The sequence below is a fragment of the Hippocampus bargibanti genome, linkage group LG10 (genome assembly GCF_051943395.1).
Source record: "Hippocampus bargibanti isolate YZ-2025 linkage group LG10, ASM5194339v1, whole genome shotgun sequence".
NCBI classification, from domain to species: Eukaryota; Metazoa; Chordata; class Actinopteri; order Syngnathiformes; family Syngnathidae; genus Hippocampus; species Hippocampus bargibanti.
Window position 1 is genome coordinate 8,860,168 of NC_142743.1, and position 62,168 is coordinate 8,922,335.

The 62,168-nt window shown below is 41.6% G+C and overlaps 3 protein-coding genes across 8 annotated transcripts; 1 reads left to right on the top strand and 2 right to left on the bottom strand.

The window, feature by feature from the left end:
* Window positions 1–20,545: 20,545 nt before the first annotated feature.
* On the bottom strand, window positions 20,546–22,858 carry helt (helt bHLH transcription factor). Its single transcript, XM_089006545.1, has 4 exons — window positions 22,781–22,858; window positions 22,239–22,343; window positions 22,055–22,151; window positions 20,546–21,148 (listed from the first exon to the last, which is right to left on the bottom strand). The coding sequence occupies exons 1-4, from the start codon at window positions 22,805–22,807 to the stop codon at window positions 20,628–20,630; spliced, it is 750 nt and encodes a 249-aa protein (XP_088862671.1). The 5' UTR covers window positions 22,808–22,858; the 3' UTR covers window positions 20,546–20,627.
* A 4,063-nt stretch (window positions 22,859–26,921) lies between these two features.
* Window positions 26,922–53,194, top strand: acsl1a (acyl-CoA synthetase long chain family member 1a). Of its 5 annotated transcripts, none has more exons than XM_089006668.1 (21): window positions 26,922–26,942; window positions 39,545–39,753; window positions 40,757–40,871; window positions 40,943–41,007; window positions 41,984–42,085; window positions 43,332–43,431; window positions 43,495–43,670; window positions 44,863–44,895; window positions 45,392–45,443; window positions 45,530–45,603; window positions 45,917–45,994; window positions 46,404–46,538; window positions 46,636–46,770; window positions 47,223–47,318; window positions 48,257–48,329; window positions 48,403–48,491; window positions 49,715–49,831; window positions 49,914–50,057; window positions 50,121–50,222; window positions 51,385–51,456; window positions 52,592–53,194. In XM_089006668.1, the coding sequence occupies exons 2-21, from the start codon at window positions 39,559–39,561 to the stop codon at window positions 52,730–52,732; spliced, it is 2,094 nt and encodes a 697-aa protein (XP_088862794.1). In that variant the 5' UTR covers window positions 26,922–26,942; window positions 39,545–39,558; the 3' UTR covers window positions 52,733–53,194. The 5 variants fall into 5 exon arrangements, with proteins under 5 accessions (XP_088862794.1, XP_088862793.1, XP_088862797.1 ...); XM_089006667.1 differs by lacking the exon at window positions 45,917–45,994 and adding an exon at window positions 46,074–46,151 and having other exon boundaries at window positions 26,923–26,942; XM_089006671.1 differs by lacking the exons at window positions 26,922–26,942; window positions 45,917–45,994 and adding exons at window positions 27,623–27,640; window positions 46,074–46,151.
* Window positions 53,195–60,601, bottom strand: primpol (primase and polymerase (DNA-directed)). Of its 2 annotated transcripts, none has more exons than XM_089006676.1 (13): window positions 60,295–60,601; window positions 60,112–60,206; window positions 59,481–59,619; window positions 58,802–58,949; window positions 58,674–58,728; window positions 58,495–58,577; window positions 57,112–57,274; window positions 56,446–56,543; window positions 56,220–56,306; window positions 53,927–54,035; window positions 53,778–53,854; window positions 53,609–53,655; window positions 53,195–53,420 (listed from the first exon to the last, which is right to left on the bottom strand). In XM_089006676.1, the coding sequence occupies exons 1-13, from the start codon at window positions 60,466–60,468 to the stop codon at window positions 53,205–53,207; spliced, it is 1,491 nt and encodes a 496-aa protein (XP_088862802.1). In that variant the 5' UTR covers window positions 60,469–60,601; the 3' UTR covers window positions 53,195–53,204. The 2 variants fall into 2 exon arrangements, with proteins under 2 accessions (XP_088862802.1, XP_088862801.1); XM_089006675.1 differs by having other exon boundaries at window positions 58,495–58,580; window positions 60,295–60,600.
* Between the last annotated feature and the right edge of the window lie 1,567 nt (window positions 60,602–62,168).

Here is a 62,168-nt window from a genome sequence, read left to right on the forward strand (position 1 = left end):
CTCCATGTAGGCTTTCCCTGCCAGCATCTTACACCCTGCAGTTACGTGTTGAATTGTCTCAAGTGCCTCTTTGCACAACCTACACCTTGGGTCTTGTCTGGTGTGGTATATCCCTGCCTCTATGGCTCTGGTGTTCAGGGCCTGCTCTTGGGCAGCCAGGATGAGTGCCTCTGTGCTGTCCTTTAGGCCAGCCCTCTCTAGCCACTGATAGGACTTCTTGAGATCAGCCACTTCTGCTATGGTTCGGTGGTACATCCCGTGTAGGGGCTTTTCCTCCCATGATTGTCCCTCTTCCAGCACCTCATCCTCTGTTCCCCATTGACTGAGACATTCTCTGAGTACATCATCCGTTGGAGCCTTCTCTTTGATGTATTCATGGAGCTTGGATGTTTCATCCTGGACAGTGGCTCTCACACTCACTAGTCCCCGGCCTCCTTCCTTACGGCTTGTGTACAGTCTCAGGGTGCTGGACTTGGGATGGAACCCTCCGTGCATGGTGAGGAGTTTTCGGGTCTTAACATCCGTGGTCTGAATCTCTTCCTTTGGCCACCTTATTATTCCTGCAGGGTATCTGATCACTGGCAGGGCATAGCTGTTTATTGCCCGGGTCTTGTTCTTGCCATTGAGCTGGCTTCTGAGGACTTGCCTCACCCGCTGGAGGTATTTGGTCGTAGCCGCTTTCCTTGTTGCTAATTCGAGGTTGCCATTGGCCTGTGGTATACCGAGGTAATTGTAGCTGTTTTCAATGTCTGCTATTGTTCCTTCAGGGAGTGAGACCCCTTCAGTGTGAACTACCTTGCCCCTCTTAGTCACCATCCGACTACATTTCTCCAGCCCGAATGACATTCCGATATCACTGCTGTAGATCCTGGTTGTGTGGATCAGGGAGTCTATGTCCCTTTCGCTCTTAGCATACAGCTTGATGTCATCCATGTAGAGGAGGTGACTGATCGTAGCTCCATTTCTGAGGCGGTATCCATAGCCTGTCTTGGCGATTATCTGGCTGAGGGGGTTCAGTCCTATGCAGAACAGCAGTGGGGAGAGTGCATCACATTGATATATGCCACATTTGATGGACACTTGCGTTAGTGGCTTGCCATTGGCTTCAAGTGTGGTTTTCCACATCCTCATCGAGTTTGCAACGAAGGCTCTCAGGGTCCTGTTGACCTTATACAACTCCAAGCATTCATTGATCCATGTGTGTGGCATCGAGTCATATGCTTTCTTGTAATCAATCCAGGCTGTGCACAGGTTGGTATGTCGGGACCTGCAGTCTTGAGCGACTGTTCTGTCAACCAGCAGCTGATGTTTGGCACCTCTAGTATCTCTACTAATGCCTTTCTGTGCTTTGCTCATGTATTGATCCATGTGTCCACTTATCTTAGCCGCAATGATGCCTGACATGAGCTTCCATGTTGTGGAGAGACAGGTTATTGGCCGATAGTTGGAAGGAACTGCACCCTTTGAGGAATCCTTCATGATCAGGATTGTTCGCCCTTCGGTTAGCCATCCTGGGTGAGTCCCATCCATCAGCAGCTGGTTCATTTGTGCTGCTAGGCGCTCGTGGAGAGCTGTGAGTTTCTTTAGCCAGTAGGTGTGGACCATATCCGGGCCTGGTGCCGTCCAGTTTTTCATACCTGAGACTCTTCCTTGTATATCTGCCGCTGTGATGGTAACTGGGTTCTGTTCAGGGAGGTTGCTGTGCTCCTGTTTCAGAGTCACCAGCCATTGTGCACTGCTGTTATGTGCGACCTCCTTCTCCCATATGCCTTTCCAGTATCTTTCAGTTTCCAGCCTTGGAGGGTCTGCTCTGCTGTTAGAACCCTGCCACTGAGCGTACACTTTCGCAGGTTGTGTTGCGAACAGCCTGTTTATTCTTCTGGCCTCATTCTCTTTCGTGTACCTCTTTAGGCGACTGGCCAAGGCCTGGAGCCTTTGTTTGGCAGTTTCGAGTGCTTCAGGTATGGTTATCTGCAAGTACCTCTTGGGTATTGGCCTTTTATTCACACCTCTCTGGGTCTCCGTCAATTGACTCACATCTTTCCGAGCCGCCTTGATCCTGGCCTCCAACCGTCTTTTCCATGGTGGGTAATGAATCTCGTGGCTCTCATGGTTGCTCTTGTAGCCAAGCATGTCTAGGATCACTGATGCTGAGGTGTATATCAGCTCATTGGTTTCCGTGATCGTTCCGGTCGGGATCGTTCTCAGTGCTGCATTCACAGTTTCTATGAGACTTTCAGGTGGTACTTCACATAGCCGTTGTAATCGGTGCCTTCGTTGCCCAGTTTTCATTCTTGCCATGATCTTATCTCTCAGGTCATTTGCTGCCTCGCTCAGCATTTCATTTATTGGGGCTGGCTTCCCAATCTCATTATTCATTGGGGCTTGCCTCCCAATCTCTGGTTGAACCTCTTCCTGTGATGTGGCAGCCTGGGGCCCTTCACCTCGGAATTTGTGTTGTACCTCATCAATCTCAAGTTGTGATAGCAATTGCCGTTTGTGGATATTGGAACACTGAGCTACTAGTTGTTTCGTGGTCAACCGTGACTGTGGGTTTCGAAGTAACCATTCAGCCCCCATTCTCCGCATGTAACCCCTCTGACTAGGGTTGCTTGAGTAGTAGCATTCCAACAGAGCCATGTTATCGCATCTCGTCCATCTCCGCTTTGTTCCAGTAGCCCATTTTTCATCAGGGTGCTCTGGTTCCCCAGCACCTGACGCAGACCTTGTTTGGCCGGGCGACGTCTGAGCCGGCATGTCATTCCATTTATTGTCTCTCATCATTGTATGAGGTAGGCATTAGCGTGAAGGGTCTTGCCCAAGGACCCACACTGGATGATGTCATTGTGCTCATTTTTCTCTGCCACAAGTGGGATTCGAACCCTCGTCTCCCATATGCCAAACCGATGCATTATCAACTGAGCTATCCAGCCGCTTATGTATATATATATATATATACACGGGCGGCCCGGTAGTCGAGTGGTTAGCACACCGGCTTCACAGTGCAGAGGTCGCCGGTTTGCGTCCCGGTGGAGTTTGCATGTTCTCCCCGGACCCGCGTGGGTTTTCTCCGGGTCCTTCAGTTTCCTCCCACACTCCAAAAACATGCATGGCAGGCAGATTGACAACTCCAAATTGTCCCTAGGTGTGAGTGTGAGAGTGACAACCAATTCAGGGTGCCCCCCGCCTTGTGCCCGAAGACAGCTGACATAGGCTCCAGCAACCCCCGCGACCCTAATGAGGAATAAGCGGTACGGAAAATGGATGGATGTATATATATATATATATATATATATATATATATATATATATATATATGACGATGACAAAAACCCTGGCACTGGCTGGAGTGGACACATTTTTGCACATGTCTGGCAGTGAATAAGTAAATAGCATTATGGCCTCCATGCATTCAGACAGCAGCTCCACACACAAGTAAGGTCATCACACCGAAGATAACACCCCATTCTCAGCTTTCCCTGCCTCCTGTCGTTCTGTACCGGGGTGGACGTTGGATAACGTGAAAAGGGGTAATGAATTTTAAACTGCAAGAGTAACAGCTCTCAGACATGCGGTTTCAGTGTGCGGGCAAGGGGGCAAGTGGGTGGGCGTGTGTGCGTTTGGGATTTGTGTCTATGTATCACTGAATGTGTGTGTGTGTGGAGGATAAAGACCTTGCAAACGGGCCTGGCTTAGCTGACAGGTGACAAGGGTGCTGGTGAAAGGGGATTTTGTAATACCAACAGTGTGCAAGTGAGGAAAGGGATGTGTGAAAAGGGAGGAAAAAGACGACTTTTCTTGAGCTGCTGAAGGAGCAGAGAAAGGAGGCCTAGGAGGCTCTTTTGCATGGCCCTAATCAAACCGCTCCACCGTCTAGCGCGCTCATTTTTTATTCAAAAGCTCCAAATACTCCAATGACGCCAACGGGATTGATCCCCGTGTCAGCGCCTGTGTGGTATTTCCTTTCACCGCTTTTTCCGTCCCGTCCTCAACTTTGACATATCAGTCAAGCTGCACTACAATATGCAAAACAAGCCACACACGTTCTAATGGTTCGAAAGTGACGATTAAATATGGTTCGGGAGCACGTTCGCCATCAATGTGAATGGTCGAAACAACGCAACCTCATCATCAACCGCTCAAAGCTTGGGTTGATCACTATATTTGCTAACATTTTTCTCACTACGAGGATATCCAACTGCAAAACGATCACGATATTACAGACTCTTAAACCTGCTGAGTCTGAGTAACCCAAATTGGGTCAAAACCCAGAGGCGAGCCGTGGATTTTATCGCTAGGCCTTCAGTAGTGCTACGTATGAATTAATCCACAGCTGCAATTGAAAAAAAGTGTGGTTTTATTTACTACAAGTGCACTCGAGGGTATTGTTAGCCAGGAAATAACTGTCTGACCTTTCTTCACTCATTCACTGACAGACAATGTGCATAAAGTGCCCACTCCAGTGCCATGGTTATTTTCATTGTCACTAATATTCCAGGACCCACAGAATATTGAGTTTTACACATACACATAGCATAAACATTCAATGCAGAATAAGAAACCTTAGACTGTCTTCTGTCATCAGAAAAAAATGAGTTAATTCCTAAATTATATGGGCCTGGAGTTATATACTTTCTGCACCCTCTTTGTTGCATGAAGCAGTTCTAAATGAAAGAGGAGCTGATCAAAGCCTTTTTTTTTCACCAGTGGATCAGGGACGTCATGGTGAAATATGCACGTCTGCTCCAAGGTAAATGTTGAAAGCAAACACAAACCTGTAGCATGCATTGACGAAATGCATATCCCGCCCCAAGTAAATCCGCTTCAATTCCAAGCCACGACATACAAAAACACACATCTGGAAGCAGCACAGAAGCAATGAAAGGAAGCTGAAATACAATTTGGAATGATTTAATAAGAATTCATGGACAAAATATAATTAACATCAGTTTGTGATTCAGATATTTTTTGGCCAAGCAGAGAAGGCTTTGCAGGCCTTGATGGTCCACCACTGTGAAAACCTAACCCAGCACTTGGTCCAAAACAGTCATTTTTTTCTTTTCTTCAACCACATCAATACTGAATTCATAGCAATTAATTTAGCTTCAACTCAAGATCGTGATTCATCTTTAACCCATTTTTCAAATTCAATTCTTGACCCAACGTGCCCAATCCAATCCCTGAGGTGGGTATAAATAATCCAGTATTGGCTCATTCACTGACTGTTCCACCCCAATGTGTTTTCCTTTTGAACCAGAGTATGTTGTTCTTTTATCTTGACTGAGTTAACTAAGTTAACTTGGGTTAAATTGCCCCGCTGTGCCTTCGTTGGTCCAACAGAGAACATTTACTCAGTCAAACAGCGACACCCCCCACCCCCGCCCCACCACTTGCCCGACCACCCGTTCATGCCGCCTTGTCACTCGGCGCCGGTGAAAAGGTGAGCAGCGAGCGCAGATTAATGGCGCAATGGCCGAGTGTTTGTGTGGTCCTACTCTGGAAGGACGGGGCGACACCATCTCAGCGTGTCAGTGTGTGGGAACCACATCGGTAGAAATCCCCGGCTGATCCCGAGCAAGACATCCCACCCCTTTCCTCTCTATGAATCCATTTTTGGGCAGGGGGTTGGAGGTGCTTTCATTTTTATTCATAGGGTGGAGGCAAGGGGGCGAGCGTATGTGTGCGGATGTAGTAGGTGCGTTCCGGGGTAACAATAGCGGCAGTGTTGTTTGGCGAGTTGCAATCCAAGACTTTTCGGACATTCTTCCCATGTCAGTATAATCACTACTGGGAGGTAGCTCCATTAGGGATTACCATATCATTAATAGCAGCCGTGACTTTTGTTCAAAGGCCACTTGTGTAATGTTGCCTTGCGGACGACGCCTAATCCGCTGAGCCGCAGCTGTAGGAAAGCAGCGAAAAAAGGCCCCGTCGCCGAGGTCTTCCCGGAGTCACACGGGAGACGCGGCGTCATCTCCATGTCCATGCCAGGCGCTTAAAGACGCTCACAAACAAGCGTCAAATACAAAGTTGCTCCCCAGAGAGGAAAGAGAAACACCCATTCGATACTTCCCAACGGATCCTTTTTTCTCCGAAACCAAATGTGCCCCCCAATACCCCCCACAGGCCCCACAGGCCTATGAATCCTCAGTCCTCTCAGATGGTGGGCCAGATTAAGAAGGCGAACAATAACGGTTTTCAATGTAAAAATGTGCATCTTGTTAGTGTTTTTTTGTCAAACTTGTCTCCCCGATAAGAAGAGGGCGAGAGAAAAGGAGTAGTAGGCATTCGCAAAGTTATCTATGGGTGTCGTCTTGTTGTGCAGTGATAATCCTACCCCAGGTGCCTTTAGAGTTTGATGGTTCTCTTTATTTGTAAGTAGGTTCGTTGTCAGATCTCCCAGGCAGGTGACGCGCAGAGCTTGATCGCGGCGTGGAGTTGAGCAAGTCGCTTTGAGTCTGTGAGTCCGAGATGAGTCTGAGATGATTCTGCCCCATGGTTCGCCCCATCTCTCTGTCCCACGACAGCTGCTTTTATACCATTTTCAAGCGTGTGATATGCGTCAAGGAATTGAAAGACATTAAAGCTGCGGTGCGCACCGGTGACGCTACACCTTCAGCCGCTGCCGCCGGATTGTTCGATGCGGAATCTCTCATATACAACGTCCCTGCAAAATCTTGGAATTGAGAATAATGTCATTGTCACCGAATAGAAGTTGTCATATTTAAATCGCATGCTGTTATATGCTTAGTTGGTTGAACATGTGTGACTAGAATACACAATGAAAGCACAAAAAAGCTGGAGTCAATCTGAGGTGAACAGGCACAGCCTGTTAAACTGTCATCTTCATGGCCTTGGACGTAGTTTAGGACTTGGTAACTCCTTCACAGGAAGAGCTCATTAGCCGGGTTACAAACCCATCAGTTCATGGAAAGGCAACACATTCAAATGTCTACCTTCTGTGAGTTTATGGATGTTAGTGCTTGTACCAGGGGACGACCAGGGGCGTGGTATTCAAATCAAGAAGACTTTATGTTTTACTAATGTATGACTTAAATTTGCACAAAACCCTCAATAAATAGCTTGGCTGAGGGTTGCAGAAGTTGGGCGTCAGTCATAAATCGCATCCCCTGCCGGCAGTAAAAGACAATCTTCCTGAGTTTGAGCCTTTGGCCACAGTGTCCGAACAAACATCTCTGACACTAAGGTTGTCCCGATCACATTTTTTTTATTTGATAGCACTTACGTGAAGGGGGTAGCTGGAAGAGATGGTGGGAAGGGTGTTGAGGGTCCAGTAAGATTTTCTGCCCCCTTGTCTTGATTCTCGTCCTTCAGAGTTGGTAGGGCGGTAGCAATGATTTTTAAAAATTTCTCTAAAATCCTAGCTGTCTATTGCCCGAACCCGAACCAGTTTCATATACTCATTCACCAAACCCTTCTTTCAATGACTGTGCCCCCTAACTGCAGACTAGACTGAGGGGTGGACCTCTGCGGAAGAGGATCCACCGAACCCCTGAGACCATTCACCGAACCCCTAGGGTTCGATTGAACCCAGTTTAAGAACCATTGGTCTCATCAGTCCCTGAAGCAGGTCAAGCTTCCTTGGTAGTCTCAGAAAGTACATTCTCTGTTGGGATGGAGTTAATATTGGCCTTCCTCTTCATGTCCTTAGAGATCCTGATGAGTCCCAGGAACTTTATGGTCTCGACGGTTGGTTATGTTATGAATGAGATGCTTGGGTCCAAATGTTATCCGCGTCATTTGGCAAAAAAAAAACAATCCTTGAGGATTTTTGGATACCCTGTCCTGGAGTTAGAGGTGTCACAATGGATGGACTCTGAGGTTTTTGAGGTCCTTTAACAGTCTCTGTTCCAACAGTCTCTGTTCGTTGACTTGCTATGGCTGGTTGTTTGAGAAGATCTCGGCAGTGGTTTGTCCGTAGAACAGCACCTTCCTCTGTCTGAACGTTGTATGACTTTGGTTGGACCTGACACATATGTTTGTTTTGTCCTTTTACCTTATATCAGCACTGCAGTCATCGTCGGAGGGAGAAGGCAATTGACATGTGAGCCTCTTGTAGACTCTCGTACAATTGACTCGCAGCAGCGCATGCCCTGTTTGGTCTATACTATAGACCAGTGGGTCTTAATCTTGTTGGAGGCACCGAACCCCACCGGTTTCATATGTCCATTCACCAAACCCTTCTAACAATGACTGTGCCTACTAACTGCAGTCTAGACTGAGGGGTGGACCTCTGTGGCGGAAGATCCACCGAACCCCTGAGACCGACTCACAGAACCCCTAGGGTTCGATCGAACCCAGGTTAACAACCACTGGTCTATACTATAGACCAAATGTCTGGCTATAGACTCTGTAGCCAGGCATCGCTAGTCGAACAAGCAAACACGATATGCCCAAATCATTCCAAGATCATGTTTTCACAATCATCACAATTGCCTGTGACCAAAACGGCTTTGAAACGGCCGCTCTTACTGCCCGAGTGAGGTGTGTGACTCCCACAGAGTTGCCCTGCGTGTGTTGTGTTGATACACGTTACCATGTCCTCTGCAAATGAAGTCAGCGAGGGAGGAGGGGTAGGGTGGCCGTTCACCCCTGCACCCTCCACCACGGCCATTGACCGTTTCATATACAGTAGTCTCGTTATATCGATATTCTCGGGAGTTGGAAAAAATATCAATATAACCGTACATATGCAGTACACGGCAGTACATATGCACCTAAAAGCTAGCAACCACTCATTTGACGACAATGAGGTTAAAATCTTAGCGAAAGAACATAGATGGTTTGAAAGGGGAGTAAAAGAAGCGATTTTCATAAAACAGCTGAATCCTTCTTTAAACCGATATGGTGGGGTGAGGTTAAATTTGGATCGTTCGTACAACCGCCTACTTAGGCAAAATAGGATTAGGAATACTGATGAGGTGATACCGGTGGAAATGGGGCAATCAGGCCAGTCATTAGTCAGAACAATAGGAACAATCAGTGGAGCGGCATGGGATAGTCCTCTGCTCCCCCCAACCTGAGAGCAGGGACCTATCATAGGAAAGTCCGGCACCGCCATGTCTGGACAGTAGGGATATATATAGGGCCGAAACTACCAGTAAGACTTTAGTTCGCTGAATAAGTTTCTTGGATAAGAAGCGAAACGTTCGACACCTTCAAAGAAGTACAGATGACGGCTGAAGAAACCTTTTCATCGATAACCGTACTATCGATATATCCGATCGTGCGCCGAACTTCATTAAAAGTCAGCAATACAGTGTATGGCATGTAATTTTATCCTTGAGTTCATGGATTGCGTATCTCGAATGCTTTTGCATTGTAGTGAAGTGAAAAATAAACACTTGCATGAAATAAAAACGTCATTTATTATTTTCATAACGCACTCTTGCAATAGTGACTCTGAGTAGCACTTGACATTGTTCTATACACACGAAAGAAATCACGAACGGCAGCATGTACATATGAAAATACAGTGATTATTGCAAGCGATAAAGATATCTGAATACAACACAATTAACTACATGTATGGAAAACAAAAATTGCAACGTTTACATGACTTACCTTGATAAAGTATTCTGCGGCACGTCGAACTCTTTCGCGATGGAGGATTTGCTTTTTGTTGGATTGCCCTCCACACCTACCATTGCCTTGTACTTCGTTCAGATATCACAATTCTTGCGTTTCCCCATGGTTGAAATTGGTGTTGAACAACGGTACTGTATATAAGAATACTACAGTATGTTTCAGATGCTATTGCAGCAGTAATGAAAGATGTGAGCTCTGCTACACCGATAGTGCTCGAGGATGAGACTGCAAAACTCGGAAGCTGGTCACGTGACTGGGGGATCTTTAATATGGCATGTAATTTTCTCCTTTTTTTAATGACTACAGGTATTTCTTTTCAAAATTCAACCAATGCAAAATCCTCACGCTTCAGCAGACAAAACCATAAAAATTGTTGCAAAAAATGATTGCATTCATATACAGTACATAAACAGCAACACAAACTGCAACGTTTACATTACTTATTCTGCAATACTGTAAGTACTTTAAAAAGATCTTCCATCTTCTTCTGCTTCCCCTTTTCACCTTTTAACACAGAAGATTCAATATTGTTTAACATTTCTAAACAATGTAATGCATTTTCTCTCGACTCTAAGTAAGATCGTAATTCCATAACACTGTGCAACGCTTGTGTCTTCGTTAGAATAGGTGTGTATGCAGTTGGTTCTTCATCCTCATTATCCTCGTCATTCTGGGAATCTTCTGGGGCATATTTGGCTTGGATTTCTACTGCGAGGTCACAATTCTTATGTTTCCCCATGGTTGAAATTGGTGTCGAAGATGCTATTGCAGCTCTGCTACACAGAGCAAGACACGAAAGGTGGTCATGTGACCAACGGTGTTACCGATACAGATTTCGATAATGGTGGTACTGTATAGAAATCCCTAAACAAATATCAATTCAGGAAACCGGATTATCGTAATAACCATGTATCGTACTAAACGGAACTAATTATACATAAAAAGACTAGAAATTTGCAGGGAAATGAAAATAGTATCGTAATAAGCAGTACTATCAATATAACCGATATCAATATAACGATACTTTACAGTATTTCGCGTTTTATATTTTTCTACTGCTCTGCGTGACAATGCGTTGCAGTCTTTTCTGTATTGGAGGTCGAAGGTCATTGGTCAACCGTCCATTGACGGTTGCGGAATCCTCCCCGTCAATAAAAGCGTCACCCCAGCAGCAGTCACATAGAAACATTGATAAGCTGCATCTTTCACTGAGGTTCATTCAGTCACTTGACTGCCAATCTTACTTGACTCCCCTCTGGATGGGTAACTCACAGAATGACCCTGCGGGGATGACCCACCAAGACCTGGGGGGCGCCCTCTGGACGCGCATAAATACAACGGAGCAGCCGTCAACCGGTGGCACAAAAGAGGCGGCCGTGGTACTTTTGGCCCCTCGTGAGTCCAGCCAAGCGCACGGGGAGCACATTAGGAACCCGGGCGGGGTTTTATTTTCCCTTTGGCCCACTCAGGCGTTGCGTCGATTATGTTAGGTGCCTGACCATGGCACACACACAAATAATACACATGGTCATTCAGCGCAGCAAAGACTTAAAAGTCGCTCTCTCCCGATTGACGTTGTCACACCTCATATGCGATTCTTGCCAATGAACCGTGATTTTTTTAAGGAGTCCAGGCTTCTTAAAAAAAATACAATAAAGCACAGTCAAAACATAACATAACTACATACAATATAAAGAAATAGCTTGTGCTTCATTGCCAGAATAAAACATGCCTACATATAAATATAAATACAACAGTCACAGTGGCATAGTAAGATATGTATTTATTTATTTATTTATTTATTTATTTATTTATTTATTTATTTATTTATTTATTTATTTGTTTATTTATTTATTTATTTATTTATTTATTTATTTATTTATCAAACGATTAAAGAATAATCTCTGAGCGTTTTTGTATTGCCTGTCTATATGTGCACCAATTAGCATACGGTGCATTGTGTGTTAGCATTAAGCTAGTTGAGTTTCGTCTGACAAATTTTTATTTTGGTTAAAGAAAGCATTACCATTTTGTGTATTCCATATTACATAGGTCAGTAATTTTTTTCTTTTATGTTTAGTTGTCAAAATTGATGCTTAAAGGACAACCGACACCATTTTTTTTGTTTCCTAACTGACACCAGAAAAACGTTTTATAGCATCTAAAATACCCAAAACACGCAGGCTGATATTTTAGTCAAATGAAAAACACCAATAAAAATGACTTGTCCCAAAGAGTGTCCCAAAACTACCACAAAATGAGCTCGGAACTGGGCAGATTCAGAAAGTCTCGTCCCCTTGTTCGTGATGTCACTATTGGTCACACACTGCCTTGCTCCAGAATCAAAACAATGACTTCAGAGAGTTCAGATTCAGAGAAGATGCTTTCTTGTTACTCATCCAGTTATGAACATGATTCAAATAGTTCTGAAGAGGAAAGCATAAATGTTTGCAATCGATTAAAGAAGTCCTTCCGTATCAATTCGAGCCGTCTGCAGTCCAATGTAGCGCCCAGAAAATGCACAAGATGGCGCACAAGCTCCGTTGGAAATGGACTGGTTTGTCCGCTGGGAATTTGTGTAAACTTGCACCTTCTTTATGCGTGTTACCGCAATTGGCTGTGACACACAATGATTCACCATTGCATTATTTATGTAGTTTTCCCTCTAATTTCCGGACCAACACGGTGTTTTCAGAAAAAAAGTACCCAAACTGCATTGTGTGTCGCTTTCCCGGTCAAGGGTGTTCCGAATGTGACGTCATCAACTCGAAAACAAGATTTCCTCAATATTCAGCACGAGTCTTAAAACATAAAATATAGCTTACAAACTATGGACGCAACTTGTCTGGAGGTGTCGGTTGTCCTTTGAACGATCCTTCGACAAACCAAGATGTCGCTCTGCCTTTGATTGAACTTAAAGGACAACCAACGTCACTTTTTTGTTTCTTAACTGACATCAGAAAAACGTTTTATAACATCTAAAATATCCAAAAACACACAGTATGATAAATGCAAAACACCAATAAAAATGACTTAAATTGTCCAAAATCTGCAAAAAAAATTGAGCTGCGAATTGGGCATTTTCAGAAAGTCCCGCCCCCAGTTCGTGATGTCACGCCAAGACTTGCATTGCTAGAGAATCAAAACAATGGCTTCAGATTCGGAGAATATGCTTTCTTGTCACACATCCAGTTATGAATATGATTCAAATAGTTCTGAAGAGGAAAGCATACATGTTTGCAATCGATTAAAGAAGGTTTTCTGGGTCCTTCTAATGGCTCAAGACTGACGTGTGGTGTCACAGAAAATGCAGAAGATGGCGGCAGAGCTCCATGTAAGGAATGAATCAGCCCATTTCCACAGGCTGATAAATTCCTTCCATGGAGCTTGGACACCCTCTTCTGGCGGCCTTTGGGTGCAACACGAGGTTTTCAGTCTAAACAAGTACAGCAAAATACATTGACGTGATGGAAGGACTGCTACAATGTGTCTTTTTTTTTCAATCAGGTTTCTTTAGTGACGTCACGTACGGATTCGTCACCAACTCAAAAACAAGACTTCCTAAATATTCAGCGCGAGTCTTAAAATGTAAAATATAGCTATATGCGGTGGAATCTTTTTAAAATACGCTCAGTAGAAGTCATTTGAAGCCATTTTACAAATTATGGAGACAACTTGTCCGGAGACGTCGGTTGTCCTTTAAGTGTCGCTGGTGGCATTAGTTGCCATTCGGTGACAATGTGAATGGTTATTTGTCTCCCAAAAAAAAATCCCAATTGCTGATGCTCTAAAATCTCGGCACATAATGTGATGTTTGAATAAATCAGAATGTTTTCCCCACGTTAAAAATTTTGATCATTTTGTTGTGTCTTTTTTGGAAGGGGTGTGGGGTGAGGCATGTCAATCCTGCAGTAATCTCGCAAGGAGGGTGTGCCACTTCAAAAAAAAAATGGCAAAGGCCACTTGAAATCACGGCTCCTTGTTCCCACAACAAACAAGAAAGAGAAATAAATGCGAGGGCGTGACAGAGACGAGTGTCCACAGTGGGGTATTTCGTACAGTATTCAACACGTTTCATTGATGCCACAAGATGCCTTTGAACCCCCCTCCTGTAAAACACCGCCACTTGTATGGACCCATTCACTTCTGCCTCCGATATGTTGCCCCTAAATAGAGGTAGTGTTGAATCGGGGGCAACTGGGATGGATTTGCATAATCTGATGGCATGGCGATGTGATTGCCAAGCGCTTGCAAAGTGCCAAATGTATGTGGCAAAGACTGCAACTCACATCTTGTATATTATATATATATATATATATATATATATATATATATATATATATATATATATATATATATATATCTCGAAAAAGTCATTTCGATCATCTTGGTTAAACTGTAACAAAATGTATTTATTCATTTATTTGCACATTTTTATTTATGTATTTATTTATGTGGCTATTCATTTATTTGTTTATTCATTTGTGTATTTTTTCATTTATGTATTTAATGACATACTTATTTTGTTGTATTTTATTTTACTATTTGTATTGTCTATTTGTTTGTTTATGTGTTTATGTACATTCTTTAAAAAAAAATCTGATTTATTTTTTTTGATTGTTTATTTGTTTGTTTATGTATTTATTTACATACTTTATTGTTTATTTATTCTTGTGCTTGTATTTGCATGTCCGCATCCAGTGAGGTAACCTGTGTGGTGTTGCCAAAGAGGCCCCCATTTATTCATTTATTCATTCATTCATTTGTTCAGGTCTGCACCGGCCTTTACAGTGAGTGAGCGCGGTGCCAAGCGAGGCTTCTCATCTGATGGGAAAACTGTTGCTCGGGTGCTTGCCAAGTTTTGGCATTATTAGCCCATGAGGAGGGGGAGGTGGCATCGACGGGGGGATAGTGTTGGGCGGGGGAGGTGTGATAGATACGGCTATCTAGTGTGGGAATGATCTCTGTCCAACACCACCCCGCCCCCGCCCTCTTTTTTTGGCTCCCCCGTGTTAAGCCTCAGATCGGATTGTGAGGTACGTAAAAGCGGGCAAAGCCATGCCGATGCTGCACTCCGATTAACGGTTGGACTTCTCACAATCAGCTTGCGTACGTCCAAACAAAACATCTTTGTGTACACAATGGTTGCGAGCTGTGAATGTGATTCATAGGAGACATTTCGAATGAAATTGCATCAAAACAGGGTAGCCAGTTTTACAAAACATTGCACTGGTTGATTTTGTGTGTGTACATATTGAAGCTACAGTGAGACCTCAACTTACAAACACCTTAACTTACAAACTTTTCGTCTTACAAACGTCAAATTTATGAAAATTAAACCTTATAATAAGCACTATTTTCATAATACACACCCACCACGGCTGGCGGAGTGATCTTCGGCGGAAGCACACGACCGAACAGCATCAACAGTCCTTATTGAAGGTGACTCTCCTTCGATAAGCCATCAACGACCATCAAAAAGGTAAATAAAACATTATTTTACAGCACAGTTTATTTCTTTAATTACAGTCCTCATGCAATTCCCTTTGACCTTCGACCTCCAACGCCATTCCATCAAGCCATAAATGACCATCACAAATGTAAATAAAGTGACTTTATGATACAATGCAGTGTATTTCTTTCATTGCAATACAATAGCACATTTATTATACATTGATTAAGGTATGTTGTGTGTAGTTTTATGGCTTATTTAGTTGAAAAGTATATTTTATGGAAAACCGGGAACGGATTATTCCCATTTTAATGGTTTCCTATGGGATTTTTTTTTTTTGAGATACACACTTTTCGCCTTACACACTCTGTCTGGGAATCAATTAAGTTCGTAAATTGAGGTCTCACTGTATTTGGGTTTCAAATTGAAAGATGAATCTGAGATACAGTAAAAGTTCAAAATTTCATCATTTCTTACAGAGTATTTCCATCTAGATGCGATAAATAAATCAGCACAAAAGCATAACAAGTGGACCTCAGCAGACGGTTGCATTGTTCATTTGAAATGCTTTTCCAGTTCTTTACCGCAGCCCGTGGCGGTTCTTCTTAATATGTGTGTTGGTTAAGGTCTAGTGATTGATTTAAAAGCCAGTCTAGCCTTGAGTGACCTGTGTCTGTGGCCTCGTATTTTTTTTACTTTTAGGCCATTCCAAATTATTAGTTATGCTCAGTGTTTGTTCAATATCATGAAACCGATTGATATACTAAGCTTCAAAGTGGTTTGCATTTCTCTGCCTGGTAACTCTCTGGTCTTCACGTTTGCTTAACACCTTCTTCTTTTCCTTTCGACTTTTCCCTTGAAGAGGTCGCCACAGCGAATCAGTGTCCTCCATCATCAGAGGTTTGATCCGCATGTTTGTTTTGGCCAAGCTTTTACGTCGGATGCCCTTCCTGACACAACCCTCTGTATTTATCCGGGCTTGGGACCGGCACAAGAAGACACTGGCTTATGTCCCCTTGTGGCTACAGAACAAGCAACTCGATGAACTTAATAAAGATGAAGATGCTCAGTAAAAGGCTGCCAAACACAAATTTTAAATAATATGTAGAGCATATTCACACTACCTGAATTCACGTTTGCCGAACACCTAGTGTATTTTTTCATCAAATATATTTAGGCAATCAATTAAAAAAAACATGCTACATGCTAAATAAAATGGTGAATCAGGGTAGCGCTGCACTTTATAAAAAAAATCCCACAGATGAAAAAAAAACACCTGAACATGCTACATGCTAATTAAAGGACAACCGACAACCTCCCTACAAGTTGCATCCGTAATTTGTAAAATCACTTCAAATGACTTCTACTGAGCCCAATTTACAAAGATTCCACGGCATATAGCTATATTTTACGTTTTAAGAAGTTATGGTTTCCTCTCGAGGGCCGTTATGAATTTGGGGAACCCATTAGAATGTTTAAATCCCTTCAAATATTACATATAGAGCACACAGCAAATTAATGAATAACTCGTTTTCAAATCTGAAGTCAAGAATAATGACTTTTATTGTGGTTGACATGGCACAGATTTTAGCAATCATCATGGAATTTAACAAGTTTGATTTGCTTTCGCGGGCCGAAAAAAAAGATGTGGCGGGCCAGATTTGGCCCGCGGGCCTTGACTTTGACACCTGTGATCCAGCTCATCAATTATTTTGTTGAACGTATATCAGTAAAAGGAAGCTCTTCCAAGCCAAAGATGGCGACATTCTTCAGAACGGGGACCGAACTCTTTGGTGTAGCCGAAAGGACGCTTCGATGACAGTAAAACCTGGTATGTATCATTGCGACAGTCAGTCTTTTCTTTGAATCAAACACGAATGCTTTTTGACCCCATTATAAAATTTTTGATTTGCTGTGAATTGCCATTTACTCCAATTTTCTTATTATGAACTCCGTTGTATAGAAGGCCATTCATACGCAAGTTCGGCACTTTTCATCTTGAAAGTTGAAACAACATTTTGCATGCACAACCATGAAACAATCTGCATTGATGTTGACATCTTGTGGCTTATTTGTTATTCATGTTCTTATATGCCACATATCACCCAATCGATGCTATATAGCTTATTCACGGAGCTTCATATATACTTCATATGGCGTGTCCTTCACCGGTTTCGTCGCTTGCATATGTCTCGAATTGAGACAGAAGGACTTCTTTAATCGATCGCAAACCACTTATGCTTTTCTCCTCAGAACTATTTGAATCATATTCATAACTGGATGAAGAACAAGAAAGGATCTTTTTCCGAATCTGAACTCTCTGAAGCCATTGTTTTGATTCTGGAGCAAGGCAGTTTGTGAAGGAGGTTCCTGATTAGACGTCACGAACTGGGGGTGGCACTATTTAAATCTCTCCAGTTTTGAGCTCATTAGTGGCAGTTTTGGGCAACTCATTTTTATTGGTGTTTTGCATTTGACTAAAAATATCATACCTCATATTTTAAATGCTATAAAACGTTTTTCTTATGTCAGTTAGGAAACAAAAAAAATGGTGTCAGTTGTCCTTTAAAATGGTGAATCAGGGTCGCGCTGTACTTTTTAAAATTCTCACAGACAAAAAAAAACATCTGAACATGTTACATGCTAATTAAAATGGTGAATCAGGCTAGAGCTATATTTTTTTGAGCATTCTCACAGACAAAAAAGAAAAAAACGTAAACATACTACATGCTAACTAAAATGGTAAATCAGGGTAGCACTGTACTTTGAAAAAATTATCACAGAATAATGTTATACGTTTTTTATTATCAGATGAAACAATCAAAAAAACACACCTGAACATGCTACATGCTGATTAAAATTTGTAATCAAGTGCCTCAATTAAAGGAATCAGGGTAACGCTGTACTTAAAAAAAATCTCGGATGAAACAAATAAAACACCAGAACATGCTAATTGTTAATTAAAATGTTGAATCAGGGTAGCACTTTACTTTTACATTTTTTTTAGCAAATAAAAGAAAAACAAATCGAAATGGCATAGATGCCAAAAACGAAGAGCGTGCAGCCATGTCTCACGGCGCCCCCGTTTACATGACAATCAATGCAATGTCTTTTTATCCGAGCTCACATGATTATTATTCATGCGATGTGTCTGTAAGGATTTTTTTTCATACAGATGAACGTGCCGAAGCTTCACTTTGTGTTTGCGGTCACCATTCATCCGCATGCATGGCCACTGTCTTCTTTTGGGGTGAAGGGGTAGTGGAAAAGAAGGGTGGGGGGCTGCTTAATGCCGCTTAACGTGTTTTATTCAAGCATCGAGGCGAATGATGCAGGTTTATTCATATGAGCCAGCCACCCTGAAATCATTCTTGTGTACACATTTCGCCATGTGTACACAATACGCTCTTTTTGTGTCCTTTATTAATATTGAATGCGTCTTGAGATGCCCCATGAGGAGACGTGCACCGTTTCATGTCCTTCGGATAGAAAGAAAATTTAAAATAAAGACTACAAGAAAAAGCATTTCCTTCAGAGTGAAACTTGAATTTCATGGTGTTGATGACGTTTCTTCGCAGTCACTCAAGGATGAAGCATGATTGTTCGCCTTTCAGCTTTCACTCACAATGAGGCGGCTCTCTTTTTAGCTGTTTAAGCTCCCCCGTTTTTTTGTTTTTTTTTTCACATCTAAACGCCATGCATACAACTTAGTTAAAAGAGCCGACGAGAAATGCGTTATTTATCCTCGCAGGGCCGCTCGTGGACCAACTGTGTCCCAACTAATATCTGATTGTTTTCCCTGTTTTATCGGGTTTGTTGTGGCGTACAATTACGTTGCATCGTATCCGCCGCGAAAATACCAAAACTCGGTCGAGTCTGTCCATGTGCAAATTGACGCAGTGCTTCTTGCCAGATTCAAAGCAACCGAAAATAGAGCCAATTCTGTTAAATGGAACTTTTACTACAACACACCATGAGGTATGGAAACACTCAGAGGTATGGAAAGGATTTACAAGCGACCAATCAAAACTTGCTGGGTGTTTTTAAAGAGCTTAAATAGCTTTTTTTCTAAACTGTGAAATAACAACACTGAACTAATGCGCCTATTATTTCCCATCATACTTACACAATGTTATTTTATTTTTTTAAAGTAGCATACTTCCCAAAAGGGCGCTCTTAAACTCTTGCACTGCCAGTCCCGAATTTATGTCAAGCTCAGATAACTCCAGATAATTTAGGAATTAACTCTTTTTTTCTGATGAATGAAGGGAGTCTAATGTTTCTTACGCAGCATTGAATGTTTATGTAGTCCTCAAACTCAAAACGTATTCTGTGGGTCCTGCAATTTGAGTGAAAATGACAAAAACCCTGGCACATTTTTTCACGTCTGGCAGTGAGTGAGTTAATGGACAACCGACGTCTCCGTACAAGTTGTGTCCATAATTTGTAAAATGGCTTCAAATGACTTCTACTGAGCGTATTTTACAAAGATTCCACCGCATATAGCTATATTTTACGTTTTAAGACTCGCGCTGAATATTCCGGAAGTCTTGTTTTTGAATTGGTGACGAGTCCGTACGTGACATCACTGAAGGAACGCCCCTGACCGAAAAAAGGACATACCTTGCATCACCTCAATGGAATCATTTAAGAATCTGAATCATTTAATGTCATCTTGTCTGTACGTTTTCATTTTTGACAGCAGCAGTCACACTCGGTCACTTCATTAGATACACCCACACATGTTCACGTGATCTAATACAAAAGATGTACACCCCACCCCCGACGTTAAACAGCTCCGGGGCTTTTTTGCGCCTGCTATGGGCAGATTTTCACAGTCCCGTTTTGTTCAGCGGAAAGGTTGGTGCTGTTGGACAGTCTGCGACTAGATGGATGCATGACTTGAGGAGCCCGCAATGAGGAGAAGAAAGGTTAGTGCAGAGCGCCGATGCGAATGTGGAACTGTGGCATGCAGCTTGAAATTGAAGCAGATTTATGTGGGACAGGAGATGTGAGACAATCTCTTTCGTTAATAGATGCGACAGCTTCGTGTTTGCTTTCACCCTTTAGCTTGTAGCAGACGTGTACATTTCACCATGACGTCCCTGATCCACTGGTGAAAAGGACGCTTTGATCCTCTCTTTCATCCTGAACTGCTTCATGCAACAGAGGTTGCAGAAAATGCTAAAGATTGAAGACTGTGTGTATTTTGTATTGTGTTACATTAATTGTTGTATTGTGTTGTATTAATTGTTATTTTTTGACTTCAAGATGGCGCCTCAAGAGTGGTTGCCTTTACAGCAGCTCCTGTATTTTGATTTTGCTGCTGGGAAATGAAAATTTCTCCACCGAGAGACAACTAAAGGCTCATCTAATGTAATCTAATCTAATATAAGAAATTATTACTATTCCTGCTGTGTATCTTAGAATCATTGCATATAGAAAAATAGCAAAGTAACAATAACATTTCATTCCAAAAATTTATTCACATCATGTACACTTTACAAGTCTCATCTCCATCCTCCACATTGATATAAATAAAAGTACAAGGCAATGCGTGCGCGTGTTATATGGCGTGTTGCGCACTGTGCATAGTGAATGTGTTGTGATGCGCATGGCCAAGCAAATTGAAGTAGTGATGAGGTTCGAGTCCCTGCACCGGCGACAAGTAACCACCGTGCTGCTGCGCATGCGCCGCCGCACTCAACGCTACGGCGGGCGGGTACGAAATAGTCGGCCCACGAGATGAGCCGTGCCATGACAAGTGTCCCGGCGAGTTCTGCTGCTGCTGCTGTTGATGGTGGTGGTGATGCTGATACAACGTGGCTTCCGTGGGGCTGTGCAGACTCTGGTGTTCCGGGGACGAGTGCAACTGGTGGCTCAAGTACTCTGACGTCTCGGTGCCGGCGGAACCGAACACCGGCTCGGTGACGGCGCGCGATTTGGACTGCAGGAAAGCGAGGATCCGCGCGTATTTGATGTCTTTGGTCTCAGCTCTGTCCTCCGTGGTTAGATAGTGGACCAGGTTCTTCATGCATTCGTGGTAGCCGTAGTGGAAGTAATTGGCGAACTCGGTCAGCAACTCGCCTGCAGTGACGCATACGTGACAACTTTAGGAATAAAATAAGCGTGTCTGTTATTCTAATATCCACTGAAAAAATTATGTCTAATGTAGTCATTAATATTTCATCAAGTGGTTGCACGAAATAAGCATAATTTGGATCAAGGTACATAGTTGTATCGCAGTTTTCAATTTTGAAGTAAAAAAATAACTGTTATTGTGGTTTACATTAGGTTACCTTTTGGTTCCGACTTTAGCAAGCATTCTGTCACTTGACATGCTTGATTTACTTTCACGGGCCGAATAAAATGATGTGATGGGCCAGATTTGCCCCCCGGGCCTTGACTTTGACACCCTCATCATTTTTACAATGTGAGTAAACTTGTCGAGCAGCATTGTTCTTTTTTTTCGGGGGGGGGGGGGGGGGGGGGGGGGGGGGGGGGGGTTTGGGGTGCTACTTGGATTTTTTTGTCTACTCAAAAACTCATTTAAGAATCTGAATCGTTTAATTTCATCATGTCTTTAGGTTTTCATTTTTGACAGCAGCAGTCATACCCGGTCACTTCATTAGGTACACCCACACATGTTCACGTGATCTATACGAAAGATGTACCCCCACCTCCAACATTACATTGGTTCTTGTTGGAGTTGTCATTTTACTATCGGGATTAACTGCGATATATATAGTCATGCAATAGACATTTTGTTGCATGACATAATTTAGTGACAACTGAACATAGTAATCTGGGTAAAACCATTTTTAAAGGGGAGCGGGGGTGAAATGTAAATTTCTCCACTGCAAGACTAAAAAAGGCTAATCCAAATCCAAATAGTCAATAAAAATAAGTCACGACAAGTAACGAATATTTTATTGCTGGCTCACTAATCGTCATTTTGTATCTCAAACTCCCCCACTCGAGTTTCCGACTCACCTTTTTCTCTGCCTCTTGGGAAATCCGCAGAGTGAAGAGCCCTCAAATACTGCACCGTCATTTCCAATATTTCAGCCTTCTCCAGCTTCCCAGAGTTCTTTAGGAGTAAAGAAATGACACGTTATGTACCTCTATATCTCATTTGGCGTCACCGTAGGATGAGGGAACAAAAATAGATCAATACCTGTTTGGCCAGCGCCATCGGCACAGTTTTCCCCAGCTCGTTGAGACAGCGATTGATACGATCTCGTCTTCGTTTTTCAATGACTTTGTGGGAGATGGGCGTTCTCTGGAAACATGGACAGAAGTCATTTTTAGTAATTTTATTTTATTTATTTATTTATGCGTGGAAGAAGTTCTTATTTATTCCAAACAGACAAAATAAAAACATCCTCTTGCTGGAATGGAACGAAAACGCACATGCTGCGCGCCAGCCTTGCTTTACGCACTACTTCCGGGTAGACTGTCTGCATTCGTGACGTCATTAAAATGTAGTAGGACAGGTGGAAAATTCAATGAAAGTATATCAAGGATTTTAAGGGACTGTAGCTGAATGTAATGTGCGTGAATAAATGCGTGAACGTGTTGCCTGAACGACGTGAAGAAGTTGCGTTCAAAATTCAGTCTGACACCATAAAAATATGTGGAGATAAATTTTTAAGTCGAACAAATACTGTATCACTGCTTTACATTTTAAAAGTAGGAGAGTGACATGCGTGTGCTTACCTTTCGTTCCTTCATTTTCGATGCCATAGAAAGAAATGTTTCAAAAAACAAAGGAAAAACGTCTCCCAAAGTTTTGTAGACAAACGCGATATTGTGGAAAAGACAACGAAATGTAAGCACTGGAAAACAAGGCAACTCCTTTTAAAGGGGCTTGTCTTTTGGGGGGGTCACAAAAATGTAAATTATTCCTAGCAGGGATTAGATAGGGATCATGCGTGCACATTGGGTTTAATGTGCGTTTAGGGTCGGTTGGAGATTTTTTTTTGGGTGGGGGCGATCGGGGTGTCAGGGAGGGTGGTAACCTGGCTTTGTTAACCCACGTGGCTTCTTGAACAACACGTGATTCGTCGTGGGATCTCATTTGCATTGTCAGGAAAGCTTTGGAACGAGACGGGCGCATGCACCGAACGCACGACCCAAAACAACCAAACACGAACAAAAAAGAAAAAACAAAAAGAGAAGAGAGCATCTGTTTTTTTCCCTCACACGACGGCATGTTTCGTCGTCTTCCATGCCTCACTCTCTTACAAAAACTCCCAATGTAGGCCATTAGACTAATTAAGTAAGCTTTAAATAGGCTTTTCCGCCAAATTTACGAGATTTTCTAGGACACCCCTTTAGCGTCACACGATGTATTCTCATGCTTTGTTCTGTTTTTTTTTTATTTTATTTTATTTTTAGGCTGGGGGCGTTCTTAGTTTTATTTTACTTCTTTATCTTTTCTTTTTTTGTGCAGGCGAGGGCAGGTGCATCCCCGCGTGCCTTGCGGGGGCCTGCTGGCACACGAGTGTTGGTCTGCGTCAAGGCGCACGCGAGGACCCGCCACTGGAGACCCCTTTTGGAGGGGGCTCAATTTGTATCCTATTATCCTATAAGAAAATGTCCATTCAGTGCATTGAATAGTTTCATTGGCCTAAATTTTAATAATGCTCTGCGAAGAAAGGGAGAAATAAAGAAGTATGCAGCTGGTGGGAGCGCGCATTATCCGCCGTCACCTGCGGAATGGATAGCTTGGAGACCCCTATTCATTTGCCTAATTTCGGTCAACTTAACAAACTTTGGGAGAAATTATACTGCCATTGTTGCAAGGGGTGAGGCCTTCTGATCGAATTAACAGCGTGTTTTGATCCGGTAAATGCCATTAGAAAAGCGAGAAACAATCGCGTTTCAAGGCGCCGGGGGAATGCGCCAACGCGGGGACGCCGAGGCGCAAAGTGCACAAAGGCGGCTGCTGAAGGCCCTCAAACTTTTCCCCCTCTCCAAACAAAGGGCATTATTTTATACTTGAATACATTTCGTACAACAATTGGCTGTTTGCTTTAAACATATCTGCAGCAGCAAGGTTAACAACAGGTTTATTGTGTTCGTGCACCCGGACGGCTCTCATGCGTCAAAACAAGACGGCTCGCATGCAGTCTCGCCTTTTCACGAAGCTTTTCATGCACACCCCAGTCCCCCCACCACTAAAAAAAGAAATGCTAGTCTATATCTGATCCCGTGAGTGATGTCAAAGAATTAAAATGAAAAAAGAACATGGGGAGATCGTGAAAGAAAAGCCTCAGCAGACGTCTGGAGAGTTTTGGAGAGAGGTTTTTTTTCCAGGAGCACCATGGAGAGAAAGGCGCGAGCGAGCGAGAAGAGGGCATAAAATCCAATTACTTAACTGTGCACTTGTTTAAAAACACTTTTCTCCCCCTTTTCTTTCAATGCGTTTGTACTTTCCAATGTGCACTTGATGCACTCGTGTGTGTGTGTTGCTGCACAACTGGAAGCATCTGCTCGACCGCTTTGGTGGAAAACACCCAAAATGCAGCGCGCCGCCAGTTTCGTGTGGAGTTGTCACTGCAGTCTTTGTTCAGCATTTAAAAATATTGTCCTCTGCCCAAAAATATATTTTACAAGGAATAGCCCTAAAATAATTTGCCCTATATTTACAAATGACGTTAGTCCGTGGATAGAATGTTATATTAATCCCCTCCCTTTTTAATCAATAATAATAACTAATGAACACTGATTTAATTGATTAACAATATGATCGTGTCATGGTTGGAAATTCATTTTTTTAATATGACAGCTTGACAGACTTTAACCACCGATTCTCTCATCTTGAAATGCAAATGGCCTCATTTTACATAAAAACCATTTCTCAAATCCAAGTGCAAAAACATGTTTTACTCTCAGGTGATATTGAGAGAAATCAACGACATGTATTTATGTGACTTTAAAGGGTTCCTTGAGAGTTTTGAAAGGCGCTTATAAATGAAATGTATTGTTCTAGCGGAGACAAATTCCTTGTGTGTTCTACATACTTGGCAATAAAGATGATTCTGATTCTGATTATTATTTTTGTATTTTCTCCTTTTCATTGTGTAAAAATATGTGACAGATGAAATATATTACATATGTATATGCACACTAAAAATGTTGGGTTGTGCTCCCAAAGCACTTAGAGTTGTGGATTTTTTTTAGTAGATGACACTTAATAACAACCGGATCAAATAAAAGACAAATTGGGTCATAAAACATTGAATAAACTTTGTGGATTATTCAGTAACTCCACTCCCTATTGTATTGTATTGGTTATTAATTTGACTCAATTTTTGGGCTAAATAACAAATAGCACCAAATTTTGGGTTGCTCCCCTTTTTTTAAGTTATTTATGCACCAACTGTTATAAAAAGTGTACACTCTTAAAACTACTTTATCAAAAATAATACAACTTTTATACCAAATAAAATAAATAAACTGCCCTGCTATGTGGGCAGATTTGAAACAACCATATGTGTTGTTTTGATAGAAAACCCAATGTTGAGTGAAAATTACCATAGAACCTGATTTTTATTTATTTATTTATTTATTTATTTATTTATTTATTTATTTATTTATTTACCAAGAAGTAGCTTGAACTGCAGCAGTTTGAATAATGGACCAAAATAGCTTTCAACATTAAACCTACATGCCATGCATTGGGAGACCAGGCAAACAACCCAGTGTTATTTTTATTGTCATTAATATTTTACATAAGCGCGTGTTATCCTTTTAAAATAGGGGAAGGATTGGGTGTCGTGTTATCAAATGAGGCACACGTGAGTCCAGCTGTTACGTTAACATGGGTAATTTTTGTTTGAATTGCCAATGTGTAGCCGTTTCGCTCAGTCACTCTCTCTTCTGCTTCTCGACGCCCTGCTGACTCTCAATCAGCGACTCTGTAACATTGTCAACGATTACACTTCACGAGGTAGCCTCGTATGATGCCGGGGAACTAGATAAGAATCCACCCAATTTCATCTACGTCGTTGTAATTGCGGTGTTTTCCAGGAGGCGGCAGTAGTGCTCCGATTATCGGAAAACGTTGCAATCCTATTTTTTTTTTCTGAGCCATTCCGACTTCCTTATTTGTAATTACAACAGTAAATATATTTTTACATTACATTGTCGACTTTGTTTTTGTTTCATAGTTTAAATTGGTTTGGTGTGTTACTAACTTAATGTGAGCGAGTATATATTTATTTTGTTTATTTTCATTTTTTTTTCTATGACTTTAATAGGGATACAATGATTTGCAAAGTGGGGTTTGAAGTATTTCCTGGAGGGGGGCAGAAAATTATTGAGAAGCGCTTGGATATGGTGATAACGTAATGGGGGGAAACAGACTTGATTGCACAATGTGGTGAAATCGTTGCTTTTATCACATTCGGAGATGACAAGAGTTTCGGTGGAAGTCTCCATGTAGACTGATGTGTACGTGAGTGTTGTCTTGCGCTGCTTCGTGACCCGTGGTGACCCCTGCCCTGCATTCACCTCCGCAACACACCCGCTCGCCATTCGTTGGGTAGGTGCGCCACCTTCAGGCAGAGGAGAGTCCCTTCAAACAGTCCCAATTGTCCCCTCTCCATAAAATTGCCTCCATATAAATTCCCACATGGCTTTATTGAAAACAACGCGAGAATGTATTCCATATCAAAGCTCTGCTATACTTGCTCGAGCAGTTTTCCGTCTCTGTAACATGTCGTGATCCTCTTTCTGGTTACTTCCTGATTTTGTCTCCTTCTTTATTGCGGTTGGATTTGGACTCCCCCAAAGTGTGTGCCTGTACCCATGTTGGGTAGTGGACCTTCGCTCAAGTTCAGAAAAGTCCTGCATTTGTCCTCTACATGTACAGGTACATCACTGTGATTGACAGATAACACTTGAGGAATCTTCATTGCTAAACACATGAAGAAGAGAACGAAAGGACATCTGGCGTGACGCGAGATATTTTCATTGCTCAAAACAGTTTAGCTGTATCGACTATTTTGGTTACCAACAGTCAATTTAGAGTTAAAATTAAAAAAAAGTCGCATTCAGGGTACTGTGCTGTACAATTAATAACATTTTCACATACGGATCTTCTGTTGGTGTTATTGTTTGTTTCGGGGGGGAGGCGGGGGAGTACCGTGATTGATGTGATTTTGGGACGTAAATGTGTCAAAAATGTGTTGTAAATCATCTTAATTTTGTAAACGGTGTTTTGTATTTAGTGGGTGTATGGAAGAGTCGCGTGCTTTTCAGGAAGGAATGCAAAGCCCTTAAGGGCTACAAACCCAGACACACACTAAAATCACATACATGAAATGTTAATGTGCAAATTTATTCGACATAATCATTAGAAACACTGCATATAATTTGATCGACGTGTAAAGGCGTGCTTTAAATTTACCAGAAACTGGAACGCCACATAACATCTCTGACCAATAGCAGCTCTCTTTTTAACCTTTAAGGAAACGCGTGTAGTAACGCGGCTTCTGATTGGCTCTTTCTGGAATTGTGAGATTTTTTTCACTGGTTTGGTCTTCTGTCGGAAGTGTCTCTCCGTCACAGGTCAGTAGCAAACTTTTTTTCCGCTACGTTGAACGTTTACTGTTTTATTTTAAAACTTGCGGTGTCCAAGTACGAATTCTTCTACTTGGGTGACGCAAGTACTGTGTTTAAAAGTATGTCTTCTTTTTTTTGTTGACATGAAATAACGTTGTTGTTGTTGATTTTAGTAAACGTTCTCATGAGGGAGTTCGCAGTTAGATCACGACACATGACACATGATCACGCACGAATGTATTTAATTACAATTCCACAAGTTTTGTGATTTGTGAGTCTTTTTTTGTCATTGTCAAATGATGAGCATTTGAATATGTGCTTGTTCTTTGTATATAATATGTATATAAAAGACAGCAACATTTCCGCGATTGGTCATTTCAAACAAAATTTTAAAGCTAAAATGACAACACAGTGGCGCATATCGGCAGCTGTGTTTACCAGTTCCACGTGCATCCAATTCATATTTCGACTGGGGATTGGAATAACTTCACAATGACATAACGCGTCTGGCAAATGTCGAAGAAAGAATTTTTATTCCAGAATCGGAAACACTGTTTTGTAAAATACGGATGCAATCCAGTAACAAAACAATGTACTGATGTGACGGGTGTCACAACAGTGACTGTCTTCATCTCCACGATGCTGCTGTATTAATGAAGACGAGACGCGTGGATGTGTCTTTTTATTTCTTTTATTTCTGCAACACAGTATGGCAGAAGGGATGGGTGAAGTCGCATGGGTTTCGTCTTGTGATTAACTGAGCAATAGAAAAGCACTATGAAGCACTCGCCGGTGTGTCAGGGTCTGTGCGCTCGTCGGAGATGCACTGTACTGGGTCTGGGAAGGAACTCTGTCCCCACTAACATAAGTGGCCTCAGCTCGCACCTGCCCATTCCCCTCTGTACAAACTACATCACCCTGCATAGCACTACATAACTGTGACAGACTGGAGAAAGGTATCTGTTGCTCGTGTATCAGTTGTCTGTGCGCTCGTCGTAGGTGCACTGCACTGGGTCTGGGAAGGAACTCTGTCCCCACTAACATAAGTGGCCTCAGCTTGAACCTGCCCATTCCCCTCTGTACAACCTGCACCACTCTGGATTGCACTACACAACTGTTACACGGTTGGGAAGCCTCTACCTCTACCAACACACTCATTCAAAGGTGTGCTACTTGTTACATGTAAGGAGCTCATTCTTAGCCTTAACACACAAAAACACGTACATGAAAAAAAAGCACACTAATTGCAAAACAGCAGGTAGACAATTAACACACTACATGTATTTCCAAAACGGGGGTCGACACACCGTCCACCGAGTGATGGGACTGCACAGCGTCTTCATTGTGCAGCATCGCGGTCCCGGTCCGAAGTGGAGAGTCATTTGTGGTCCGGGTCACGGCACCAATGTGACGGGTGTCACAACAGTGACTGTCTTCATCCCCACGATGCTGCCGTATTAATGAAGACGAGACGCGTGGATGTGTCTTTTTATTTCTTTTATTTCTGCAACACAGTATGGCAGAAGGGATGGGTGAAGTCGCATGGGTTTCGTCTTGTGATTAACTGAGCAATAGAAAAGCACTATGAAGCACATGCGCTCCAAAGTTCCACTCGACAAAACGTGAAGTAAATAATGACACAAAAAGTAATCTGGACTCGAAATGAATAAGGGAACTAATTAGATAACACTAGACAGTACAAAAGGGGAAACAAAATAAGATATTGTCATGAAAATGCGCGTTAATCGAGACCAACAGAAAATTGCGACTCACCCTGAATCTCCTCGAGATTGTTCTGGAAACTATGGGCGGGACATAGTGCCACACTGTGCGCCGTTGCGTCACTTCCTTCATAATTTAATAACCTAAGTGTACAACTCCGTTACACTGATACATTAGAAGTTGGTGTTATTGTCACTTGTGATAGAAATGCTGTCCTGGTAATCTCCTTATCGACGGAGTCCCTTGAGGTGACATGGTAAAAAGAAATAATATCGCAATCATTGAGAAGTAATGCAATCATTGCTTATTTGCGAGGGCTTGCAATGTTTTTTCTTCTTCCATGTCACATTAAGGGCTCAATACTTCTCAAATGCTAACGCCAGCTTAGTCAAGCTCTTCTGTGGAGTTTGAGAAAAGCCCATTTCAACAAATGAAGCGATAGAAAGTCATCTTTTTTTCAAGTAATTTATAATCAGCGAAATAAATACTTGATTAAGGACAACTAGAAAAATCTACTTACCTTGACAATATGTCATATGTATTAATATGTATTTATGTGCCCTGCGATTGGCTGGCAGCCAATTCAGGGTGTCCCCAGCCTCATGCCCCTCGGCTCCACCCCCCCCACCCTACTGAGGAATAAGCAGTACGGAAAATGGATGGATGGATGTATTTCTGTTTTGTTACTTTCATCATTGCTCAGGGGCTAAGTTTGATTTGACTATACATTGCATGTGAGGTCCATTTGCTCGATTATACTTTATGTGAGGCTTGATTTTATTAAAGAACGTCAAACTTTGGGTATTCAATGTATTTTTGGCTCGTGACTATGAGCATGATCAGATTTTTTATTAACTCATTCTCTGCCAGACAAAGTGCAAAAATGTGTCCAGGGTTTTCGTCATTTTCACTCAAATTGCAGGACCCACAAAATATTGAGTTTTCGGACTACATAAACATTCAGTGCAGTGTCTGAAACCTTATACTCTTTTCTTTCATCAGAAAAAAGAGTTAATTCTGAAGTTATATGGGTCTGGAGTTATATGAGCTTGAAATGGGGACGGGTGTCCAAAATACAATGCTTTATATCGCTTTAGCTGAAGCTGTAACAAAGTGCTAACATGGAAAAAGGGTGAATGCTGCCCCTTGTGGAAGAGAAAAAACATTGCCAAAGGTCTTCGTAGCGCTTTATCAGCACCCCCGCATGAAAAACCAAAGACGAACAAATTTGGGAATGGCGCTCCACGTCATATTTTGAATTCCCGAATAAATTCGGGGATGACAGTGAATGAGTTAGCTATCAGCGAGATTTTCTTTATTAAGCGAGGGATTTTTAACTTCCTGAGAGTAAATGCTTCATTTTCTTTTAGATTAAACTCTGCTAAGCTAAGTGGCTAATGGCTTCATTCGGGTTGATGCTCAAGATGTTTGTTAGATCGTTGTGACCTGATCCTTTGATAAATTCCTGGTAGCCTAACCACGCTTTATGTTCTCCTATAGATAAGACTTCACGCTAAATGACTGGTTACGGGTGGGATGAGCTGTGACTAAGTTCCAAACATTTTTGAAGAGAGGTACTGTGAATTTAACAACCGAAACAAGCGTATAACAAATGTGTCTAATTTAATGCAAGGCAAAGTTGAAGCGACTCGGAAAAGACGGGCACGGACGGGGTAACAAAATGATCGGATTGTACTTCTGCGGAATACAGACATTAGTTTAAACAGAAGTGAAAGAGAGGGACACTTTGCAGTTGTTGTGTGGTTATCTGGTTTTGGCACATGATTTCATCCAGACCTAGCTACCGTGTCACCAGGAGGGAACTGTAGCATTGGGGTAGGGGCTGGAAAATAATTTCGCCTGCAGTCAAAAAAGTATCCTTAATTGAATTGAAAGGCATCATGTGACTGTGTCTCGATACATTCATCTTGACTTGGTCGTCAGTCCAGAGAACTGATTCAGTTTCTTGTTTTGAGCGCTGACTCTGTTTGTTTGGCGTTTGCACAGTGTAGTTTTTTTCCTGTTTTGCAGACATTTCTGTAGATTACACAGAAACAAATGGCATTGTCTTAAAAACGCCATGGTTGTTGTTTAAAGTGGATTAGGACTCGCAGGGACATTTCTGGATGATGTGTGTGTATGAAGATATCTTAGAACTTTTTAGTAATAGTAATAGTAATTAATAATACATTTCATTTATAAGCGCCTTTCCAAACTCTCAAGGTCACTTTACAGTCACAGGATAAGTTTTTCTGTGGGTGAGCAGCGGCAGCCACACACGCCAGCGTTCACTCAACCCAGAAGTTACTCAAATAGATAGAAAGTGAGCTAGCTAGCTAATAGATAGCTAGCCAGCTAGATAGCTAATAGATAGCTAGCTAGATAGCTAGCCAGCCAGCCAGCTAGCTAATAGATAGCGAATAGAGAATAGCTAATAGATAGCTAGAAAGCTAGCCATCTAGATAGCTATATTGCTAATAGATCGCTAAACACTTTACGTTGGAGTTTTTGTAGACTTGACTTGATTGAGTCAAATAGAAAAGATTCAAGACATATTTTTCAATGTGAATACATTTGTGACACTACATTTGAGATTATTTATATTAAATAATTTTTATTTATTTATTTATGTATTTATATTAAAGATGAAAGTGATATTTTCAAAACAAAAAAATCTATATTTCTGAATTTTGTTGTTGTTCGTATACATACATTTTCTAGATGAGTGAAATATTTCATGCGGATTTCTTGGTGAAAACATATATTTATAACATACAAATGATGCATTTTACAGAAACGGCAATCCTTAATTTTCAAAATGATTCTACTTATATATTAAACATCATTAAAAACCAAGACTTCATTTTGTAATGAATTTTCATTCCGGCCAAAATATATTTGTCCTGTACTTGATATTTATATCTGAGACTCGCAAGCCAAACTCAACAAAACATATCCAGAAATGTTTCAAGCAATTTTAAGAAATGTTCCACTGTCAAGTGACATTGTGGTCTCTGTGACCTCCATGTGCGCCGATGCTGTGGAGCAAATGACGAGTGCACGCCCTTTGCCCCAGTTTACAAATCTCCTCCTCTCCCCCTTCCAAACCCATATGCCAAGTGTCTTTCTCCTTTCTGAGGTGTACAATTTCACGTTGAGGTCAAGATCCGTAGCGTGAGCATGCTGCCAAGGAGAACTATTGCCGCTGCCTACCAGCTGACGTGTATGACACCATTTTCAGACTTTTTTTTTCCATGCCGCAAATGACACATGGCATAATTGACACTTTTTTGGAGTAAACAAGCAGGATAAAGATTCATCGAGAGCAAAGCTTTTGGGATTGCTTTCATGTAGCAACATAAGCTAACGAAAAGTGGCATTTTTGCTCCTGCTAACTCCTGTCTTACTCCCAACGAGCACTTCATTGGCTTATGAGTATTTCTTGCGCTGAAGCCGAAAGAGATGCTAATCGGTGGATGTAGTAAGCAACGCTGTGTTTGTTGGTGGCGACGGCCATGACAGGTAGCGACTTTAAAATGGCTAGTTACCTAACACACACAAAGATGGTAAGGACCTGCAGCAGGTTAGGGTGATTAAGGATAGAGATGTCAATGTACAGTAAAGTCTCGTTATATCGATATTCAAGGGAGTCCAAAAAAATATCGATATAACCGGGACTATCGATATATCCGACCCTGTTTGCATGTAATTTTCTCCGTACGTGCATAGAAATAGTATCGATATAACCGGGACTATCGATATATCCGATATCGATATAACGAGACTTTATTGTATTAACAAGTGCCAGTAGTATGATGGCAAGATGGAAGAATTGACGAATGAGGAAAATGAGAAGGAACAAAGAGTAGAAGATGTGACTGTTGTAGACCAAGACGTAGCAAACATTAGCAAGGATGAAGTGAGGAGGGCGCTGAAGAGGATGAAGGGGGAAAGGCACTCGGGCGTGATGGTTTACCAATCGAGGTATGGAAGTGTCTAGGAGAGGTGGCGGTGGTGTTCCTGACTGGGTTAGTCAACAAGATCTTGGATGGTGAGCAGAAGCCTGAAGAATGGAGACAAAGTGTATTGGTGCCCATTTTTAAGAACAAGGGAGATGTGCACAGTTGTAGTAACGATAGAGGAATAAAGTTGATGAGCCATACAATGAAACTATGGGAAAGAGTAGTTGAAGCTAGACTAAGAGCAGAAGTGAACATTTGTGAGCAGCAGTATGGCTTCATGCCAAAAAAAGAGTACGGCAGATGCGTCAATGAGAAGGTTTCTTCAGCCGTCATCTGTACAAATTTGAAGGTTTCGGACGTTTCGCCTCCTATCCAAGAGGCTTCGTCAGCGAACTAAAGTCTGACTGGTCGTATCGGCCCTATTTATATATCCCTAATGTCAAGCCATGGCGGCGCCGGACACACCTAAAATCTAGCAACCACTCATTGGATGACAATGAGGTTAAAATTTTAGCGAAATAACATAGATGGTTTGAAAGGGGGGTAAAAGAAGCGATTCTTAAAAAACAACAAAATCCTTCATTAAAGCGGTCTGGTGGGGTGACGTTCAATTTGGATCGTTCATACAATAGCCTGCTTAGGCAAAACAGGTTAGGCAACATTCGTAATGCTGATGAGGTGATACCGATGGGAGTGGGGCAAATAGGCCAGTCGTTAGTCAGGAATGTAGGAACAATCAGTGGGGCCACAGGGAGTGGTCCTCTGCTCCCCCCAACCTGAGAGTAGGGACCTATCATAGCTGTGTCCGGCGCCGCCATGGCTGGACATTAGGGATATATAAATAGGGCCGATACGACCAGTCAGACTTTAGTCTGCTGACGAAGTTTCTTGGATAAGAAGCGAAACGTCCGACACCTTCAAAAAAGTACAGATGACCGCTGAAGAAACCTTTTCATTTATTTATCATTGTATTTATTGTATGTATTCATTGTATTTAATTGTTTATGTATCTATTTGTTTATTACTTTAGTTTTGTATTTATTAGTTTATTAATTAATCAACTAGTTAATTAACTAATTCATGAATTAGTTTACAAAGGACATTTGAATGTCATTAGTTTTGTCTTGTGTTTAAAAAAAGTGCTAAAAATCGGACATCCAGGCTACCTCAGTGGATATTGTAGTGGACAGGAGAACCAGGGAGGGAGGTCGAGGTCACCCCAGGTCGACATTGACATGGTCACAAATTCTCTCCGGTTCAAGAATTAGTGCCAGCGGTTCTCTGGTTTTAAATTACAGTATACCATGGCTGGCTGCCATGTAAGTCTGTCGATGAACTCGAAACCTATCGTTTTAGTAGAAGCTTTCACACATTGGTGGGAAAATCATCACAGATGAGTGTGGCATTGACCTCATCCAATGTGATGTCATACAGACACAGTCCAGGGAGAATAGGGGATGTGTAGGGTCGGCTTGAATGTCACATTTGGCAACCTGGTCGGTTGCTTATAAAATTTCACCATGCCCAATACTGAATGCTGTGTGCCATTGCGGAAAAAAATGTATGGCATGCTGTAAATAGACCTGAACTCCCTGCTCCCCGCCCCCCGCCCTGTGATTGTCCGTGTGACACAAGCCGTTATGACATTGCTTTAATATCGCAACTTCCTGTGCATGTTTGCACATGAGTTGAGTCCATCTTCATGTTGCGTTGTTTCCTATTACACCCCCCCCGAATGGCCCTTCCCCTCCATGGGGTGGGTCCATGGGGTGACCTGCAAAGGGGATCTGTCATTGGCTCGTCGTCGTCCTGGGCCAAGTATAGAGGGTGGAGGTGTTGTTGGTTGGCAAAGTAACTTTTGCCTCCAATAACGCTCAGCCAAGTATGACATCGACGGCCAGTGGTTGCCACTGTACAGTCGGTCAGGGTTCAAAGACACAGTGACCTTCCCCCTCCCAAAAAATGTTTACACATTCTGGGTCCTCAGAAATCTCATTTTTTTTCCCAGAAAACATTCCCAAATGAATGGATCCATTTAGCAAAACGTCCTTCATACATTTATCAACTGACTCTACCGTGAAATCGTCCGACTTATCGAAGATGTTAGCGATAGCATACCAACTGTGAACATGTCACAATTTGATTACTGGTAATTCTCAGTAGAAATGCCAGCTGCTATTTCGGAAAGATTTTTTTTTCGGAAAGCTGTAATTATTGAGAAAAATAATGACACGTTCAAATTGTTTCAAAGCAGTGTGAAACAATTACAGAATCTCCCCAACTTACGAACGAGATACAGTATGTTCCGAACAGTCGTTCGTGAGTTGAATTTGTTCGTAAGTTGCTTCAGTGCTATATTTTGTATGGAATGTACGTTTAGGGCTTACTGTACATAAGTATATTTAAGGTTTATATAAATCTGTTTAAGGCTTATGTTAGAAACATGTATTGGTTTGTACTGAAAAATAAACATTGAATAAAATATATGCTCTATAAAGATATGTACAATTACAACTGGAGAGAATACTCCATTTGTTACGACAAAAATGTTCATAACTCAAATGTTTGTAAGTAGGGGAACGTCTGTATGTTTTAATATGGGCATTGTGTTGCTCCTTCCTGTGTAAGTTTGCCGTTTATTATACAGCACATAGTATATACCGTATTTTGAGCTGATCTCATGTTCTCTGTAATCTTTAGCAATATTCGATGCTCTTGGCAGAGGATCAATAATATGCTCCAGGGTATTTTCATCAAGTCTGTGTTTCTCATTTTTATTCAATTAGGCACAGATTCAAGGATTACTACATAGCTAGTGTTTCGTTAGCATGTCCATGACTGTATTTCCATTATATAAAGAAGTTCAAGATTGTGCCTGAGTAGGCAGCTGTCAGGAAGTGCTCTTGGGTTTTTTGTTTTGGTTGCTTTTGTGTTTTGTTTTGTCGCTTTGTGTTGTTATGTGTCATGTGGAAAGGATATGGATTGTTTTTCACCTTTTTTTGGCCACGGCATTCATCAATGAGGAGACTGCTGAGCAGTTGCGCCTTTGGGGCAACATGAATATGCCAGCATCGTTTTTGGTCGGGAGGAATGTCTGTGCCATTTGACCGTCATCGCTGGACATCTTTGTGGCGACTGTGCTTTTTTTAACCTGTAATGGGCAGCATTTTCACAGCCCGATTTGTTCAGCGGAAAGGCTTAATGCATGGCTTGTGGAGCCCGCGATGAGAAGAAAGGTACGTCATCACAGAGCGCCGATGCGTATGTGGAACTGTCTTGTCTTGGAATTGGAGCAGATTTATATAGGACAGGAGATGTGAGACAGTCTCTTTTCGTCAATGGATGCCACAGCTTCGTGTTTGCTTTCAACATTTATCTTGTAGCAGATGTGCACATTCCACCATGACGCCCCTAATCCACTGGTGAAAAAGACACTTTAATCCTCTCAATTTTTCATCTAGGACTGCTTCATGCAACAAAGAGGAAAGTGCAGAAAGTTCTTAAGATTGAACAACTGTGTCTTTGTGTTGTCATATGTTTTTATTTTAATTTTTTTTTTTTGTTCTTTTGACTTGAAGATGGTGCCGTGAGTGTGGCTGCCTTTCCAACAACCCCTGTATTTTGTTTTTCTACTTCTTTCCTTTCCGCTTCCTTTCATAACTTTGCTGCTGTGAAATGTAAATTTATCCACTGCGAGACTAATAAAGGCTAATTTAACCCAATCCAAGTTCTCAATATTAATTAACATGAAGCTAGCAGGATTTTAAGGCACTATTCTGTGGTTTGAAATACACAACGTGTAACTCTCTTTTGTCAACTTGACCTGGAGAATGGCAACGAATGGCTTGACGCTTCTTACGGCCCAACAAAAAAAAGGTTTTGGTCGATGAAACATGACAGAATGAGAAAAAAATCAATTTTGTGCCTCTCTTTTGGAAGTAGTGACGTAGGTCGCACGTGTGTTTCTCCCTCGAGGGGGGGGGGGGGGGGGGCGTGTTTGTGCTATTCATAGTGTGAGAAGAGACCCTTCGAAGTCTTTTAGAAGTCACAGTCCATCCTCATAGAAAGCATTTTACGTCTGAAAAGATTTGCTCCCGGTTCATTCACTGCACCATTTGATAACCCGTGAGTACGGTGATTTTACTTTGTTGCTGAATCAAAAGTGCATGTTTAGCTCCCCCTTTTGGCTCTCGTATGTCTCGTCATTGTCTCGTTTATTTTTAAATTGTCCTACATATAACGCACGGATAACTTTTTTTTAAAGAGGTGAATGAAACATTTGCAAATGCATCTATGATTGGAAAAAAAAGATGATGCCCCCTACCCCTTCGTGGATGCACTGACTCCGCTGGTCACGATATCAGCGTTTAATTATAGAAGTAGGTGAGAAGTCAATTGTGTCGAGCGTGGCTGTTCGATTACCTCTTTGGCGTATAACCCAAGTGGGGACCCCGACAAATATTTGGACTCCATGAGAAATATCGTATTTTGACTTTTTTTTTTTTCTAGGAGAGTATTAAAAGCCTGTGCCATAACATGAAAACATGTCCTCTACGGTGAACACTGTGCCCAAAAGGGTTAAATTGATCAGAAATACAGGACAGATATTTAAAAAGTTTTTTCTTTGCAAAATTAGAGCGTTTATGAATTGTCCTCAGTTTGGTTCTGGCCATCATATTGAATTTGGATAATTCCGGTTCCAATTCTAGTTCCCTAATTTTTGGTTCTAGGTCCAAAAAATATGCAATTCATATTCTTTCATCAATTCATTCACTGCCATTCCTGAATTTATTTGGGAATTAAAATGCATGGCGTGGAGCACTATTCCAGAATTTGTTCAGGTTTTGGTTTTTCTTGCAGGGGGGTTGTCAATAAAGCGCTGGTCAGACCTCTGGCAATGTTTTCCCCTCCTACGGGGATGCAGCATTTGCCTTTTGTCCATGTTAGCGCTTTGTTACACCTTCAGCTGTTGTTAAAGCGCGATATAAACCAATATGTATGTATTGCATTGTATTTTGGACAACCGCCCCCATTTCAAGCTCATAACTCCACAGCCATATAACGTAGGAATTTACTCTTTTTTTCTGATGAAAGCAGAGAGGCTTCAGGTTTCTTACGCTGCATTCAATGTTAATGTTGTCCTAAAATTCCTATAATATTCTGTGGGTCCTGCAATTTGAGTGCGAATGACAAAAACCCTGGCACTGGAGTAGACACGTGTGTGTACATGTCCGGCAGTGAATGAGTTAAAAAAACACATTTTAAATGAATTATTTTGGGGTTAAAAACTATTTTTGAACATTTTTTATTTTCATCAACTCTTGAATTTCTCAAATATCTATTTTTTAACAATATATTTTATAGTTTAACAATAAATGAAATGTGAATTTATCCACTGCGAGACTAATAAAGCCAAATCCAATCATATAAATGTACAACATTATTGTTTAACAAAACATTTTTCCCCATGTTGGATTTATATTTGAGAACATTGAGAAAATAAAATTCAATCATGGAAAAAGAATCTACGGAATCGTGGCTCATCTAATTTGCATCAGGAATGAGACGTGCCATATCAACTGCAGTTTCAAATGTCATTAATAATACATTTCATTTATAAGTGCCTTTCAAAACTCTCAAGGTCATTTTAACGTCACAGGATAACTTTTTCTGTGGTTGAGCAGCGGCAGCCACACGCGCCAGCGTTTACTCAACCCGGAAGTAACTCAAATAAATAGAAAGCGAGCTAGCTAGAGAATTGAAAGGCGTTCATAAATGAAATCTGTTATTATAATAGCCAACAGATAGCTAGCCAGACAGATAGCTAATATACTGTATAGCTAATAGATAGAGAGCTAGCCGGCCAGATAACTAATAGATAGCTTGCTAGAAAGCTAGCCAGACTTGCGACCGGTCTGATAATACATAAAAAAAGGGATTGATTCATCTGGGGGACATGTTGTGAACTTCATTGTGTTATTTAAATCCTAAAACAGGAGAGCAAAAATAAGGCTCAAGAACAAATGTGGCTCAGCTATACGACATTGACTGACTTGAGAAAATGGCGACCATTCGCTCCATCTGTGACGTCATTCCACAGAATTACATTTGCTTCACAATCACCGTTTCATTTGAAAAACATCCACATTGCTTTCTGAACGCTATTCAAATTTTATGAAGGCACCCAAGATGCAAATTCTTCTTCTCTTTTGTCTTGAACTGCAAGTCACACCACCAGTCATGCAGACTCAGGAAGTCCTGAGACAACTGCGGATTCCCGAGCTGGACGAGCTGCGGCAGTATATTCGCGGACTCCCCGCCAACACGTTTTTGGGATTGGGCGCCGTCGCCGCTTTCACCACCTACTGGTTCACTATGCGACCGCGAGCCCTCCAGCCGCCGTGCGACCTCGCCATGCAGTCGGTGGTCATGCAAGTATGGCGTCTTTTCCATTTTGTTTCCATTCTCGGTGGCACTTCAATAACAGCGATGCCAAAATTAAGCAACTGACGGTTGATTTTATTTTATTTCGAGGCCTATTTTTAAGAATCCAGTCATGGTTCGAGAATTGAACAGATTTTTACTATTCTGTTTCCATGACTGTATCGTTGAATTTGCAAGTACAGTGAGACCTCAACTTACGAACTTAATTGGTTCCCAGACAGAGTGTGTAAGGCGAAAAGTGTGTATCTAAAAAAAAAAAATAATTCCCATAGGAAACAATTAAAATGGGAATAATCCGTTCCCGGGTTTCCATAAAATATACTTTTCAACTAAATAAGCCTTAAAACTACACACAACATACCTTACTATATTTATAATAAATGTGCTATTGTATTGTAATGAAAGAAATACACTGCATTGTATCATAAAGTCACTTTATTTACATTTGTGATGGTCATTTATGGCTTGATAGAATGGCGTTGGAGGTCGAAGGTCAAAGGGAATTGCTGTTTGGAAAGAGAGGCGCATTACATGACGACTGTAATTAAAGAAATAAACTGTGCTGTAAAATAAAGTTTTATTGACCTTTTTGATGGTCGTTGATGACTTATGGAAGGAGAGTCACCTTCCATAAGGACTGTTGGTAACTTAACCTCTGGTGCTGTTCGGTCGTGTGCTTCCGCCGAAGATCACTCCGCCAGCCGTGGTGGGTGTGTATTATGAAGATAGTGCTTATTATAAGGTTTAATTTTCATAAATTTGACGTTTGTAAGTTGAGGTCTCAATGTATTGCAAATCGCCCTGTCGTTATCTTTTCTTGTGAAATATAACCAACATTTTCACAGTGTCCCTTATATCCTGCATCATTCAGAATCGTTTCCCAAAACGATGTCAAGCTATTGAGACTGGCAACCGGTCCTCAACAAGAACCGGCTTTCAATTTCTCCATCATCCACTTTGTTTCCCGACCGCTATGTGTTTTCCCTCCCGTCAGGATGAAGAAAACGCCAGGCGATCGGCGCTCAACAGCAGCGACGAACACATGAGTTACTACCACAGCGACGCGACGACGTTATATAACAGCTTCCTGCGAGGGATCCGTGTGTCGGGTGAGTTGTTTTGAGCAGCAGATCCACATCGGATTGATTCTTAATGATCAGCTCCGCGTCCCCTTCCCCAGATAACGGACCGTGTTTAGGAGCCCGAAAACCAAATGGACCGTATGAATGGCAGACTTACAGAGAGGTGAGGTGTTTTTCCGCTAGACCAGGGGTCGGCAACCTATGGCTCTTGAGCCGTATATGGCTCTTTTGATGATTGCATCTGGCTTGCAGGTAAAACAAAATATTCACCCTTTTTTTGCTATTCATATCGTGTTTGGACTGCAGCTGAGTGAAGAACAATTGTGATTGGATAAAACTGATGTAAGTGGCTGTTAATGTTGAAAGAGCAATTTTGATTGGATGATACTGACCTAGGTGGCCGTTGATGTTGAAACAAGTAAACAAAAGGTTCTACCATGATTCTAATTTGCAATGAAACAATACCATCGATGAAACGGTCGAACATCAGTGGCACTTTGACAAGCCCCATGCTACGTTAGCATTCATGTTAAAGGACAAATGACATCACTTTTTTGTTTCCTGACTGACATCAGAAAAACGTTTTACAGCATCTAAAATACCCAAAACACGCAGTATGATATTTTTAGTCAAATGCAAAACACCAATAAAAATGACTTAGTGTCCAAAATCTGCAAAAACATGAACCTGGAAGTGGCTAGTTTCAGAAGGTCCCTCCCCCTTCTTCGTGGTGTCACCCCAAGACGTCTTGCCTTGCTGGAGAATGAAATCAATGGCTTCAGATTCGGACAATATGCTTTCTTGTTACTCATCCAGTTATGAATATGATTCAAATAGTTCTGAAGAGGAAAGCATACATGTTTGCAATCGATTAAATAATTTATTCCATGCCATTTTGAGGCAACATTGGAGGGAAATGTATCACCAAAAAAGAGGCAGAAAATGGCGACAAAGCTCCGTGTATGAAATTAATCAGCCCGTTTCCACAGGCTGGTTACTGATAAACATTTCTAAATATTTTGCTTTTACGGCTCTCTTAGTCAAAAAGGTTCCCGACCCCTGCGCTAGAATGTCATCGAATTCTGAACAAGTCCCAGGCAAAACACCCAATGACCGAATTTTGTCTTTATGCGGCACAGGTTGCGCACCGGGCCGAGAACATGGGCTCCGCTTTGCTTCATAAGGGTCACTCTCAGTCGGGAGACAAGTTCATTGGGATCTTTGCCCAGAATCGACCGGAGGTAACACGCATCGTCACGCATACAGTGAAACCAACCATGTCGATCACAAACCGTCAGCTCATTCAACTCACGTTTTTTTTTATTTCATTGACTTGGCTGCTCCGTCCATTTTCCAGACCGCTTTATCCTCATTAGGGTGGCGGGGGTTGCTAGAGCCTACCCCAACCATCTTTGGGCAGTAGGCGGGGAGACCCTGAACTGGTTTCCAGCCATTCTCAGGGCACACAGAGACAAACAACAATTCGCTCTCACTCACACCTCGGGGACAATTCGAAGAGTTCAATCTGCCTGCCATGCATGTTTTTGGAATGTGGGAGGAAACCGGAGGACCCGGAGAAAAACCACGCGGGCCCCGGGGAGACCATGCAAAGGGTCTGGAACGCACAACCTCTGCGTTTCATTTCAATATTCTCATAAAAACGTTTTGCTATTTCGACATAATTTTCCATTTGTGGCACTATTCACTCACTCATTCACTGCCAGACGATGTGCAAAAACGTGTCCACTCTAGTGCCAGGGTTTTTGTCATTTGGCGGACCCACAAAATATTGAATTTTAGGACTCAATAAACATTCAATACAGCGTAAGAAACCTTTGACTCTCTTCTTTCATCAGAAAAAATAGTTAATTCCCAAATGATATGGGCCTGGAGTTATCTGAGCGGCTGTACAAAATGCACATACAATACACACATATTGATTTATATAGCGCTTTAACAACTGCTGAAGCTGTAACATAGCGCAAATATGGAGACATTGCAAATGCTGCCCCCCTGTGTGAGGGAAAAACATTGCCAGAGGTCTGACCAAAGCTTTAAACGCACCCACCCCCCTGCAAAACCCGAACAAGTTGGGGAATGGTGTTCCACATCATGCTTTTCAATTCTCGAATAAATTTGAAAATGCCAGTGAATGTGTTAGAAATGGAAAATGTTGCATTTTTGAAATTGTTTTTTTTATTTAATGTTTGAAAAAACATTTGTTTATTTCGGAACATTTTAAGACCAAAATATTCCATGAAAACCCCTTGAAGAACAAAAGTTTTAAAGAAGAAAGATTGGTCATCTCTGAAATTTATTATTGTATTGTGATAAAATCTGATAAAATCCTATAAATGTTTTGAGCTCATAAAAATAGATAATGTGGTGTGCCTTATATACGGGAAACCTTTTTAAATTGGTCATTCATTGAAAGTCTGCCTTCTGGTGCGGAAAATACTACAACTGATGATGTTTTCTGTTCTTCAGTGGACCATTTCTGAGCTGGCTTGTTACACATACTCCCTCGTAGCGGTTCCGTTGTACGACACGCTAGGGGCAGAGGCCATTAGCTTCATCATCGATAAAGGTGCGTTCGCTCGCGGGTGATAGTTTGGATGATTTTTGTCAATTTGCCTTTTTTTTTCTCCAGCCGCTATCAGCACGTTGATCTGCGACACGCCCGATAAAGCCAGTATGATTCTCGACTGTTTCAACGAGCGAGAGCGAACGGTGAAGACGATCGTAGTGATGGAGCCGTTTGACGGCGAGCTGGTGGCCCGAGGACAAACATGCGGAGTGGACGTTATGAGCCTGAAGGCGTTTGAGGTTTGCATATTTTAGGGCTCTCTTTGGTCTTTTTGCGCCAAACAAGTTCACGATCTCATTTGGATATTTTTTTTGTTTAACATTTGAATTGGAGATTTTTTTTTCATATTTTTTCTTATCGCATTTAAAAATGTTAGGCTTTTATTTTAAAGGATAACCGACGTCTCTGGACAAGTTGTGTCCATAATTTATAAAATGGTTTCAAATGACTTCTACTGAGCGTATTTTAATAAGATTCCACCGCATATAGCTATATTTGACGTTTTAAGACACGCGCTGAATATTCAGGGAGTCTTGTTTTTGAGTTGGTGACGGGTCCGTACGTGACGTCACTAAAGGATCGCCCTTTACCGTAAAAAAAAAAACGCATTGTAGCGGTCCTTCCATCACGTCAATGTATTTTGCTGTACCTGTTTGGTGTGGGGACCTCGTGTTGCACCCAAAAGCCGCCAGGAGGCCAGAAGAGGGCGTCCAAGCTCCATATAAGGAATTTATCAGCCTGTGGAAACGGAGGTGGCCACAGGAGGTCGCCATTTTGTGCCTCTTTTTTGGGTGAGAGATTTTCCCCCAATGTTGCCTCAAAATGGCAAAAATATATTATTTAATCGATTGCAAACATGTATGCTTTCATCTTCAGAACTATTTGAATCATATTCATAACTGGATGTGTAACAAGAAAGCATATTCTCCGAATCTGAAGCCATTGTTTTGATTCACTAGCAATGCAAGACGTCTTGGCGTGACGTCACGAACTGGGGGCGGGACTTTCTGACAATGCCCAATTTGCAGCTCAATTTTTTTGCAGATTTCGGACACTTTAAGTCATTTTTATTGGTGTTTTGCATTTGACTAAAAATATCATATATACTGCATGTTTTGGGTATTTTAGATGCTATAAAACGTTTTTCTGGTGTCAGTTAAAAAAAAAAAAAAGTGACGTCGGTTGTCCTTTAAGTTCAATCAAAGGCAGAGCGACATCTTGGTTTGTCGAAGGATCGTTCAAAGATAAATTGGAGTCTATATTTCAAGCTGACAGTTGTCAAATGGATGTCTCGATTTGGCGTTGGGGCTGTTATGTGGGACATCCGTAATGCAGTCAACCAAATACAAAAACATCCATTTTAGCCATGATGATAAGATGGACAAATATGAAAATGTGACATTTTTTCTCAAATTTTCACTCTTTTCGCAGGACTTGGGTAAAGCCAACCACCAAGACCCTGTGGTGAGTAGAAGACAAATAATATCTAGCTATCTTGCGAGCTCGCAATTGTATCAAGTTAGCTAGCAGTCGTATCTAGCTAGCTAGCAATCGCATCTAGCTAGCTAGCAATCGTATCTAGCTAGCTCGCAATCATATCTAGCTAAATAGCGTATCTAGCAAGGTAGCGTATCCAGCAAGTTAGCGTATCCAGCTAGCTAGCGTATCTATCGATCATTGCTTGGATTGGATATACCTTTATTCGTCTCGCAGTGGAGAAATGTAAATTTCGCCGGAGCAACGTTATGAAAGGAAGAGGAAAGGAAAGAAATAAGTAGAAAAAAACAAATATAGGAGCTGCTGGAAAGGCAGCCACTCTCGCAGCACCATCTTGCTTGCTTCTTTCCTTCCTTCCATCCTTTCTTCCTTGCTTGGTTCCTACTTTCCATCCTTGCTTCCTTCCATCTTTCCATGTTGCGCATTTTGCAAAAGTTCTCATGTGTGTGTGACACGTTTACAGCCACCGAAACCAGAGGACCTTGCCCTGATATGCTTCACTTCTGGCACAACGGGTAAATATCCAAAACGGTCTTATTTAACTTCTAAATGTACTTTTATTTTCTCATGTTTTTTTCTAAAGCTAATAATCTGCTTTCAGGAAACCCCAAGGGTGCAATACTTACGCATGGAAACGTCATCTCAAACACTGCAGCTTTTCTTAAAATAACAGAGGTAAATGTGTTTATTATTTTGCTTTGTGTTGACTATTATGTGAAGTGCTTTGTTACAGCTGCAGCAGTTGTGAAAGCGTCATGGCGCCCCCAGGGCGGCTGCCTCTACAGCAGATCCTAAACCTTTTTAATCCCTTTCCGTTCTACTGTTTTGTTTATTTTTTCCCTATTATGCATAGAATACTTGTTTTTATCTTTTCACCCCCGAGCCCACGCGTGTCTAGTCAATGCTCCCCTCTTTCCGCTTCCTTCCACCCCCTCCCTCACCCTCTCCTCCTTCTTCATCTTGACTCTTCTTCTTTATGCGCCATCAGGGCAAAATGCAGGCCACTTCCAAAGACGTGCACATCTCTTTCCTCCCTTTGGCTCATATGTTAGAGAGAGTGGTGCAGGTACGCCATGTCCCCTCCCCCATTCACTAACCATGAGGTGGGCATGTGGTTTTTGTGTGTGTGTGTGTGTCTTTTACAGGCGCACAGCATGCTGACCTGCCGTGATGTTTTCATATCCTATCTCCCTTTAGCGCATATGTTTGAGAGAGTTGTTCAGGTACGCTTCAGTCGGGTGCGTTTCATCACCGAAACAACTGTTTCAAAAGCCACTTTGTCACTTTTTGCGATGGCGTGGTTGTGTTTCGTACTAATAGTCACCGGTTTTGACTTCTAATTGTATTTTTCAACTTTGTGAAGTAGCCCGGAAAATATTCCTAACTGCTTTGTTCTTCTATTTTCCATTTCGAGAGCAACGTATGACACTCACCTCAGATGAAACATGAACTGGGTTTCAACTTTGCTCCCTCAGGGCGTCATCCTCATGCAAGGAGCTCGAATCGGATTCTTCCAAGGCGACATTCGCTTCTTGATGGACGATATGAAAGAACTTCGGCCGACGTTTTTCCCTGTGGTGCCACGTCTCCTAAATCGCATGTTTGATAAGGTCATCCCACGTATAGGATCTTTTTTTTAGAAGGGGGGGGGCAGAAACTCATATGCAAAATCAGTCTATCTTTGTTGTATTTTTATATATTTTGTAGATATTTAGCCAAGCCAACACCCGACTTAAAAGATGGATGCTTGATCTTGCTTTCCGGAGGAAACTTTCCGAGCTGAATAGCGGCGTGGTTAGGAGAGACAGTATCTGGGATAAGCTTATCTTCAAAAAAGTACAGGTAAATGGCCTAAAACGTTAAACTTAACATTCCAGATCAACCACGCGAGATACAAAAATTCACAAATTTGCCACCAAAAAAAATTGGCACATTTTTAAAGCATTTGGTTGTTTTCCACATTTTAATAACAAGAATAATACATTTTATTTATAAGCGCCTTTCAAAACTCCCAAGGCCACTTTATATTCACAGGATGAGTTTCTCGGTGGGTGAGCCACACGCGCCAGCGTTCACTCAATGCGGAAATAACTCAAATAGATAGAAAGCAAGCTAGCTACCAGCTAGATAGCTAGCTAACTAGAAAGCTAGCCAGCTAGATAGCCATATAGCTAATAGATTGCTAGCTAAATAGCCACCCAGCCAGCTAGATAGCGAATAAAACCGATAAAAAGTTTTGCTAGCAAGCGCAATTACCTTATTATGTGTGACAGAGAATGTTCTTCCTTCAATAGGCGAGCTTGGGTGGACGCGTGCGACTGATGCTGACGGGCGCTGCGCCCGTGTCGCCCTCCGTGCTCACTTTCCTACGAGTGGCACTCGGGTGTCAGGTGAGATGCATTAACTTGCTACTTCGGATCATTTTTGGCTGTAAAAGCCAGGGGTGCCTAAATTCTTTGCTAAGGGGGCCTGATTTGGTGTTAAAAATGTAGTGGGGGGGGGGGAACCTTGGCGGACGGTCTTTACATATAACAGCAATTAAATTATTCACTTCCATTCCCAAATATATTCGGGAATTGAAAATAAGAAATGGAGCGCCATTCCCAAATTTGTTTGGGGGTTTTGTTTTTCTTGCTGGGACTGTCAATAAAGCACTGGTCAGCCCTCTGGCAATGTTTTTTTTTCTCTTCCACAAGGGGACAGCATTTTGCTTTTTTCGATGTTAGCGCTTTGTTCCAGCTTCAGCTGTTGTATTTTGGACGGCTGCCCTCATTTCAAGCTCATATAACTCCAGACCCATATCATTTAGGAATGAACTCTTTTATTCTGATGACAGAAGAAAGTCTAAGGTTTCTTCCGCGACATTGAATGCTTATGTTGTTCTAAAACTCAATATTCTATGGGTCCTAGAATTCAAGTGACAATGATAAAAACTGTGTGGTTTGGTTCATTTGAAACGTGCATATCAAAATTTAATTGACATTGAAAATGAATATTCACTTTTTTAACACTCCCTTTTTGGCAACAGTTCAACAGAAGTAATTGTTCTTTTGTTGATTATCGCCGTTTTACATTTTTTTATTTTATTTCAATTTTAGAAAATTCAGTCAATGACTCCTTTACTAATTTGCTGTTCCTAATTGAGGCTCTAGATGGCAGCACTTAGCACACGCAGGTAATAGCGCTACTGCCCAAGGTAGTCATTCTACATGCGGGCCAGATGTTATCGATTTTATGACGGAGGCTGTAGGCCGGATGAAAATCGACCACATTTGGCCCCTGGGCCGGACTTTGGACATGCTGCTCTAAGTGTCCTGCTTTTCCACAGTTTTACGAAGGCTACGGGCAGACCGAATGCACGGCGGGATGCTCCATGTCCATGCCTGGTGACTGGACAGCTGGTAATCTCCGCAGATCAACCAGATAATTGGTTCTTGGAAGTGATTACAAAAAGAGGTTTGTGATGTTTTTCAGGTCACGTCGGAGCTCCGTTGCCCTGCAATGCCATCAAACTGGTGGATGTGCCCGATATGAACTACTTAGCAAGCAACGACGAAGGAGAGGTGAGGGGTTGAGACTGTCCTATCCACACTTTTGCCTGAAAAGTATTCAGGCAGGCTCAGGTGATTACAGAAAGCTTCAACGCAATCCATTCTTGATGGTGTTTGAAATTTGTCACATCTTGAGTGCCAAATTGATACTCTTCCTACAACTATTTAGCGTATTGGCCCGAATCCAAAATGGTTTTGCATTGAAGTAAGACTGAAAAAGTGGGGGTCATATTATATTCGGGTTACATTCATTTGCGACGCTAGATGCCGCCAAAAATAATTCACCTGAATGCTGAACACTCCCAAAGCAAACTCGTCATGAAAACAAATTGCGGTAAAGAAAAAAAGGAATTAATAAAAGAGATAACAGAAGATGGAGAAACAAGCGACAATCTGCCCCCAAGCCCCCAGATTGATTCACACCTGTTTTTGTCCTCTATTCCCCGCCCCCAGTCTTCGGTTAAAGCCACGTGATTGGTCAAGAGCGCAGCAGTGAGTGGGGGAGGGGTTAAACATTAAAGAGACAGGCAGACGACATAGAGAGAGTTATAAAATGGAAAGAAAACAGTGAAATTTGGACTCGTTTCAACTTTGATAGTTCAAAGGCAGAGTGTAGACTGCAAGGTGAAAATTCCCATCAACCAGGCTCCACAAATAACCCGCACAAGCCATCTGTACACTTGATGCAAAAAGCTATCAACCCAGCTAAACAGAACACAATTGATGAGGAACTAGCTAAAATTATCGCAGAGAAAGCACCTCCAAGAAAGAAGGCTACGTTCCTCAAGTGTTTAATTCTGAGGAAACCGGCTACTTCATTCCATCAAGCCAGCAACGACCATCACAAAGGTAAATAAAATGACTTTATGATACTGTACAGTTTCTTTAATTATAATACCATAGAACATTTATTATACAAAAATAAGGTATATTTTGTGTAGTTTTAAGGCTTAGAAAATTAGAAAGTAGAAAATTGTTTTATGGGGACCTGGAAACGGATTATTCTCATTTTAATGGTTTCGTATGGGAAATTAATTTTTGGGTTAAACACTTTTCGCCTTACACTCTGTCTGGGAACCAATTAGGTTTTTAAGTCACACTGTACATTTTCCCAGCTCACATTCAACTGGAATGATTGACACGAGGACTTGTCAATCATCAGGATGGAAGATTTTGAACTGTCTTTTGGCCGTACGCTACGTCGTCACCGGTGTCTCTTTTTGAATCGTCTCTAGATTTGCGTCAAAGGAGTAAATGTGTTCCTGGGCTACCTGGGCGACTCCGAGAAAACGGCGGAGGCTATCGACAAGAACGGGTGGCTGCACACGGGAGATATTGGGAAATGGCTTCCGGTAAGCGTCTGTTACGACAATGACGACGACGAATGTTCCCTTTCATAACGTCTTGTTCCTTTTTTGTTTTCCCCCCTGACAGAACGGCACTCTGAAAATCATTGACAGGAAGAAGCACATCTTCAAGCTAGCCCAAGGAGAATACATCGCCCCGGAGAAAATCGAGAACATTTATAACCGCAGCGACCCGGTGGCTCAGATATTCGTACACGGCGACAGCTTACAGGTCGGTCATTCTTCCGCGACATATCAAACACAATTTGTTGACCTTTTGTTACACTCTTGAAAGGCCTCCTTGGTGGCCATCGTCGTACCCGATCCGGAATTTTTACCCATTTGGATCAAGAAACGAGGCATCAGCGGCTCCTACTTGGAATTGTGCAACAGCGTTGTGAGTTTATTTTGACAACAACATTTCACACAAGCTTTATTTTGACAACATTACAGACGCTCCCCGACTTCCGAACATTATGTACATGTACAGTTGTACATGTACATATGTTTATACAGCATATATTTTATGAAATGTTTATTTTTCAGTACAAACCAATAGCGGTTACTTATACAAGCCTGAAACATACTTCTATAAACCTTAAAGGACAACCGACGCCTCTCGACAAGTTGTGTCCATAATTTGTAAAATGGCTTCAAATGACTTCTACTGAGCGTATTTTACAAGGATTCCACCGCATATAGTTAGCTATATTTTACGTTTTAAGACTCGCGCTGAATATTCAGGAAGTCTTGTTTTCGAGTTAATGATGATGCCTGACATGACGTCACGGAGGGAACGCCCCTGACCAAGAAAGCGACACACAATGCCTTTTGGGTACTTTGTTTGGTCTGAAAACTTCGTGTTGATGGCGAAATTAGGTGGAAAAAACATAAATAACGCGATAGTGAATCGTTGTGTGTTGCACCAAGACTACTATTTGATATTCGCTGACACAAATTCCCAGCAGACAAATCAGCCCATTTCCAACGGAGCTTGGGCGCCATCTTGTGCATTTTATGGGACGCTACATTGGAGTCCAGACGCCTCAAAATGACACGGAAGGACTTCTTTAATCGATTGCAAACATGTATGCTTTGCTCTTCAGAACTATTTGAATCATATTCATAACTGGATGAGTGACAAGAAAGCATCTTCTCCGAATCTGAAGCCATTGTTTTGATTCTCCAGCAAGGCAAGGCGTCCTGGCGTGACGTCACAAACAAGGGGGCGGGACCTTCTGAAAATGAAACTTTCTGAGGTCATTTTGAAGTAGTTTTGGGACACTTTAAGTCATTTTTATTGGTGTTTTTCATTTGACTAAAAATATCAGCCTGCATGTTTTTATGATGTCAGTTAGTAAACAAAAAAATGGTGTCGGTTGTCCTTTAAACATAGATTCCATAGAAAATATAGCACTGAAGCAATTTACGAACAAATTCACCTTACAAGTGACCGTTCGGAACGTATCTCGTTCGTAAGTTGGGGAGCGTCTGTGTTCCCCAAAACACTCCAGATCACTTTTTCTTTGGATGTCAATGGTTGCTGTGATTGTCGGTAGGACGTAAAGAACGCCATTTTGGAGGACATCCAGAAGCTGGGCAAGGAAGCTGGACTCAAGTCTTTTGAACAGGTGATCTGTGCCATTTTTTTCAATGGCCGATTGGATGGGATCAATATGTATTGATAGCTGCATCTCAAATTAGAATATGGTTCGGTTTAGTTGTTTTAAAAAGATAATTACAGTGATACCTTGGCTTACGAAGGCTTTAGCTAAGAAAATTTGCGCCTAACGAATGTTAAATTTGCGAGAACATAATCTCGGCATACGAACTATGTTTCGGGAATCACACAGAGCGCGACAATGAGTGATGTGTCGTTCACGAACGAGCCGGCTCTTGGAGCTGATCTCTGAAGTGAACAAAGCTGGAAATGGCCGCCGGCTTTTTGTTCCCAGTGTTCGGTTAAAGCCGCACGTGATTGGTCAAGATCCGTGGTAGAGGAGGGAGGGGACACACGCAGCAGTGAGCGGGGCGAGGGGGTTACAGAAACAGAAACACACACACGAAAGGGAGACGACAGAGCTTGAAACAAAAAAAAAGTGAAATGGTGAGAAAATGGATAGAAAACAGTAAAATTTGGACTTGTTTCAACTTTATTGATAGTTCAAAGGCAGAGTGTAAGGTTAAAATATCCCATCAATCAGGCTCCATAAATAACCCGCACAAGCCATCTGTACAATTTGAAGAGAACATACAAACAAGGTAACCAGCTATTAATGAAGTTTCTAGTGCGTCTACCTGCATCTGTTGCTGTTGCAATATCACAGCTTCTAAGATGTACACCCCAGAGCTCCTTGAGACACTGCAAAAAGCTATCCATTCCATCAAGCCATCAACAACCATCACAAAGGTAAATAAAACGACTTTACTAGACAGTACAGTTTATTCCTTTAATTACAATACATAGCACATTTATTTTACATAAAATAAGGTATATTGTGTGTAGTTCTAAGACTAATTTAGTTGAAAATTATGTTTTACGGGGACCTGGGAACTGATTATTCTCATTTTAATGGTTTCCTGTGGGAAATTAATGTTTGGAATACACTTCGCCTGACACTTTCTGGGAACCAATTAAGTTCGTAAGCCCAGGTAACACTATATATTCATAAATTTGGAACTATATTCTGATTGGAGAGGTACTGATATAACTCTTCAACATGAATGTAGCCTATCATGTAACTCCGCCCCCTTTCTCCCCCCCAGGTACGAGACATTGCGTTACACTCCGAGATGTTCTCCGTCCAGAACGGCCTGTTGACACCAACACTCAAGGCAAAAAGGGCAGCGCTTCAGAGTTATTTTCGAGCGCAGATTGATAAACTTTATGCTGGCGTTAAGGTCTAAGAGGATCAAAGCGGGATTTTACACTTGAATGGGAACACGACAATCCGGACCTTTTTTGGAGGGGGTCAGCTTTTTGTAGTAGAAAGGTTTTAAAGCACAAGTGTAAACCAAATGTGTTTTTCCGATAGGTGGATATTTATATCACATTGTTTCAGATGAATATTATAATACATATAATATCGAATGTTGTTTGCCTATATTTGCATTCCCTCGTTTCGCAATCATGCCCCGTGGGAAGTTTTTTTTGCAAGTAGGGGGGAGGGGTTGTTTTTGTGAAGGTGTCACTTGGGAGCAGAGAATAAGCAGCACTTTTTATGCCGCCTTTGTCACGTGACTCGGCTTCAAAGTGACTCGCGATCTTTGGAATTAAGACAAAGCAAATTTCTTAAATGTCTAAAATGTTTTCTTTGGGGGTGAGAAAAGTTGTGACTTGCCATTTCAATAAAGTGCATCGGTAACTCACATCATCCTCTTACCCCGAATTTTGCACGCAGTCGAGAAGCAGCTCGTCGGAAATTTCGCTGCTGCTACGCTCAAATTCGTCGAGGCAATGTGAGAATTCTCGGTCATCTTCGGCGCCTTCTTCCCACGCGACTGCAGATTCTTGCCCCCGAGCCGCCTGCTTTGGTGCTTGGCCGGGTTCGATGTTGCCTGCCTCGTCCATCACGAAGGCTTGGTTCTCCTCATCCTGTTGTGTGTGTGTGTGTGTGTGTGTGTGTGTGTGTGTGTGTGTGTGTGTGTGTGAGAGAGAGGAGGGGGGGATAGAGAGAGAGAGTTTTGCACTTCATTGACCTTGGTTGACCTTCATTAATAACAATGAATGGCTGATGACTGGAATCATATCTTGCTGTTGTCAAAAACGAAAGCCTTACTAACCTGCATCATGATGTAACTCATGCACATCTCCTGCGGCAGTGGGTAACCTGTAACATCATTCAAATATTATTACGCTTAAAAATAAAACCGCAATAGCCACATTTTTTTTATACCAAAGCTAAATGCAAAGCAATGAAGAAAAAAAAGATGTGCTTATCAATTAACCTACTTGCGGATCTGAAGTTCCTGCAGTCGGGATCGTGACATTTCTGGTACCACACTTCCTCTTTGAGATTCACCACGATCCTGCACGCAAACAAACAGACTCGTTCCCAAATCGCGGCGGCTCGTGGGTGAGATGTCGTCGACTGAACGCACATGATGTTGTTACTTTTGTGAAAGCGGCCCACGTTGCCACACCAGCGGTACTTGGCGATGTCGTAGACCAGCAGGTGTTGCGCAGCAAAGTAGTTCCAACGCCTGATGCCTGCCAGGAGCAGAGATGAGAAACATTAGTGGGGGGGAAACAGACCACGGGGTAGAACCCGTCAAAAATACACAATATTTTACTCTGGTGTCAAAAAAAAGGCTCGGGGGCCAAAACTGGCCCCGACATCATTTTTTTTGACCCGCGAAAGGCAATTAAACTTGTGAAATTCCATGATGCTTAGTAAAGTCCGAACCCAAATTTCAAATTGTCCCATGTAAACCACAATAAGTCATTTATGTTTGGCTCTTCCCTCAGTATACGGCTCATCTTCTTTATGAGACTTGGGCTACATAGCTGAAAAAGCCGCTTGTTACCAGGCAGACTTCGTAGCTGTCCAGTGGTGTAATTATTTTATTTTGACCATCCTTCCAAAAAAAAAGCTAATTAGAAGGTTTCACTGTGGTGGTGCTATTTTTGTACATGTCAATATTGCTTTGGCCAATTTTTATATAGCATATTGGAGGATGAAACTGATTCCAATCCCTCCATTTATCATCCAAACTATTGTACATACCATCTGGATCGTCTATATTCTGTACATAAATTATGTTGCGGTCTGATTAATCATTTCCAGAGATTAGAGCGAGTGTCAAAATCAAAGCGCGGGGGCCAAATCTGGCCCACCAATTCATTTTATTCGGTCCCGCGAAAGCAACTCAAGCATGTCAAATGCCATGATGCATGCTGAACTCTGAACCAAAATTTCACATTGTCCCATGTAAACCACAATGACAGTCATTATTTTTTTATCTGAAATTTTAAAACTAGTTATTCAGTTATACTGGTTAGGACGGTGAAAAAAATAATTGTAACCGCCCGACCCACTCTTAAGGACTTGCACACTGCAAGAATCAAAACAAGGACGCGGAAAATCCTCTGGACCCTCTGGACCCTGCCCACCACCTTTTCCAGTGACTCCCCTCAGACAGGCGTGACCGATCCATGCGCACCATTTAATCGGGCAGAGATTTAAAGGACAACCGACGCCTCCGGACAAGTTGTGTCCATAATTTATAAAATGGCTTCAAATGACTTCTATTGATCGTATTTTACAAAGATTCCACCACATATAGCTATATTTTACGTTTTAAGACTCGCGCTGAATATTCAGGAAGTCTTGTTTTTGAGTTGATGACGAGTCCTGACGTCACGTCACAGAAGGAACGCCCCTGACCGAGAAAGGACACAATGTCGTAGTCCTTTGATCACGTCAATGCATTTTGCTGTACTTTGTTTGGTCTGAAAACTTCATGTTGTTCCGTGTTGATGGTGAAATTAGAAGGAAAACATAAATAACGCGATGGTGAATCCTTGTGTGTTGCACCGAAAATTCGCTGATATTCGCTGACAAAAATCCCCAGGAGACAATTTCCACGGAGCTTTGTCGCCATCTTGTGCCTTTTTTGGGTACTGTGAGTACTAAAGAGTTTGTCACTACATTTCTCTCCATCAAAATGACCGGAATAAATTCTTTAATGGATTGCAAACATGTATGCTTTCCTCTTCAGAACTATTTGAATCATATTCATAAATGGATGAGCAAAAAGAAAGCATTTTCTCCGAATCTGAAGCCATTGTTTTGATTCTCCAGTAAGGCAAGACGTCTTGGTGTGACATCACGAACAAAGGGGCGGGACCTTCGGAAACTGGCCACTTCAGGTTTAAATTTTTTGCAGTTTCAGCACACCTTTAAAGGACAACCAGGGGCGTTCCTTCGGTGACGTAACGTGAGGACCCGTCACCAACTGAAAAACAAGACTCCCTGAATAGTCAGCGCGAGTCTTAAAAGGTAAAATATAGCTATATGCGGTGGAATCTTATTAAAAATACGCTCAGTAGAAGTCATTTGAAGCCATTTTACAAATTATGGACACAAGCTGTCCGGAGACGTCGGTTTTCCTTTAAGTCATTTTTATTGGTGTTTTGCATTTGACTAAAAATATCATACTGCGTGTTTTGGGTATTTTAGATGCTATAAAACGTTTTTCTGATGTCAGTCAGGAAACAAAAAAGTGATGTCGGTTGTCCTTTAAACACCTTCTTCCCCCGTCGCCATTAACTCTCTAAACAGTAACCCAAATATCTTCATGACCTTTGAAGCTATCTTGAATTTGTAAAGTAATCTGGTGATGACGATCAAGATGAAAGCAGTCAAACCATCTTTCCGATCACAACACTTACTTCCATGAACGGCATCCCTCCTCACCAGCGACAAAACAAAGTCGTCCACTTCTCGGTGAGGAGACGCAAGGCAGCCCGAAAGCAAGCCTGTTGAAATGTTTAAAAAAAAAAGGATCACTTGAAGTCAATGAATCAATACAACACAATACAATACATATTGATTCATATTGCACTTTAACAACAGCTGAAGCTGCAACAAAGCACTTAACGCCACAGCGTGACTCACCCGAATCAGATCCGAAACCCAGCTGGCGCTGAACCTTGGTGGTCCCACATACTCGAGCATCTGCGCCTTCCCATGTTAGAATTTTCTGCCCGTTGAAGCTGACCGGGCACAGCAATAAAAATCGTCAAAAGGTTGCAGTGGGGTTGCTTTACAGTACAGACGCTCCCCAGCTTACGGTCGTTCGTAAGGTTGCTTCACTGCTTTATTTTATATGGAATGTATGTTTAAGGCTTATATTTCAGTTTTATATAAGTATGTGTAGGGTTGTATAAGTAAGCTGTATTGGTTTGTAGTGAAAAATAAACATTTAATAAAACAATAATAATATTGATTTCTAAGCGTCTTTCAAAACTCTCAAGGACACTTTACAGTCACAAGATCAATTTTTTTCCATGGGTGAGCAGCGGCAGCCACATGCGCCGGCATTCACTCAACCCGGAAGTAACTCAAATAGATAGAAAGCTAGCTAGCTAGCTAACAGATAGAGTAATAATAATAATACATTTGATTTCTAAGCGCCTTTCAAAACACTCAAGGACACTTTACATGCTCTATAAAGCTATGTACATGTACAACTGGAGAGAATACTACATATCTTACTACAAAAATGTACGTAACTGGAATGTTCGGAAGTAGGGCAGCGTCTGTAAATAGATTTCAACATACCTCACATTACACACTAAAGACGCCAAAAACACACTTTCCTCAGCAGACACATGCTTGGAGGATTTGGAGATGAATTTGTTGTCGTCCGCTAAGGAGAAGGCAGCATTCTTCCCGACCTTGGATGACTTGTAAAGACGGAAATTTCTGTTCTTGGTGTAAACACCTTTTGGGTGTTATTGAAAGATAGACACACATGCGCAAAACAAGAGTTAGAAGTAGCTTGGTGTTTTGTTATTTTTTTTTTAGGGGGGGGGGGGGGGGCTTGATTGTAGGGAAAAAACATTTTGTTGGAAGCGCGAAAAAGTGGGAGTGAACCTCATCAGTTTTTTCCCCCACCCTAAGGTTTAACTCATTCACTGCCAGACGATGTGCAAAAATGTGTTCACTCCAGTGCCAGGGTTTTTGTCATTTTCACTCAAATTGTACAGATATTGAGTTTTAGGACTACATCAACATTCAATGCAGTGTAAGAAACCTAAGACTCTCTTCTTTCATCAGAAAAAAAAGAGTAAATTCCTAAATTATATGGGTCTGGAGTTATCTGAGCTTGAAATGAGGGCGGATGTTCAAAATACAATGCAATACATACGTATTGGTTTATATCGCCGCGCTTAAACAACCGCTGAAGCTGGAACAAAGCTCTAACATTGACAAAAAGTATAATGCTGCCACCTGGTGGAAGGGAAAACATTGCCAAAGGTCTGTCCAAGAAAATACTAATTCGGGAATGGCACCCTGTCATATTTTCAATTCCCGAATACATTTGTGAATGGCAGTGAATGAGTTAATTATTATAAAAATAAAACAAAGACAAACGCATGATTAAAAACAAAGCACAACTGTCTGCTGAAATTTGCTAGCTTAATGCTAACTTACAATGCAAAATGTCAAAAGGCTAACAAAACTAGCATTGCGACGTGGGTGTCCTAACCTTTTTTAGCAGTAGGTGGTTAATAATAATAATAATAATCATAGTTGTGTTAAGTTCATCCTGTCTACTTGACATCTAATTTAAAACATTCTTTTCTTACAGACAGTGTATTTGAACACATACAATACACTGTCTGTAAGAAAATAATGTTTTAAAAATTAAAAATAAAATAATACATTTTATTTCAAAGCGCCTTTCAAAACTCAAGGACAGCACAAATACTCCAGCAACACATGTAGAATGACAATGTACAGTACTTATAGCTATATTCTTATCCTCAGCAAAATAAATTAATAAATAATCTGCCATAATATGATTGAAGCTTTAGTTACATATTTATTCTTTTTTTATACTGCTTTTGGGTACGAGAAAACGAAAGCACCAAATAAATGCATAGAAACAAACACATATGACTACACAAGGAGACCGACAAAACAAATTGTGCGCCTTACCAAGATCGACAAACAGAGCAGGGTGGCCATCCTTGTTTTTCACGTGAAGAAAACGGAGGTCAGTCTCTTGGTTCTGCGTTCGGCTGCTAGAAATTAAACCAGTGATGACTTCAAAGACGAATGAATGGTCCTCATTTCAAAATCTCTTGTAAATCGTTTCACCAAATGGAAGTACAAACCCTTCTTCACCGCATCCGTTCAGGATAGGTTGAAGAATAGCATGAATGAAAGCACCTAAAGGCGACGATAACATGATTTCATGTCTGTGACGTGCGGATCGCGCGTGACAAGAATATGGCAAACGCACCCACGTGAAGGTTGTCTTTGAAAGCCGCATTTGGAAGATTGAAGATGAGGTGACGACTAAATTTGTCCTCTGTGCTGGAGTCCAGACTTAGGATGCTTGTTGCGCAGCATTCGACCCCATAAATGTCCTTCAGCTTTTGACAAACATACTTAGGGCAAAGAAAGATACAAGTTTGAACATTTTAAGAAAAATGAATCATATCCGTTTGTGGATATGAATAATAAAAAATGTAACATATTGTTGCATTGATACCTTGACAAGGGGCCAAAAAGTCGGGTAGGAATATGAATAAAAACAATAATTTATAATATAATAATATGCAATGCAAAATTAAATAATATAACATTATTATTTTGATAATCAAAATTGGACAGGAATTAGCTTATATTTACTGAAAGCAGTCTTTCAAATCAACGCAAAAGCACGTCACGATTGTGGCGTAATCGTAGACAAATTTAGTGTCGCTGGGTAATTACGTCAGCAAGAGGCGTCGAGGACCAGAAGAGACTGACTGAGAGAAACGGAATGCATTGGAAGTCAAATAAAAATTACCCACCTTAACGCAGCAACTGGACTCACGTGTGCCTTATTTGACAACAATAATTTGAGGCTTACATTCGTAACTATAATCTGTTAGTTCATAATTATCAAGAAATGACATGTTCAGAAATAGGCAAACCTGGATCAACATGGCTACCATCTTTTTGCCATCGACCTCTATGTTTGAAGGCTTGTGGAACTCCAAGTCAAAGTAGAGTTTGCACACAGCGCCCTCTGGTATCACTTCGTAGCAGTGCATCAAGGACTGTGGGTACGTTCTGAATAAGAAATATAAAAAATATATATAAGAATTCACCATGTTTTGCAATACAGTGGAATATGAAAATTAAAATTGATAGTCTGCGTTCTATTTAATTATACCATATGGTTTTAAAAAATACATTAGCCAGAAATTGCACTTTTATTTTGAAGATGTTCCCGGCAGCGTATCGTGGTTGATATGACTTTTACCGGCCTTTATTTAGGAGGGTCGTTTATACCGGTCACACAGTTCTGTAATATTGACTGTAATGCATTGTATTTAAGTATACCATTAAATTATGGTCTTATGAAATACATTTAAAGGGTGTTATTTGTTCCTTATTTTTTTTTCTTCAGGTAAATCGGAAAATTAGACAAATGTTGTACTTTTATTTTGAAGCTGTTCCCGGCAGCGTGTTGGCGCTGACTTGACTCTTTTATCCAAACTTTATTTTGGAGAGTCGTTTATTCCCGTCTCAAAGTAAATACGTACATGTACAAAAATTGACCTGTAATAGTGCCACAATTCACTGTAACTGGTCACCAGGAATATCCTTTCACCCTGTGACGCATTCTCTTTTTCCAATGCAAAGACGTGCACGATCTGAGGGGCAAACGAAGAATACCAAAGTTAGGGCAAGAAACCAAATAATATGGCTGACATCAACAGTTTGATTATACGTATACTGTACCTCCTTGCAACTTTGAGCAAACCCGATCGCATCGTTTTGCCGATAGAACAGTTTCCATAGAGAGGAAGGCTGGCAGGGCCGAAGCCGTGGCTTATACCGTGGAATCACCGGATTGTGATGGAAGTTCTCGGCCAATTGCTCCACTTTCTTCAGACGCTCGCCCCACTTATTCATTATTTAGGCGCGTTTATCCTCTTCTCGTCGAGTTGCCGTCGCATCTCCTGTGGGAACTTTGGTGGATGAAAAAGCGACAACTCTTTTTCGAATTTAACCTCCAAACATAAATTCGGACTCACAAGATAGTGTCATGTAAACAAACTGCAGCCAGCCTTTTTAGTTTTAGATTTTGGCGCGGCCTTACCGGAAATACGTCACCCTGCCCTCGCGTAACATCTGAACAAATAAAAGCCCACACTACAGAATAAGTACAGTACAGGTATTTTCGATGAGAAGGTTTCTTCAGCCGTCATCTGTACTTTTTGAAGGTGTCGGACGTTGCTGTGACTGAGAGAAACGGAATGCATTGGAAGTCAAATAAAAGTTACTATCCAAGAGGCTTCGTCGAAGCTTCTTGGATAGGAGGCGAGACGTCCGACACCTTCAAAAAGTACAGTTGACGGCTGAAGAAACCTTCTCATCGATGGACCACTCCTGTACGACTGAGAGCTTACACAGACAGGTATTTTGCCGATATAAAAACAAGCGAGCTTTAACGAGACAACACAATTTTGATTAGTGTGCAATAAAATAATTATTTGGTTAACAAATAATTGTATATTGTTCAACAAATATTTTCTTAGACACCCATACACCCATCTGCTAAACCGCTTTTTTTAATTAGAGATGCAAATAACTCTCAATTATTATTTTTTTGCCCTGCTCTTAACCTTCTGTTGTTTTTTTAACATTTTGAATAGAGGGATGATGCTCAACTGGTTAGCACAGCTAAACCCAGCTAAAAATACAAAGGTGCAAGGGTTTGATTCCAGTGACGTGCAGTCAGGGGAGGCAGGTGAGGCAGTGCCTCACCTGTCATCATGGAAAGCTGTCATGGAAATATCAAATGAAAAAATAAATTAAACAGTTATATGTATTTAGTGATTTGTACTTTAAAGTTCTTGTCCATTTAACTTTACCGTTTTAGGATTTTTTTCAAAATCGCTGAATTTTCACATTTACCGTTCAAATACTAAGTAGAGACGAGCAGTGAGGCACCAGCCGGCTGATGCTCACCATGGATTGCGCAATCACTGCAGAGCTGGCTTGCTCTGCAGTGAGACCGCATTGCTGTCCTTCTGCATATCGCTATTAAAGCGTTCAAACAACGTTTAGTATATGAACTAAATTTCTACAGTTTAGCTGGTGTATATAATGTAGAGTCATTGTACATTATAAACACTGTACTACAGTGTTTATTTTGTTTTATTTTTATCAAAACGCTGTGCGTAGGTGAGGCAAACAGTTCTCCCGCCTCATGACAGGCAGGGGGCGCTTGTGATTCCAGAGATACTTCCGACTCCGCGGCTGCAGAATAATAGAATTAGAGACAGAAAGCTACAGTAAACAGTTAGCAAGTAAAGTGCAACCCTGCAGTCATTTTTTTTTCGTGTTGCTTGGCCTCACTTTCAGAATGGAGAATTACATATCTAAATTGAAAGAATTTTCTAAACTGGACTTTCAATCGAAGCAGGAGGTAATAATTAAAGGAAGACCAACACCGGAGCTAAAAGGTTTGCTTCAGACAACGGGACACAATAATCGCTGTTTTCAGGCGGACTGGTACACACGAAAAGGCTGGCTGTGTGGATGTCCAGCAAGAAACCGCCTTTTCTGCTTTTCCTGCCTTCTGTTCTCAATTTGTGACAATGTCTGCA

What these genes read in the sequence shown, in the direction of transcription:
- helt (XM_089006545.1), bottom strand. Translation starts at nt 22,807, where the DNA reads ATGGCATCGAAAATGAAGGAACGAAAG. An exon ending in CGAAAATGAAGGAACGAAAG is followed by an intron (nt 22,344 to 22,780) that starts GTAAGCACACGC and finishes CCATGTTTCCAG; the next exon opens with AGAACGCCCATCTCCCACAA. An exon ending in CGATGGCGCTGGCCAAACAG is followed by an intron (nt 22,152 to 22,238) that starts GTATTGATCTAT and finishes TTACTCCTAAAG; the next exon opens with AACTCTGGGAAGCTGGAGAA.
- acsl1a (XM_089006668.1), top strand. Translation starts at nt 39,559, where the DNA reads ATGCAGACTCAGGAAGTCCTGAGACAACTGCGGATTCCCGAGCTGGAC. An exon ending in TTGCCCAGAATCGACCGGAG is followed by an intron (nt 42,086 to 43,331) that starts GTAACACGCATC and finishes TCTGTTCTTCAG; the next exon opens with TGGACCATTTCTGAGCTGGC. An exon ending in CAAGCAACGACGAAGGAGAG is followed by an intron (nt 48,492 to 49,714) that starts GTGAGGGGTTGA and finishes AATCGTCTCTAG; the next exon opens with ATTTGCGTCAAAGGAGTAAA.
- primpol (XM_089006675.1), bottom strand. Translation starts at nt 60,468, where the DNA reads ATGAATAAGTGGGGCGAGCGTCTGAAGAAAGTGGAGCAATTGGCCGAG. An exon ending in TTGCTCAAAGTTGCAAGGAG is followed by an intron (nt 60,207 to 60,294) that starts GTACAGTATACG and finishes TTTGCCCCTCAG; the next exon opens with ATCGTGCACGTCTTTGCATT. An exon ending in CACAAAAGTAACAACATCAT is followed by an intron (nt 53,855 to 53,926) that starts GTGCGTTCAGTC and finishes GTTTGCGTGCAG; the next exon opens with GATCGTGGTGAATCTCAAAG.